General features: G+C 43.4%; 2 long non-coding RNA genes and 1 pseudogene across 2 annotated transcripts; 1 reads left to right on the plus strand and 2 right to left on the minus strand.

Moving 5' to 3' along the window:
• Positions 1-9,399: 9,399 nt before the first annotated feature.
• Positions 9,400-11,991, minus strand: LOC129042081 (nuclear autoantigenic sperm protein-like; annotated as a pseudogene).
• A 23,202-nt stretch (positions 11,992-35,193) lies between these two features.
• On the plus strand, positions 35,194-38,678 carry LOC134740012 (uncharacterized). Its single transcript, XR_010127212.1, has 3 exons — positions 35,194-35,649; positions 36,838-36,931; positions 38,280-38,678. It is a non-coding gene; the product is annotated as an uncharacterized LOC134740012 (long non-coding RNA).
• On the minus strand, positions 38,231-39,855 carry LOC129042994 (uncharacterized). Its single transcript, XR_008504265.2, has 2 exons — positions 39,680-39,855; positions 38,231-38,564 (listed from the first exon to the last, which is right to left on the minus strand). It is a non-coding gene; the product is annotated as an uncharacterized LOC129042994 (long non-coding RNA).
• Positions 39,856-72,089: the final 32,234 nt, after the last annotated feature.

Below are 72,089 nucleotides of genomic sequence, written 5' to 3' on the forward strand. Positions count from 1 at the left end.
TATCAGAGACTAGGTGGCTTAAACAACAGAAAGTTATTTTCTCACAGTGCTGGAGGCTGAAAGTCAGAGATCAAGGTGTCAGCATGGTTGGCTTCTCCAGGGCCTCTCTCCTTGGCTTGTACATGACTGTCTTCTCCCTGTGTCCTTACATGGTCTTCCTGTGTACACATCTGTCTGTGTCCTAATCTCTTTCCTTAGGGACATCAATCACATTGGATTACTGCCTACTATAATGGCCCCATTAATGCGATTAACTTAGTCACCTCTTTTAAAAACTTTGTCACCAAATGCAGTCACATTTTGAAGTACTGGGGTCAGGACATTAACATATAAATTTTGGGGGGACACAATTTGGCCCATACCGCACACATCAAGAGTCACTGTGGTGCAGAATAGGTTCTTGGAGTTTAGAAGGTATAGGGGTTTAACCATGAAAAAATAAAATGTATTAATAAGTTTTTTTTTTTTTTTCTGAAAAGAAGAAATGCTTCACCCTGGGAGGTTGAGGCTGCAGTGAGCCAGGATTGCGTCACTTCACTCTAGCCTGGGTGATATGGCGAGACCCTATCTCAGAAAAAAAAAAAAAAAAAGAAGAAGAAAGAAAAAACAGCAAAAACATTTTAGTACTTTTCGGAACCAGTTATGCTTTGTTTATGCTGCGGAATAAAGACAGGTAAATATAAAACTAAAGTATTTATGTTAGGGTGGTAGAATTTGGGTCATTAAATTTGTTTCTATTTTATTAATTTTATTGGTATGTGTTACATCACCCTTATTATTTTATATATATTTATTTTTTTATTTTTTTGAGACGGAGTCTCAGTCGTCTGTCACCTGGGCTGGAGTGCAGTGGCGCGATCTTGGCCCACTGCAAGCTCCACCTCCCGGGTTCACGCCATTCTCCTGCCTCAGCCTCCCAAGTAGCTGGGACTACAGGTGCCCGCCACCATGCCCGGCTAATTTTTTTTTGTATTTTTAGTAGAGATGGTGTTTCACCGTGTTAGCCAGGATGGTCTCGATCTCCTGACCTCATGATCCACCTGCCTCGGCCTCCCAAAGTGCTGGGATTACAGGTGTGAGCCACCGCGCCCGGCCCCATCACCCTTATTATTAAACGTTGTCAATGCAGAGTGAATAGAGACATTGCACATTAGAAACTACTAATTTCTACCTCTTCATTTTAGCATAAGAAGTTGAGACACAGAAAGACAGAGTGAGCTGCCAACCCCTGGCCCCCATCTGCCCACACTGGGCAGGTGAAACCCCCTGACTGCATGGATGTAGTTGGGTTGGTTCTTAGATTCACACAGGCTGACGGAAATAGACTGGAGTTATTACATGAGATGATCATCCTCTGATCCGGAGTTGGGACTTTTGCTGCTGTTTCGGAGAATACTTTCCTTTGTTTGTTTTTCTGATAAATCTTGAAACCAGTGCAGACTCTTCCGCAGCCTCCACAATACCCAGGTGAGACATGCATTGTCTCATCTCCCTTCTCATCTCTGCCCGCAACGCCCACACAAACAAGAGTTGAGACGGGGTGAGTACTAGAGTCCTTCCTGATTCTCTGAACATAGTAGTTTATTCCTTTCTTTGTAAAAACAATGTGAAAGCACCAGATCTTGGTGCTGCTTGTTTCAACAGGAGGCAGGTGTGGCATGAGCTGGTCCTTCATGGCTTCCCACTGTTCCACCACAGCCCTCCTGGGAAACACTTCCTGCAACACAGGAACTGCCCGTCAGCACGCATTTATCATGAGCAGCACCACACTCTCTTTTCGGAGTCTGATGGGAATTAACATCTCGGGTTGCATGAATGTCTCCTGAAGGCCAACTAGTGACTTCCTAAGTCAACTGCTTCTTTATTGCAATTACCATTAGGATGCACAGATGTTTATTTATAGGTCTGAGGAAGGATACGGTATTGTTTGATATGTGGAAAGGCTAGTGTGTGTGTGTTTTTAAAGTCATTCCCCTGAGTCCTGAGCTAGATGGTTTATTTCTTAATGACATGGAATCCCTCAGCCGTTCCTTGCTGTCAAGACCAAACTTGCCATCTGCTCAGAGACACTCTGGGTCTGTGCCCAGGATTGTCTAGCAGACCTCATGTCCTCCGCCTTTTCCATTTCTTCCCTCTTCTCGGAATATGCAACTTTCCCCCTCTTGCCCTTACCTGCATCTCCAGAACATACTCCCAGAACGTAATTCCTTATTTCTACATTTATGCAAGTCTCAAAGTTTTTCTTTTTCTTGATTTGGGATAGCACAATTCGTCCCAAATCACTTTTCGGGAGCAATATTTAAAATTTGTGGTAAAATGTACATAACATAAAATTTTATTTTAACCATTTTTTTCTTTTATTTTAGGTTCATAATGTACATGTGCAGGTTTGTTACATGGGTAAATTATGAGGCTTGATGTACGAATGATCCCACCACCAAGGTAGTGAGCACAGTACCGAGTACGTTGCCTTCCCACACACACACTGTCTCACCTGCCACCCTCAAGCAGTCCTCTGTGTCTATTGTTTCCATCTTGGTGTCCATAAAACCTAGTTTTCTTTTGTTAATTTTTAAAATTGAATTTTAATTAATTAATTAATTCATTATTTTTTAAACTTTTATTTTAGGTTCAGGGGTACATGTGCAGCTTTGTTACATAGGTACATTGCATGTCAGAGGAGTTTGTGTGCAGATTATTTCATCACCCAGCATAGTACATGATAGTTTTTTGATCCTCACCCTCCCCCCACCCTTTACCCTCAAGTAGGCCCTGGTGTCTGCTGTTTCCTTCTTTGTGCCCATGTGGACTTAATATTTAGCTCCCACTTACAAGTGAGAACATGCAGGAAGAAATTGAATCCCTGAACAGGCCAATAATGTGTTCTGAAATTGAATCAGTAATAAAAAGCCTATCAGGCGAGGCGCGGTGGCTCACACCTGTAATCCCAACACTATGGGAGGCCGAGGCAGGTGGATCACCCGAGGTCAGGAGTTCAAGGCCAGCCTGGCCAACATGGTGAAACCCTGTCTCTACTAAAAAAACAAAAAATTAGCCAGGCGCGGTGCTGTGTGTCTGTAATCCCAGCTACTCAGGAGGCTGAGGCAGGAGAATTGCGTGAACCTGGAAGGTGGAGGTTGCAGTGAGCCAAGATTGTGCCACTACACTCCAGCCTGGGTGACAGGGTGAGGCTCTGTCTTTAAAAAAAAAAAAAAAAAAAGAGCCTACCAATCTGAAAAAGCCCGGGACCAGATGGATTCACAACTGAATTCTACCAGACGTATAAAGAAGAGCTGGTACCATTCCTACTCAAATGATTCTAAAAAATTGAGAAGGAGGGACTCCTCCCCAACTCATTCTATGAGGCCAACATCATCCTGATACCAAAACCTGACAGAGACATGACAAAAAAAGAAAGCTTCAGGCCAATACCCTTGATAAACATAGATGCATAAATCCTCAACAAATCCAAATCCAGCAGCACATCAAAAAGCTAATCTACCACAATCAAGTAGGCTTCATCCCTGAGACACAGAGTCGGTTCAACATACACAGATCAATATATGTCATTCATCACATAAACAGAACTAAAAACAAAAGCCACATGATCATCTCAATAGATTCAGAAAAGGCTTTTGATAAAATTCAACATCGCTTCATGTTAAAAACTCTCAATAAACTAAGCATTGAAGGAATATACCTCAAAATGAGAGCCATCTATGACAAACCCACAGCCAACAGCATACTGGATGGGCAAAACCTGGAAGCATTTCCCTTCAGAATCAGAACAAGACAAGGATGCCCACTCTCAGCACTCTTTTTTTTCTTGAGACAGGGTCTTGCTGTGTCACCCAGGCTGGAGTGTGATGGCATGATCATGGCTCATTGCAGCCTCGATCCCTTGGGCTCAAGCCACCCTCCCACCTCAGCCTCCTGAGTAACTGGAACTACAGGTATTACACCATCATGCCTGGCTAATTTTAAAATTTTTGGTAGAGATGAGGTTGCACTATGTTGCCTAGGCTGGTCTTGAGCTCCTGTGCTCAAGTGGTCCTCACACCTCAGCCTCCCAAACTGCTGGGATTACTGGTGTGAGCCACCATGCCTGGCCCATTTTAGCCAGTTTTGAGTGTACATTTCAGTAGCATTAAGGACTTTCCCAATGTTGTGCAACCATCATCACCATCCATCTCCACACATTTTCTGTCATCCCAAGTAGAAACTCTGCCTGTTAGACATGAACTTCTCATTCTCCCGTCCCCAGTCCTTAGGAGCTTCTATTCTACTTTCTGTATGTATGACTTTGCTTAGACTAGTTGCCTCATATAAATGGAATCATAAACATTTGTCCTTTTGTGACTGGCTTATTTCACTTAGCATAATGCTTTTAAGGTTTATCCATATTATACCATGTGTCAGAATTTCATTCCTTTTTAAGGTTGAATACCATTCCATTGTATGTCTATACATTTGTGCATTCATCTGTTGATGGACATTTCTATCAATGATATTGTTTCTATCTTTTGGCTATGTACAATGCTGCTATTAACATTAGTATACGACTATCTGTTTGAGTCCTTGCGTTTAATTCTTTTGGGTATATACTTAGAGGTCGAAATGCTGGATCATATGGTAATTCCATGTTTAACTTTTTGAAGTCCTTACAAAACCAGATTAGATTTTGAACACCTCATCATAGTGCATGGTCACCAGTCATAGGGGCATTGTGTACTTATTTGTGAAAGCAGGACCATTTCCTCTCAGAGATAGGACATCAGAGGTCATCAGGTTCAGTTACCTCTCCTGATGGGGCTGAATAGGACAAGGGTTAGGTACTCCTTGGTGCCAGAAAGGCAGGGCTGAGTTCCAGCTCCCTTGCTTCCAATCTGTAATCTTGAGTGAGTTACCTAAACACTCAAAGCAACCATTTCCAATGAGAAAAACGATATCTACTTTTAAAAGCTATCATGAGAATTAAATGAGACAATGTGGGAAAATGCTTGGCACAGTTCCTGTTACAGGGAAATCCTCAATAAGTGGTAGCCATTGTTGTTTTTGTGACCATATTTGTAGATGAGGATGCCGAGGCCCAGAAAACATAACAGTTCTGTGGTTGCTTCATCCCATAGCTGGTTTTGAAGTTTTGATGTACATTACCATGATATACAGTTTAAGGTCTAATCCTCCTGTGAATCTTGTTCATCTCCTCTCTGCTTTTCATGCAGGTTGGTGGTTCAATAGTTGGTTGATGATGCTGGTCCAGCTAAAATATTTCAGGAGGCAGCATGACTTTACACTATCCCACTTGCTACTTACTAACCATGTGGCCTTCAGGGGGTCACTGCATCTGTCTAATCCTTGTGTTCTGCCATAATAGAGGATATCGTATCAAATGCATGGAGCTGTGAGTGGAGTTAGGCAAAACCAAAAGTCCCTGTACCAAAGCATTTGCTGAAGGACAATTTCCATAGTCCATCAAAACAAAGACATTAATTGTAAGATGGGCCAACTTAGTTATTACACAAAACAGAGGTGCCGTGGACTATAAAATGCATCTCCATATCAGAGATGTTAAAAGGTGAAGAATACATGCACTAGAACTGATGAAATACGGTAACTGCCATTTGGTGACTTCCTAAGGAAAAGGCCATACAGGGAAAAACAGAAGCTTGGAAACTGCCTCACCTTTTGGAAAAGGAGCAAAGGAACTGGAGCAGTTCTGCTTTTCCTGTGATTAAATTGGGACCACATCTGGGTCAGCACTTTTATGTACTCCTGTCCAAAGAATTCAAGGGGAAAAAACTCTTGGAAATGCAAGCTCAGCCTGGCACCCAGAATGGAAGATGCAATGTTTTCGGGGAAAAAAAGCTCTGTTATCTTTTTGCGTACCTTGCAGAATGCAAGCAGCGTCATTCACCCAGCAGACTTGGCTGGTGGCTGGTGAACTGAGCTGGGGGATGGGGGAGTCCTCTTCAGTCTCTCCAGGTTAGCTAAGGTCCCACTACCTCGACTCTTTTTATCCAGAGTATCTTACACGATCAATCCATCTGATGGTGCCAATTATAAGAAGGTGACTAATTTCTGAACCTCTGAAACACCAACTTGTTGGGTTTTGATGCAACTTTACAGGTGACCTTAATAATGGCCTTGCCTACAAATCACATTCCCATAACTGGTGGTAGTTCAGCGGGTAGTAGAATCTAGGACTTTCTAATCCCTCCCCAGCATGCACATCGTCTCCCATAATTTTACAAATGAGGTTAACTATCTTGTGAGAATTTGAAGAGGGTTGCTAGTAATATTCCCCAGATTGCTTGGACTCTCAGCTGACTAGATTAACGAAGTTTCTTTTTCCTTTGGTAGAGTTAGTCTCTGATAGCTGCGACCTATTCAAAGTTCTATGGTTAACAGTCTGTACTTTCGATATTCTCTTCACTCCTTAAACTCTTCACTGGCAGTGAGCAAACACTGAGCATTTGCTGTGTTTCAGGCATAGCTGGAAAAACTTTTATGTTTGGAAAGGTCCTATAACATTCCCATTTCATAGACATTGATCAAGCACTGGAGAAACTTGTCCACTGTTATGCAGCAAATTTGAGCTCTGACTCCGGAGACTAACTTTGCAATCCAGGGTTTCAGTGCCTCCGTTGATTGACCTAGGACATCCTCCTCAGAACAAACAGAAGCCTGCAGATGAGAACACACTCAATTTCCCTCCACTAAACTTACAAACCTACCTACATCTGCACCCCATGTTCTTTCTTTGCACTCCTTGCCTGCCTTCTCAGGGACCTCACTCCATGACCATATTTTTTTCTCCTATAATTTCAACCTCTTGTTATCTACTAGCTCCTTTCCTAAGTTAAGTATCTCTCATATTGAAAAGGAAATACAATGCTCCACCCAAACCCTTGTGCCTACCTCCCCATATGTGTCTTCTACGCTTACTGAATGGGTCGTGTCAATTCCTGCATTTGTCTTCCCACCTTGCATCACCACTTCTCAGCAACCTGGCTCCACCACTGCTACCCCTTTAAATCTGGTCTTTCCAAGGTCACAGTAGCCTCCTTGCTGCTAGATGTAGTGAACGCACCTGAGTCCTTATCTCCTTTGCCTAACTGAGCATCTGACAGCATTCCCACTCCTTTCTTACAGAAACACTTCTTTTGCCTTCTCTAGTGCTCCTCCAAAGTCAGCATTGTTTTGGGCTACTCTCAGAGGCATTTGAACCAGAGTGACTCCACCTTGAACAGGGGCTGGGTAAAATGAGACTGAGACTACTGGGCTGCATTCCCAGGAGGTTAGGCATTCTAAGTCAAAGGATGAGCCAGGAGCTCAGCACAAGATACAGGTCACAAAGACCTTGCTGATAAAACAGGTTGTGGTAACGAAGCCAGCCAAAAGCCACCAAAACCAAGACGGTGAAAAAAGTGACCTCTGGTCATCCTCACTGCTCATTGTATGCTAATTATAATACATTAGCATGCTAAAAAACACTTCCACCAGTGCCATGACAGTTTACAAATGCCATGGCAACATCAGGAAGTTACCCTATATGGTCTAAAAAGGGCAGGAACCCTCAGTTGTAGGAGTTGCCCATGCCTTTTCAAGAAAACTCATGAATAATGCACCCCTGGTTTAGCATACAGCCAAGAAGTAAATGTAAGTATGCTCAGTTGAGCAGCCCAGGCCACTGCTTTGCCTATGAAGTAGGCATTCTTTTTCATTCCTTTACTTTCTTAATAAACTTGCTTTCACTTTACTCTATGGACTTGCCTTGAATTCCTTCTTGCATGAGATCCAAGAACCCTCTCTTGCGGTCTGGATCAGGACTTTTTCCAGTACACTACGGTGATGGTTAATTTTATGTGTCAGCCTGACTGGGCCATGGGGTGCCCAAACATTTGGTTAAACATTATTTCTGGGTGAGTCTGTGAGGGTGTTTCTGGATGAGAGTAGCACTGGAATCAGTGGACTGAGTAAAGCAGGTTGTCCTCCCCCGTGTGGGTGAGGCTCCTCCAATCCATTGAGGGCCTTCACAGAATAAAAGGCTGAGTAAGGGAGAATTCACTCTCTGTGCCTGTCTTCAAGCTGGGACATCTGTCTTCTGCCTTCAGACTCAGACCTTGTCTGGAACTACAACATTGCCTCCGTCGGGTCTCCAGCTTGCCGACTGCAGATCTTGGACTTTTCAGCTTCCATAGTCACATGAGCCCATTCCTTATAGTAAACCTCTCTTTCTCTATATATCTATATCTACATCTGTATCTATCCTATTGTTTCTATTTCTCTGTGAACCCAGTCTGATACAGCTACTTATCTTCTGATCTTCCTCCTTTAGAGAACAAGCCCCTTTTCCTTTTGGAAACTTCCCCTGCCTTACTGGTGGGACTGTCCATGAAAGCGCTGATCTCCCTCACCAATCCACCACTTGCCCTGGACTGGCCCACATGCCTGGTTAGGGAGGAATGCTTGTTTCTTGCTCTTTGTTTCCTGCTAACTGTTTCCATGTGGAGGGATTTCACTAGAGCACTGGTTTCCAAAGCATGGACCCTGCACCAGTGGTGTCAGCATTCCTTGGGAATGTGCTAGAAATGAAAGTTCTCAGGCCTCACCCAAACTCACTGAATCACAATGATTCCCAATCAGGCTCAGCAATCTGTTTTATCAAGCTCTTCAGGTGACTCTGATGCACATTAATGTTTGAGAACCACTGTACTACCGTAACACTCCTATTTTGTTTTTGTTTTGTTTTGGGTTTATTGAAGTTTAACTTATAAATTGTAGTATTCACCCTTTTAAGATACACAGTTCTATAAATTTTAACAAATGCATATAGTCATGTAATTACTATTATTAATGAGATATCTAATACTTCTATCACCCAAGAAGGTCTCTTCATCCCCCCTTGTATTAATCTCCCCCTCTACTCTCAGCCCCTGGCAAAGAGTGATCTGAGTTTTGTTCCTATAATTTTGCCATTTCCAGAATGTCATACAGATGTAATCATCCAGCATATAGCCCTTTAAGACTGGCTTCTTTCTTTCTTTCTTTTTTTCTTTTTTTATTTTTAGCATCTTTATTTGAGAAGTTAATTCTGCAGATGGGTAACAGTTCCAAGTGTTGACATATCTCAACCATTCTGTACAGAAAATAACAAATCAAACTCAAGCAGCCAGTCTCCCCACATATGCTTCAACCACATCCGGAGTACCCACCATCAGTCCCTTGGCTACTTTCAAACCAGAACTTAAATGCAGACTGTTTTCCTTATGAATCATTCCCCCAACCCAGGTTTTCTTCAGAGTTCTTTTTCCAGGACAGGATTATAGCCCCACTTGAAGACTAGGTGGATATAGGACAAGTACCATCCTAGGCCTGGATCACAGCCAAAGTCCATCATCCATTTTCAGCCCCGAAGAGCAAGATCTTCACCAGGTTTCGTTTTTGTAGCCCCCATCCAGGGACAGCACCACTGAAGTTTTGCAAGATAACTGGGTTCAGTGAAGTATTTGAAAACAGAATATAGCACCATTGGAAAACAAAGGCCTACAGCCACACTTGATCACCTCCACATTAGACAGATAGGAATTAGGATCAGGAACACAGATCAATACAGAGGCCAAAACAAAACCTTTGGCTACTATATAAAACCAGGAGTGCTCCAAGGCAGATTCAGCCAATAATTAAGAAAAAAATCATCAAAGCCTCAACCTTTGCTTACAATCTTTATTGGAGTTATACAAAAAGAATCCTCCAAAAGTGAAAAAATACATTATATACAAAAACACTTTCCCTTGGGAGGAGGGCTGTGCCCCCTCTTTACATGCAGTGCTTTCAACTGTAGCTCCGCCTCCACTGTCCCCTCCACTGCCGCCCAGCTTTCAGCCCGATTCTGAGCCTCCTCCTCCATGTTTTCTGAAACTTCATTTCCACTGGGGGCAGCATCTCCACTGCCTCCATTCACCTCCCGCTCTTGTTTGGCTTTCTTTGCATCATCTTTCCGGGGACCCTGTTCCTCTGGTTTCCTCTTCTTTCTGACAAGGTGGGAAATATCAGTCACACAATTTGATGAGGAAGCACCATCTGTTGGCTTTCTACTGGCAATCATGGAGACTGAAGAGCCTCCTCCACTAGGAGTGAAACCTGAAGTAGAGCTCTCCACCAAAGTAGCTTTCAGAGCCAGTTCAGCTACATTCCCAGTACGCTGAGACTCCTTTGCATCTTCTGTCTTCTCTCTAATTTCGGGTAGCAGTTCCTTCAGTTCCTCGATTTCTTTCTTGTATTCAGCAGACGATTCTTCAGCCTCCTTCACCTGCTCAATTAGTACAGCCATTCTCTTCTCAATGACTTCAATAGATTTGCTGAACTGTGCCACTGCCTCATCATACTGAGAGTTGTACCCATAAGCCAAGCCCAGCTGGTAGTGGGTCTCTGCAAGGAGACGGTCGTGGGCTTCCAGGTACTGTTCCTACGGGTTTAGGCAGGACTGGAACTCCTTCACAGCTTGCACATAGTTTTCAGATTCAACACTAACTTCTCCGAGTTTAAGATGTGCCTGGGCAACATAAAGCTGGGCTTTTGTTTCTTGCCTTTTAAAAACGATCTTTGCTAAATCCAGCATATCCTAGGCAAGCTCTAGGTTCCCAATTTCCTCCTCTTCATTTTCTTGAAGAGACTTGTTTTCAAGGACTGAATCATTTGGCATTTCTTCAGTCTTATCATTTTCTTTATCATCCTCTTCCGAGCCTTCAGTTTCTTCACCCTCTTTTATCTGTTCTTCTCTCTCTTTTGTCTCTTCATTAGCAGCTATCTGAACTTTGTCTTCAGGTGATTTCTCAGTAGCTCCCTGGGCTACCTTGGTATCAACCCCATCTCCAGCTGCCTCAGACTCATCTACAGACAGCTTAGTCTCCTCCTGACTAGGAACCAGCTTTGCCCTGACCTTCTCCTCTAGTCCTGAGCCATCTTTTGTTTCTGTCAGTCTTTCTATAGAAGTCTGTGGTTCAGTAGGAGTCTGATCTCCTATAGCTGACAGTCCATTAACTGCACCATCCTTAGGGAGAACTGTAGCCTCCTGCCCAGGCTTTTCAGAGACTTCTGATCCAGCCTCTACAGCTGAGGCCTCTGCAGCCTCTGTTGTCACCTCTGGTGACTCTTCAGCAGGTGCACTTCTTGACCTACCAGTTGCTCAAGAACCACCTTTCCTGCCTCATTTTCAGAGGTAACTACCTTCTCCTCTGGCTCGTCCTCACCCACATCTACTGGCTTGATTGTTGGGTCTAAAGACTCTGCTTCTACCTCCATTGCAGTGCCCTGCTTTTCTAGAGTCATCATAGGCTGCTCTTCTGAAACTTCTTTTGGCTTCTCCTCTATGCTCACAATTACCTCTCCATGCTTCTCCCGATCTCCTTTTTCTGTGCACTCTTCTTGGACATCAGTTTCAGAAACTGATTTTTCTTCCTCAGCATCTGGTACTTCCTGTTCTGACTTCCCAGAAGTGACCTCAGCTTCATTCCGTCCTTCTGGTGCTGCTCCTCCTTTTGCCCCTTCAGAGGTTTCAGTTAACCAATCTAGAATCAAGTCAACTTTTTCCTGTGGCTCCTCTGCAGATTCACTTATATCCATATCTTCTCTTCCACCCTTCTCCATTTCACTGTCCTATTCTTTTTCAGTTTCAGGCTTTGCCAAAGACTTGTCTTCTGTTTTTTTGGCTTCTTCTTTTTCTCCCATGGCGTCATAAACCTGTTCTCTCAACTCTTCCCTTGCTTCCTCACCTATGTTATCATTATTTTCTACCAGAGATTCATCTTCTGTTTTTTCTCCTTCTTCCTCTTCCACATACACACCTTCCAAGGTGTTTCCCAACACACCGTTCTCCATTCTCTCCACTTTATCTGCAGATGTAGAAGGAGCAGGAACATCTTCATTTTTGTCGGCAGAAACCAGCTCCACGGTGATGGCGGCAGTGGCTGTGGACTCCGTGGCCATCATTCCCCTGAGGTGGCAAACCAGCGAATGGAATAGAGCCTGTGAGAAAAACAGGTGATATGGGATGCCAGAGACTCACTCAGGGACAGAAAATGGCAGATTGAGATTGGCTTCTTTCACTTATCACCATGCATTTGAGATTCATCTACATTGTTGCGTGTGTCTGTAATGTCTTTCTTTTTATTGCTGAGTAGTATTCCATTGTGTGGATACTAGAGTTTGTTTAATCATTCACCTGTGGATGGGATATTGGATGGTTTTCAGTTTTTGGTGACTATGAATACAACTTTTATAAACGTTCACTTACGGATCTTTGTGTGGACATAGATTTTCATTTCTTTTGGGTAAATACTTAGGAATGGGATTGCTGGGTTATATGGTAAAGTACATTTAACTTCATAAGAATAGTCTTTCAATGTGACTTTACTATTTTGTGTTCTTATCAGCAATTCCAGTTGCTCCATGTCCTCATCAGTGCTTGGTATTGTCAGGTTTTAAAATTTAAGCTATTCTAATGACGATGTATCTGGGATGTCCGCCCCCCGACCTCCATTATTCCCTAGGGGATGGTGGGGAGTGGGTGGGAAGGAGGGTAAAGAGGTAGGTAAATTTAGGAGGAGGCACGTGTGGCTCAGCTTCATTCTCCCACTCTTCTGCCTGAAGAGAAGGTGCATTATGATGAGAAAATATGTTAGGATGCCACATGGCCAGCTTAGCTGGGTGGCCTGTTTTCCCAGGATGTGCCCCTGCTAGGGCAGCTGGCAGTTGTCCAGTGTGGCCTATGACTTGGGTAACTTTTATTCTTAGGTGCAATATTAGAAACCTAATTTTTTGCCAAACACGTAAGTCATGTCTCCACTATAGCTTCCCTCCCCATCACCTTTAAATCTGACATGTAGACTCTGTGGACTCTGCTTGCCTTCTACACTTATCTCTCAATTGATTCTAAATTTGGAGTGAGGGAGAGTTGTCCCAGTTTTTTCAGGCTGCTATAACAGAGTACTATAGGTTGGGTGGCTTATAAACAATAGAAATTTATTTCACACTATTCTGGAGGCTGGGACATCCAAGACCAAGGTGCTGGCAGATTTGGCATCTGGTGATGGCCCACTTCCTGGTTTATAAATTGTATTTCAAAATATGTTCTCACATGGAAGAAGGGCCACAGTGGTTCTTTGGAGTTTCTTTTATAAGGGCACTAATCTCATTCCTAAGGGCTCCACCCTCATGATCTAACCACCTCCTAAAGGCCGCACCTCCCAATACCATCATATTAGAGATTAGGTTTCAACATATGAATTTTTTTTAAACATTAAAATTATTTATTATCAAGGGATTATTGATAACATTTTGGTATATAGTCTTCTAATCTTTTTTTTTATACTTTAAGTTTTAGGGTACATGCAGACAACATGTAGGTTAATTACATATGTATACATGTGCCATGTTGGTGTGCTGCACCCATTAACTCGTTATTTAACATTAGGTATATCTCCCAATGCTATCCCTCCCCCTCCCCCTCCCCCCACCCCACAACAGGCCCCGGTGTGTGATGTTCGAATTTGGAGGACACACAAACAAAAGGAACTCATCTCCCTGGCCCCTAGGATTGGTGTAAGGTAAGTAAGCAACAGGCAAGGCTTCTTCCTTGAAGATAATATCAGGCTGGATGTGCCAGGAGTTGTCTTTGTCAATAGAGCTTGTCTGAGAATAAAGGCAACGCTAGGAAAGCTGATCTGAGAAATGGAGAGCGGCAGGGGTGAAGATGGCAAGGGCAGGAGAAATGATGGCATTGCACCAATTTCCCCAAGTGTGCCTGAAAAATTATATGTTGTTTGTTCCACCCTTCATCTTTTTAGTTATGGTGAACCTGTAAATTCCCTCTTATGGTTAAGTCAATTTGCACTGGGCTTCTGCTCCTATAACAGAAGGAGTCAATTTTGCTTAAGTGGGTAAGAATGTGGGCTTGGAGACAGCACCTGAGTTGCCATTTACTAGCTGCCTGGCCTCCGGTAAGTTACTTATACTCCGTTTGCCTCAGTTGCCTTATCTATAATAGAAGGAGACTAACATAATAGTACTTACCTCAAAGGGGGGCTGTAATGATTAAATGAGTTAACACCTCCTATCCATTTAGAACAGTACTTAGCACATGCAACATTTTAAGTAAATGTTGCCTATTAGGAATACAACTGTATTTCTAGTTTTCCTCCTGTTTCTCTGGGCATTCTTACTTAGAATCCTTTGAGGCTTCTTATCTACTCATGTTGGTGAGTCCTCTAGTTTCTGTCCTAGACCTTCTCCTTGTCACTGCATGCTCTCCCATGGCTTTGGCTACTATCTCTGTGTGAATAATTGCCAATAAACTCCAACATTGACCTCTGTCTTGAGGTCCAGACCCAATATCCAATTGCTTGTTGACTATCTCCAATTAGATGCTGTATTATTTTAAACCAACACATATCTATTATCTTATGGTGTCCATGGGCCAGAAGTCCAGACATGGCTTGACTGGGTCCTCTGCCTCTTCTCATGAGGCTGCAGTTGAGGTTTCAGTTGGGCTGTGTGCTCATCTGGAGGCTTGACTGGAGATGTATCTGCCTCCAAGCTCACTCAGGTTGTTGGTAGAGTTAATTTCCTTGTGTCTATATGACCAAGGATCCCAGACTTTTGCTGGCTGTCAGCTGGGGCCATCTTCGGGTTCTGGAGGCTACTCACAGTCCCTTGCCACGTGGCTTTTTCCAATACAGCTTTTGCTTCATAAAGCTCTCAGTAGAGCCTCTAGTTTCAGCAGGCTAAGAAAAAGTCTTATAGGAGTTACATTCTATTGATTATAAAGAAATCACAAGTCCTGCCTACACTCAAGGAAAAGTGATTATCCAAGCGGGTGAACACCAGGAGGATGGACCATGGGGCCACCCTAGAGTCTGAGTGACACAGATGTCCATCATCAACACCCCCCAAGTGGCACTTATCACCTCCTGACCACCACTCTGCTCTTCTTCCATGAGTCCCTGCAGGAGGGAATGGCATCACCATTCAAACCAAAGGCCAAGAGGTCGTCCCTGATTCCTCATTTTTTTTCTTTTGAGACAGAGTCTTACTCTGTCATCCAGGCTGTGATCTCAGCTCACTGCAACCTCCGCCTTCTGGGTGCAAGTGATTCTCCTGCCTCAGCCTCCTGAGTAGCTGGGATTACAGGCATGTGCCACCTTGCCCCACTAATTTTTGTATTTTTAGTACAGATGGGGGTTTCACCATTTTGGCCAGGCTAGTCTCGAACTACTGACCTTAGGTGATCTACCTGCCTCGGCCTCCTAAAGTGCTGGGATTATAGGTGTGAGCCATTGTGCCCAGCTTCCGATTCCTTCTTCTAGCCAGTCTTTCATACAATCAACCATCAAGCCCTAATGATTTGCCTCCTAAATGCTTCTTGATTCCTTCATTCTCTCCACTGTGGTTACTACAGCAGCCACCTACTTGCCTTCATTCTTTTCTTCCTACAGCAGCCAGGGACATCTTGCTGAAATACAATTCTGATTACATTGTACCCTTACATTCTACTTAAAGTTCTGTGATAACTTTCCATTGATCTTGGGATGTGGTTCAAATTCCTTAACGTGGCCCATGAGATCCTTTGTCATGGGGCTTCCCTCTCCTTGCCAACCTCTCTCATGCTGGCCTTTACATGTTCTGTCCCTTCTGCCTGGAACACTCTTTCCCTCCCTTTGCTTGTTGTTTGCTTCCCTTTCCTTATGTTTCCCTGAGTTCTGTGAGCTTCCTTCACCCATAGTCAGGCCCCAGCTTCCATGCTGCTTCCTTCAGGAGGCCCTTCCTGACTGCACACCTATATTAGCCACCGCTGGCCCCCACACTCAGCACCCTGGATTTCCATGTTCCCCACACTCAGCACACAGAGTGATCACCTCTTGTTCACTTGTCCTTATTCTCCTCTAAACCGTAAGCTCTGTGAGGCTGGGGGACATCCCCTCTCTCATGCTTTCAACACTCTAAGTCTGCAAATAATTGTCAAGTGAAGAAAATGACAGATGAAGCCTTGGATCTCAGCCCACCCTTAAAAATATTTCCACCCTTGCCTTGCAGCAACGTTCAGGGTTCACTCTTGATGGGCTCTGTTCCAGTTGGCAGATCTTTTTAAGTAGAAAGTAATATATTAAAAGAGGCACCTTTGTTTTGGGTAATATTTCCTTCCTATTATGGTCAGTCCAGGCTCAAGACCTTTACTTGCTACTGATACACTCCAGCGACATGAGAGCTGGGACATCATCTATTTCCTCCTTATGCAGTGTTTGTCCTTCTGCTGTGTAATTGGAATTTTGTAAAAATAGCTGACCAACTGCAGTACATATAGTTCTATAAACTCGCTGGGAACAGTCCCCTCTGTCCACCCTATGGAGGGGCCCACAGCTGCTCCCCGGACATTCCAAGAGATGCTCTCATCCACTGAGAACAGAGGGAGCATTTGTTCCCTCAGCCCACTTTGGAGGGACAGCTGAGGCTTGGCCTCATCCAGCCAGGTTGGCCTGCCCTGGGCTTCGGGTCTAGTTTCACGCAACAAGCAATTGAGCTTAATTGACAGGTGTGAAGTGTGTCCTCTCTAATCCATCTCGACTTACTTCTGCCTTTAGGGGTGAGACAAACTCACTTGGGAGCCCAATTAGCATGTCATGTTGGGGGGTGAGTGTGTGTGTGTGTGTGTGTGTCTGTGTGTGTATGTGAAAGAGAGAGAGAGAAAGGGAGAGAGAGAAAAGAGAAAAAAGGGAGAGAAAAACCTCAGATGCAGAAAAACAGAGAAAGAGAGATGGAGGGAGAGACTCAGAAAGGGAGAGGTAGAGAAACAGAAGGAAACAAAGAGAGAAGCAGAGAGCTGGGAGTAGAGAGATGGACAGATAAGAGGGCTTTGGAGCTGGTGCAGACAGGCACCACTGGTGGCCTTTTAGTTGGGTTAAGTGCACACAAATGGAAAATGAGATAGTGTAGAATGTCAGTCCCATCTGGAGGACCATGTGTGAAATAATGACAAAATGAGCATCTATATGGTCCTTAGTGTATTCCTAATGGGCCAGGAGTGAATTCTGGGAGGGAGTTGGGCTGGGATGAGATTAGACTGGGACACATGTGTGTCCATGGCAGGAAGCATTACCCTCAATCCCAGTCAGCTCTTGTGCGCACGTGTGAGGCTGAGTAGGTGAGACCACCAAGTCATCATACTGGGGCCAGGATGGCCTCAGATGTGAAAGCCAGTTCTGCATGGAGTGAAATCATTCTCTGGAATGCTTAGGGGTGATGGTAGCATACAGAGAGTCTGGATACCCAAACAAAGGCAAGGACAAGGTTTTTTTTGAGTTTTCATTGACTTCAGAACTCCCTCTAAATGAGGCCTCCAAGTGTGCATAAAGCATGCACTATTCTGTGCACTTTTCGTTTTTGTTTTTCTTTTTTCTTTTTTTGAGACAGCGTCTTGCTCTGTCATCCAGGCTGGAGTGCAGTGGTGCGGTCTCAGCTCACTGCAACCTCTGCTTCCCACGTTCAAGCGATTCTCCTGCCTCAGCCTCCCAAGTAGCTGGGATTACCCATGCACCGCCATACCCAGCTACTTTTTGTATTTTCAGTAGAGAGAGGGTTTTGACATGTTGGCCAGGCTGGTCTCAAACTCCTGACCTCAAGTGATCCGCCGCCTCAGCCTCCCAAAATGCTGGGATTATAGGCGTGAGCCACTGTGCCTGGCCTCTGTGCGCTTTTCAAATATTGTCAGTTAGTGCTCACAAAACCCTTATGTGGTAGATACTATTATTGCCTCCGCAGCGGAAGTTATGGGGTAGAGAAATTAACCAGCTTGCACAATACCCCTCTGCTAGTAAGTGGTAGAGCTGGACTTTGAAGCCGGGAAATCTGGTTCCAGAATCAGTGCTCTTCCCACTTTGCTATACTATGCACTGAGATTCAGCTCTCAAACTAAATCCAGTTCTTTGTTCAGGAGTCTTTCCAGAGAGGAAGAAGAGTAGCATGTAGTAGAAAGAACTGACTTCTGCCTTGATTCTGCTGTCCCTAGCACTGAGATTTTTAGATAGGCTTTGTAAGCTTCAGTGGGGTGAAATGACTAGGTGCATAGACTCTGGAGCCAGACCCAGCTAGCCCACCTGCCACCACCCTGGCCCTTACCAACTGGGTGCCCTTGGTCTTTTACTTAGCCCATTGACACACAGATTCTTTCTCTGTAAAAGGAGGACAAAACAGCTATCCTCATGGAATTGTAAGGGTTAAACAAGGTTGTGTATTTAATGCAGGTAGTAAGCCCTCCATAAATGTTACCTATTGTTATTATCTATTAAATGGTGGCCCTTCCTATTTGATATACTTATGGTAGGAATGATACAAGATGATGAATGTGAAGTGCTTTGTAAACATTTCTGCATTACTCAAGTGATAGTATTATTGTTTTTATGCATGTAAGGTACATGTATAAGGTGGATGAATCAATAGCTTTAGCAGATAGCAAGTCGAGGAGGCTAGGATGGGCAGGGTGGGGGAGGGGCTGAGAGGAGGAGTAGACAAGTCACTGTAATACCAGATTGAACATGGAAGGTCCCACCAAAGAATTCCAGCACCATGCTCTGGAGTCCTGTAGAAGAAAGGATCAGAAAAGACTTAATTGAAAAACTAATATTGGAAAAGGCTGTGAAAATGCATTCATTCAATGCATATTGAGTGTCTACCCCTTGCCAGACACTGTGTTGGCTGCTGGGAATATAGCCATGAATAAGGCATAGTCATGGCACTCAGGAAATGGTCTTTGGGATCAGGCTTCAGCTGGGATGGGGATAGTTTGGAAGATCATTTCAACAGGAGGAAATCGGGTGAGCAAAAACATAAAGAGGAAAAAGATAAGCAAGCTTTTTTTTTTTTTTTTTTTTTTTGAGACAGAGTTTCACTCTTGTTTCCCAGGCTGGAGTGCAATGGCACGATCTCGGCTCACCGCAACTTCCGCCTCCCGGGTTCAAGCGATTCTCCTGCTTCAGCCCCCTGAGTAGCTGGGATTACAGGCACGAACCACCACGCCTGGCTAATTTTGTATTTTTAGTAGAGATGAGATTTCTCCATGTTAGTCAGGCTGGTCTTGAACTCCCAACCTCAGGTGGTCCACCCACCTCAGCCTCCCAAAGTGCTGGGATTACAGGCATGAGCCACTGCACCTGGCCAGATAAGCAAGCTTTATAAAGCATCCAGGAGTCCACTATCGCTGGTCTGAAGTTTGTTGAGTAATGGAAGGGGAATCCAGAAAAGGTGTTTGAGGTCATACTTGGGCAGTCTTGAAGGACAGTCTGCAATTAACGTGAATGGCAATGGGGAGCCTTTGCAGGGCGGTAGTGTGCCTGCAGCCACACAAAGGCCACTCTCAACTAGGAATTCATATTAGTGCAACGTATTTTTACTATTGTAGAGATCATGTCTTAAATATACACGATAGCTTGTCCCAGAAGAGATCTACTCAAAACTTTTTCAGAGCATGAGAATGTACACTCAGTCTTTGAGAGTGATATTAAGTCAATTGCAATAAACCAGCAACTAGCACTTGTCATAGATTTAGTACACACACACTCATGCATACACAGTAATAGATCGAATTTTAAAGTCAGTTCTGAGTTTGAGGGTATTTACATGTGTCATTTTCTCTTTCAGTTTCAAAATTTAATGTGTCAATATATAAAATTTAAGAATAAATGTATATGGCAGGGTAATTGTTCAAGAATTAAACTATATGCCAACAGAACATTGGCAGGCTTTATTTTGTGACATTTAGGGATCTTTGCAATTTTTTCTTGTGGAAAAAGAGGTAGATTGGAAATCATTGCAAATCAAAGTGATGCTTTCAACCTCTGAAACAAACGCTAGCTTGTCTTTTTCCACTTTTCACACATTAGCGTAGATCTGTCAACTGAATCTGAATTTTTTAAAGGGTAATGTGTAGTACAAAGTTATGAACACCTGCGTACCACAAAATTGCTCTGCCCCTCTCTTCTTCAGTTCACAGCCCCATGCCCTTCCCCTTACCCTCTCAAGAGCATGTTCCTCTCAGAAGATTTGGAAAGAGCTTAATGAGATGGAGTCAGAGCCTTAATAACAAACTAGTCACTGCCAAACAGAACAGAACTTTTAAGTAGGAGATGACCTCTCCCTGCCACTGTTCCTTGCCTGTGAGTTGTTTTGTTTTGTTTTTGAGATAGGGTCTTGCTTGCCCAGAGTGGAATGCAGTGGTGGGATTTTGGCTCACTGCAGCCTTGATCTCCTGGGCTCGAGCCATCGTCCCACCTTAGACTCCTGAGTAGCTGATACTACAGGCGCATGGCAGCACGCCTGGCTAATTTTTGTACTTTTTTGTAGACACAGGGTTTGGCCATATTGCCCAGGCTGGTATCAAACTCCTGGGCTCAAGCGATTTGCTGGCCTCAGCCTCCCAAAATGCTGGGATTACAGGGGTGAGCCACTATGTCTGGTCGAGTTTCTGTGTTTAATTGCAGTTCTACAGATAGTCAGAGAAATGTGTTTTCAGATGTTTCCCAGTGAAACAACCAGAAGTATCTCGTGGCCAGATCCGAGTACTCAGGTGTGCATTCCCCCTGGGGGAGAAAATCTGCTCCTGGCTTCAGCCGGGTCAAAAGGCCTCAGAAGTGGGTGGGTGAAAACCCAACTGGCACATGCCACTAGCCCATCTCCTTCAACTGTAATTTATGGATCTGCACAGGGATCCAGTGATTCATTTGACTCTGATTGGCTGCCAGCTCTGCTCTAATGTATTGTCAGACACCACTCCAGTGTGCAAGAAAGTCAGCTCTGCTTGCATTTGGGTTACTAACCACAACTGCCAAGGACTTGAAAAGAAACAAAACCCCGGGGCAGGCAGGGTCTTGATTCTGTGTATGTTTTGTTGTCTGTTATTTTTATTCCAAATTAATAGTGCAGATCAAGCCCACAGTTAAATAACACATCTGCCTGGGGTTTGGGTAGCAATTCACAGTATGTTTTTATTCATTATTGCTTTAATTATGGCTCAGGATTCTTTTGGATCTCTCCCAAGTAACAGGTGGTTTTCTGACCATGATAAATGCTAAATGCTGCTCAGGATAAGGCAGCTAAGGCATTGTTTTCTTAGCTGGGGTTACACCTAGGCCCCAGGCAGCTTCTGAATTAGCAGCCTGCAACAGATTGGAATTCCTGGGGGACTTCACTTAACCCTTAGTTCTGCCAAACTTGTTTTCAATGCACTGTTGCGTGGGGGCTCCTCGTTGCACCCAGCTGTGTGGCAGATGTGCTTTTTGTATTCTGGGAAGTAGCAGGAGGGTTTGGGGTAGGTCAAAAAGTTAATATGTCAATGTTCTGAAGGGTGATGGGAGTAGAAACTTGGAGATATTAAAGATGATTTGAATTTAGATTCTTAAAAAAAGAATAAAAGCATTCTTTTATATATCTGCAATGGATAACAATTAAATAAGTCACACATGAATCATCAAAATTAGAGTGAGGGCAACGACCTATTAGATCATCTAGCCAGTTCCCCAGTGAACACAGAATTATTCCCCGCAGTGTTTTCAGGGGTGCTTTGTACAGTGTCTTTTGAAAGACTCGAGCAATTGAGGCCTTCAATTATTTCCTTAGGGAGACACTTTCCCTTATAAAAGGCCATAGTGTTTTCCTCCTTTGCCTGATAGTCAAGCTAAAAAAAATAAATGTCTGTATGGTACATGCAAAATCATTTGCACAATGACACTGATCAGAGGTAGAAATTATACCTATAGGTCTCCCAGAAAACAGTGAGCGTGCAGTTGGCATTCTTCCCTGCACTATTTCAAGTTTTTACACTTGAATTTGCATACTTCATGGAGGTGGCAGTAGTGAAATATCCCCGGCAAGCCTCCCTGTTTCCGATACCACTATTGCAAACTGGTCAGAGGTAACATTGCATCTCTTAATTTGAAACTAGGTGGGAAAAGCTGTTTTGAATAAATTCTGTTCAGACTGTCCATGTTGTCAGGGTAGAGAATACTCAGTCATCCAGGAAGTAGCAACTGCTTACAATTCCTCTCTCTTTGGAACAGACTGGTATTGTCTTTCCTGGGTTGTTTGTATTGGAGAGGTCGCCGATTGTGCACACACATGACGGGGGCTGTAGGATAGACAGCCCCCAGATTTTCAGCCTTTGAAACCTGGAGCTGCAGAGCCAGTGCCCGCAGGTGGGGCACACACAAGGCTTCCTGCTGAGTTGCCATGGCTTGTGTCACAGTGCCCTTAACGGCAGTTTTCAGTTCAAAGAGGTCAGATTTTGCAGAGTTATAGACAATGGAAGGGACAAATTGTCTCGATTTCCAGAACTCAAGAATGCTGTGACTTGAACACCTCCTATCCTATTCCCCTCCGCCTTCATTAGAGTCCAATGTACCGGGCAGTGAGTTTGGAAATGGCAAACAAGGAATCAAATTTCCCACCTTGGAGGACCTCATAAGGCAGGCAGGGAGGTGTGGAAATAATTTTGAAGTATTGGAGTGAGGGCTATGAGCTAGGTAAGCAGGGTGGCCACACAGTACAGGGAAATGGCACTCAGGAAATCCTGGGTGTTGGAAACTTCCCAGGGAAGCGGAACCGAAAGGACAGAAGGCAGGAAAAGCAGAGGGAAATGCAAACAAGAAAGGAAGTGACCAAAGCAAGGCAGAGGCATAGGGAGCAGTTCCAGTGGGTGGGGGAGTGGGAGGGTGTGGGGAGGTGGGGCTGAGGTAAAGCACCAGGAAGCCTTGCCTGCCATGCCAACTTCAACAGTCTAGAGAGGGGGCTTGCCATCATCATTTTGGAGGTGAGGACACTGTGGTTCAGAGAAGTGAGGTGGCTTCTCTGAGGTCACACAGTCCAGTGAGAGAGCTAGGATTTAAACCAGGTCCATCTTAATCCACTGACTGTGCTATATCAGGAGAGAAAGGTATGCTGGAGTGCAAATTTGGGGTGGGCATATTTGTGGCTTCCTGAAGGGAGCAAGTGGCTAGAGGAGCTGCAGAGCTCTGTGGGGCTTGAAAGGTGGCCATAACCTTCCATTATCCACCTTGACTGGGACAGAAGCATTAGTTCATGGGAGAGCAGAATTTGGTTCCTGCAGAGTTTATCAGTTCTTATAATTATCCAGAATGACTCATGTTGCGGCCAAACCAAGTGCCTTCTGCAAACAGGCCATCTAGACCAGGGTTGAGTCAGCTGCGTCAGTGGGAGCCACACGGGGCTTGTGGCCATGGTCAAGACAAATATGTAGCTTTGTGGTCAAGGCCTTCTAGCAGGCATGAGAAATATGGGGAAGTCATGGGAGCACTTCATGCTTCAGAACTAAAGGGAGGGATTAGGAAGACAGAGCAGCAGAAGCAGGAGGTGAGCACTGGGGCATATGCAGCAAGTGTGGGTGTTTGGGGTGCTTGTTTCCATGTGGGCACTACTTCTATTGGAATAATAGTTCCACCTCTTTCCTTATGTCTTGCTCATCCCTTACTCTGTTATTTCTGCCACACCTACTGAAATCTGCTCTTATGGTGCAAAAACAGCCTAGACTATATGTATATGAATGAGTATGGCTGTGTTCCAATAACATTTTTATGGTATTGTTTTAGTCCTTTGCAGCTGCTATAACAAAACACCATGAACTGAGTGACTTATAAACAACCAAAATGTACTGTACAGTTCTGGAGGCTGGGAAGCCCAAGATCAAGGAACAAGCAGGTTCAGTGTCTGACGACGGCCTGCTTCCTGGTTCATAGATGGTCGTTTTTTTTTCTTGCTGTGTTCTCACATCATGGAATGGGAAAGGCAGCTCTCTGGGGCTTCTTTTATTTATTCATTTTGTTCGTTTTCTTTTTTAGAGATAGAGTCTTGTTCTTTCACCCAGGCTGGAGCACAGTGGTATGATCATCACTCACTGTGGCCTCGAACTCCCGGGCTCAAGCAATCCTCCTTCCTCAGCCTCCTGAGTAGCTGGGACTGACTGCACGTGTGCACCACCACACCTGGCTTGGGCCTTCTTTTATAAGGGCACTAATCTCATTTATGAGGGCTCCACTCTCATGACCTAATCATCTTCCAAAGGCCCTACCTCTTAGTACCAACACAGAGGTGATTAGGTCTTCAACATGTGAATTTTCAGGGATACAAATATTCAGACATAGGCCCCAGGCAGCTTCTGAATTAGCAGCCTGCAACAGATTGGAATTCCTGGGGGACTTCACTTAACCCTCAGTTCTCCCAAACCAGTTTTCAATGCGCTGTTGCATGGGGGCTCCTCGTTGCACCCAGCTGTGTGGCAGGTGTGCTTTTTGTATCCTGGGAAGTAGCAAGAGGGTTTGGGGTAGGTCAAAAAGTTAATATGTCAATGTTCTGAAGGGTGATGGGAGTAGAAACTTGGTGATATTAAAGATGATTTGAATTTAGATTCTTAAAAAAAGAATAAAAGCATTCTTTTATATATCTGCGATAGATAACAATTAAATAAGTCACACATGAATCATCAAAATTAGAGTGAGGGCAACAACCTCTGGGGCTTGAAAGGTGGCCATAACCTTCCATTATCCATTCATTACCATAGCAGGTGCTGAAATTTGAATTTTATATATTTTCACTTGTCACAAAATAGTCTTCTTGTGGATTTTTTCAACCATTATAAACATATAAAAACCAATCTTAACTCATAGCTGTACAAAGACAGGTGGTAGGCTGGGTTTGGCCACAGGCTGTAGTTTGCTGATCCTTGATTTAGGCAATAGTCAAGTTGCCTCTAGCTAGAAAACTTCTTAGATCATTGATCTCATCAAATACGTGTTGGTTTTAAATGTAATTATTAGGAACAAACTTATTTTCAATTGGTAGGGTGTATTACACTTTGCTGTCTCTCTTTTCCATGCCTCCTTCCCACTATGTAATGGCTATACCTACCTTGTAGTCCTATATACCTTATATGTGAGGGCTAAATGACATAACATAGAGCCTAGTGCCTAGTCATATGAGTTTTCACTTCCCTTTTCTTCTAAGGTTGTGCTTGGAATTTGCCATCAGCAATGCCGAGGCCTGGCCTTGGTGGAAATGCAGGTGCTGCTTATCTTTTCTTCCAAAACATAGTACAAACCCAGTCATCCTGATGAGTAACAAGATTGCTCCATAATACAACCTAGTGAGTAATCCCTTTTGCTAATGGTGAGTGGTATGGAGAGAAAAACATGAAAGTGCCCTGTGGAAATAATGCCAGTAGCTCCCACCAGAAATCCCTTAGGCTCTGCCTGTTAGAGCTAGGGTACACATCTAGAAAATGCCCCTTTCTTTACCATTACCCAGCATATAGGACCTGTTAACCCTGCTCATGCTTTATGTACACATTGAACGTTTATCTGGCTCTTGATGCCATCTCAAGAAAAAGACTCAGCACCACAAAATACTTAAGAGAAGTGCATATGATATGGTTTGGCTGTGTTACCATCCAAATCTTATCTTGAATTGTAGCTCCCGTAATTCCCACATGTTGTGGGAGGGACTTGGTGGGAGATAATTGAATCATGGGGGCAGTTCCCCCATACTGTTCTCGTGGTAGTAAATAAGTCTCATGAGACCTGATGATTTTATAAGTGGTTTCCTCTTTCGCTTGGTCCTCATTCTGTCTTGCCTGCTGCCATGTAAGACATGCCTTTCGCCTTCTGCCTTGATTGTGAGGCCTCTCCAGCTACATGGAACTTTGAGTCCATTAAACCTCTTTTTCTTTATAAATTACCCAGTCTCAGGTATGTCTTTATTAGCAGTGTGAGAACAGACTAATACAATATATTTTACTGAAGATATTGTAAACATCAATAGGAAGAATCCACAATGCATTTCACACTGCAAAAATACAATAAAACACCCCCATTAAACATATTTCTTGATTTTCAAAGAGCATTTTTCTTTACCAGCTTTCTTGTCTCCCTTTCTTTTCTTGCTTCAAAACACTCTATTCTCTGAGCAATTCAGCTCAGTGTTTCTTGTTCTAACAGAGCATTCTGCAAGGATCATGTTCCTTCTTCCACATATTCATCCTTTAGATGTTTCTTTCATGAGAGGCTATGAGTGGTAAACTGTTTCGGTTATTGTTTCACCAAAATGTTTTTATTTTGCTATCATTCTTGAAAGGTAACATTTCTGAGGACACAGTTCTAGATTGACAATTATTTTTTTCAGCCTTTGATGACATGATTCCACTGTTTTTGTGCTTTGTTATTTCTGACAGAGGTCTGCTGTCAGACTATAGTCATTTTGTAGTAGATGAGCTATCTTTCATTTCATGTGACTTAAACCATTTTCTCTTTTGCTTTGGTGTTTTACAGTTTCACCTGATGTGCCTAGTGTGTGTGACTATTATTATTATTATTATTATCATTTTTTGAGATAGGGTCTCACTCTGTCACTCAGGCTGGAGTGCAGTGGCATGATCTAGGCTCACTGCAGCCTTGACCTCCTGGGCTCTAGTGATCCTCCCACCTCGACATCCTGAGTATTTGGGACCACAGGCACATGCCATCACACCTGGCTAATTTTTTAATTTTTTTGTAGAGCTGAGATCTCATTATGTTGCCCAGGCTGATCGCAAACTCCTGAGCTCAAGCAATCCTCCTGCCTCAGCCTCCCAAAGTGCTGGGATTACAGGTGTGAGCTGAGATGCCTAGCTATATTTGGAAATTTGTCCTTTATTATACTTCCTGTCTCTGAGGATTCATGTCATTCATTAGTTCTAGAATTTCCTTAGCCATTATCTTTTGGAATGTCTCTCCCATTTTTTCTATTCTTTCTTGTGGGACTCTGGGTGTATGTTAGAACTTCTCATTCTTTCCTCCCTTTTTCTTACTCATTGTATTCTCTCATCTTTTTCTTGCTGCATTCTGAGTGCTTTCTTAAGATCTGTCTTCAGTTCACAAATTCTTTAGTCATTTATGTTTATTTTGCTGCTTCACTTATCTATTAGTTTATTTATCTTTGCATTCATTCATCTATGTATCTTTCATCTACACATGTACATACATATATGTAGTTTAATGCATATTATTTTAATTAGATATAGTTTTATTTCTATACATTCTATTTGATTCTTTGTTAAATCTGATCATTTTTGATAGTCCTCTTTTTCTTATTAATTTTTTCTATCATCTTTTATTTCTTTTAATATCTCTCTATATATAACCATAATAAAAACACAAACATATATATACAAATATATATATACAGATATACACATAAATATATACATACACAAATATATATACATATATTTGTGTTTTTATTATGGTAAAATATATATTTATATTTATGCTTATATTTATAAATGTTGAAAGAAATAAAAAGTGATAGAAAAAAATTGATACAAAAAAACACAAGTATATTTGTGTTTTTATTATGGTAAAATATATATGCTATGGTTTGAATGTCTCCACCAAAACTTGGGTTGAAGTTTAATTGCCATTGTAACAGCACTAAGAGGTAGGGCCTTTAAGAGGTGTTAGGTTATGATGGCTGTCTCTCATGAATAGGATTAATGCCATTATTGTGAGAGGAGGTTAGTTATGGAAGGAGTGGGTTTCTGTTAAAAAGAAATTTGGCCTGATTTGTCTCTGTCTTGTGTGCTTGCTTCTGCCTTTTTCCATGGGATGACCCTTGCCAAATGCCAGTGCTATGCTCTTAGACTTCCCAACCCCCAGACTGTGAGCCAAATAACTTTAAAAACCAAATGACCCAGTCCATGATATTCTGTTAGAGCAGCAGATAACAAACTAAGACAATACATAACATAAAATTTAATATGTTAGCCTTTAAGTATATAATTCAGTGGCATTAATTACCTTCACATCATACATAGTTATATTCTATATCTGATAATTCTAATATTTGAAGTTGTTGGAGTTTCAATCACACTTGCTGTTTCTGTTGGCTCCCACTTATAGTCATTGGCTGTCTTGAGGTTTGGTAAAATTTTTCTCTTTTTAAAACATATTTAATTGAACTTAAACTGTTGGGAATCCTCATGTAACTGTGTAATGAATACTTTGTTCTGGAGATGTGCACTTCCCTCTGCCGGACATTTATTTTCTCTGTTTGGAGTTTTCAAGATTCACTGGGCAGTAAAAATTTGAACCTGAGACCTATGTAAAAATTGTAACTAGCAGTCTCATAGTTAAAACTTTTCAGGGGAGACCATCATTATTGTTTTTATTATTATTATTGTTACTATTATTAATAATATTTTTTACTTGAAGCTGTGGTGAAGGTAGATTTCCCTCTGGATTGTTTTACCAACAGTTTTTGTTTTTTTTCTAGTCCACTTTTTCCCTGGAGGGTATGTCCCTTTGAAGATCTAAACTATATGTGAGTCTCGGGTTTCTCCTTTTCTTTGTACAGGCCCAAAAGACTTCATTTCCCTGAACAACTATTAAAAGTGTTCAGAACGGGTAAGGTGGTAAATATTTTAGGCCTGTGAGCCATATGGTCTCTGTTGCAACTACTTAACTCTGCTGTTGCAGCACAAAAGCAGTCACTGACCATACATAGATGAATGGGCATGGCTATGTGCCAATAAAACTTTATTTACAAAAACAGGTGGTTGGCCTGTATGCTGTAGCTTGCCCACGCTGCTCTAGAATCCTGATATTGCCTTTGTTTCCTAAGCAGCCTTGACTCCTGATTTTCTTGCTTTTTTGCTCATGGCTTATTTTGTTTTATCTTACTTTATGTTTCTGGGGATTTCTCTTATTATCTTGAGAGTTAACCAATTCACTTAATATTGCAATGTATCCAGCATTTTAATGCTTTGCAAGGGAGGGATTTTATAAACAAATAGTTCTAGTAGCAAAACCCAACAATTTCTCTCTTTCTTTCGGCTTACATACCCTCTTAGCTAAACAAAACCTAAAATTAGCTAAATGACAACCATCTGTTTTTCTTTAAGCATCTTCCCTAGTCCTTTAGCATCCTGTCACACCAATTTATAGCTACTCTTCTCTCTGAGAGCTTATGGTCTCAGGGTAGCAAGATTTCAGAATAGAGACACTAAGACTCTGACCTCCCTTCTGTCATGTCAGAGGATACATAGAAGAGACTTGGGTATTGTGTGTGAATGTGGCCATCTGAGAGCCTTTTCAGTTGTGTTCATTGAACCTCTTTTATATGTCTCTTACTGTCTTACGGCCTAGAATTCACAGGTGGAAACAACCAAAAAACAACAAAAACCTGTTCTCTTGGACTTGGTATTTTTTTTTTTTTTCTTTTTTTGAGACGGAGCCTTGCTCTGTCACCCAGGCTAGAGTGCAGTGGCACGATCTCGGCTCACTGCAAGCTCCGCCTCCCGGGTTCACAGCATTTTCCTGCCTCGGCCTCCCGAGTAGCTGGGACTACAGGCACCCACCACCACGCCTGGCTAATTTTTTGTATTTTTAGTAGAGATGGGGTTTCACTGTGTTAGCCAGGATGGTCTCAATCTGCTGACCTCGTGATCCGCCCGCCTCGGCCTCCCAAAGTACTGGGATTACAGGCATGAGCCACAGCGCCCAGCCTGGACTTCGTATTTTAATTGAAAGGGACATAAAATAAATAGGCCAGGTGCGGTGGCTCATGCCTGTAACCCCAGCACTTTGGGAGGCCAAGGCGGGTGCTTCACGTAGGTTGGGAGTTTGAAACCAGCCTGACCAACACGGAGAAACCCCATCTCTACTAAAAATACAAAATTAGCCGGGTGTGGTGACACATGCCTGTAATCCCAGCTACTCGGGAGGCTGAGGCAGGAGAATCACTTGAACCTGGGAGATGGACGTTGCAGTGAGCTGAGATAGCACCATTGCACTCCAGCCTGGGCAACAAAAATGAAACTCTGTCTTAAAAAAAAAACCAAAAAAAACACCACGAATACAATTAGAAAAATATTAGATAATGGGAGTGTTATGTTGAAGATGAAAGAAGTTGTTTTAATAGGGAATGACAAACAGGTTGTTTTTGTTTTTTATTGTTGTTGTTTTAGATGGATAGAGGACTGGATGAGGAGGCAACATTTAAACCTGACTTGAATGATATAAAGGAACAAGCTATGGAAAGATCTGAGGCAGGGGAGGGGAACATTTTTGGTATTTTCAGAAGTCAGAGAGAATGTGAGTGTAGCTGAGATATGGCATAGCAAAATTGAAATGAAAAGGTCTCAACGAAAAAAGAAAATGAGAATCTGAGAAACAGTGGGACTAGCCTAGGAGTGCAATGAAAAGGAGCCCGGGGATGACAGCTGTGCAGCAGTCTTAGGAAACAATTGGTCCAAATTAGAACAGAAGAGCTGAGGGCCCAAGAATGGATTGAATGAGAAAGGGGATTACATGGCACACCTGATATAATGAAGAACCTGGGAGATTTGCATGATAAGATGGGGACATATGTCTTCTGTTAATCAGAAAATAGTACGGTAATGGCAATTGTGGGAAAAATAAATATTCAGAAGAAATTTATAGTTTAAATATGAAGTAAGCTGAAATGTGGCATGACAGCAGTTGATTTAATTTAATTAAACAGAAAGTATTTGATCTTGATGTCTGGTACTTCTTTCTGTAGACAGTACAGGCTTAGTGATGTATGGTATGGTTACTATATTGAGTTTTTTAAAAACAGCTTTATTAAGATATTGACATATAAAATTGTATATGCTTAAGATGTATGACTTGATGTTTTGATACATGTATACATCATGAAATGATCACCACAATGAAGCCAATTAATGTATCCATTACTTCTAATTGTTACCATTTGTGTATGTATTATGTACTGACTTTTCTATGAGAAAAAGCACACTCCTAAGCACTACAGTAGATGATGATTATGCAATAAAGGTAGTATTATAGATGTGGTTTCCAAGTTCAAAGTTTTAGAGTCAATCTATGCTAACAAAACAATAAAGACCCAAATATAGTTATAAACAATACAGCATATGGACAAATATAGTTATAAATCTTGATGCTGTAGAAGTGAGCACACAGGTGACCAAGGATGGGAGAATGATGAGCCCTAGGTACGATTATCTCCTCATCTTATGTGGTGGGTCTGAGGGGCAAAGGTTTGAGGGAGAATTTAAATCTTCAATTTTTGGATATGCTTTAAAACTTTTAAAACTCTTCTTGTATCATTTTTACATGTTTATTTTAGAAAGCATTTTCCTTTAGTTCTTTTATTCTACAATATTTATGGATCATTTTCTATGTCCCATATGTCATGTACTGGGAAATAAGAGGAGAACAAGAGAAAAAAATCCTTGTCCTCATGTAGCTTGTATTCCAGTGGGGGAGAGTGTGCCTTTCTATAGCATCACAAAAAATGCAAGTTAAAGGAATGGGGTATTAGTGATGTTTTTGTCGCATTAAGGAACAAGGTTCTCATTGAGCAATAAGGTCATTTTGATGACTCCTAAATCTCTATCTTCAGACCAGATCTTGTTCTTGAGCTTCAGATCTGCATATCTGAGTGCCTAATGGGCATCTCCAAACCTGATCTTCTTCCAGCATCCTGCAACTCCATCAGAAAACATCTTTGTCCCTCTTCTACCTTCCTTCTTCTCTCACCCTCACACCACTTCAGGTCCAATCCATGACCAAGGCCTTCAGATTCTACCTCCTGCATAGAGATTGACTTCCTGTGTTGGTACTGTACTCACCGCTCCTTTTCAATCCTGGCCATCAATCCCTCAGTTGAATTATTGCAAACACACCCTTCACTGCTCTCCAACCCATTTTCCACATGGCAGCCAGAGCCATGTTTCAAACAAGTCTGAACATCTTGTTAATGTGCCTAAAGTACTTCAGTGATGTCTTATTCTGTTTTGTGCTCCTATAACAGAATATCTGAGAGTAATTTATAGTGAGCAGAAATTTATTGGCTCACAATTCTAGAGGCTGAGAAGTCCAAGATCAAGGTGCTGGCATCTGGTGAGGCCCTTCTTGCTGTGTCATTTCATGGTGGAAGGGCAAGAGCACAAGAGAGTGCACCTACCCCCATTTGTATAATGGCATTAATCTATTCATGACCTAAACACCTCCCTTTAGGCCCCACCTCCCAACACTGTCACATTGGGGATTAAGTTTCCAACACGTGAACTTTGGGGACACATTCAACCCATAGCAAACAATTTGCCACGACCCTTAGGAAAAATTTCAAATTCTTTGGTATGCTTGCAAAATCTGTCTTTCAACCTTATGCACACATGTGTATGCACACTCATGCATACACACACATAAAATACCCTCCCCATCATCTAGCTCTCCTATGCCAGGGACTCCCCTCCCTGCCTGCCTGCCTGCCCAGCTGCCTCTGTTGCTGGTAGGGCACCAGCCCCATGCGTGGCTATGAGAGTCTGCTTGTTTTTGTATCCCTTTGATAGTGTTTGGGGTGGAGTGATTCTGGAGTGCAGGCTCTGGGGTCTCACCCTCTTGGTTCAAATCCTGATTCTACTACTTCCTCAGGCAAGTTACTTAACTTCTTGTAAGCTCCATGAGCATCTGTAAAATGGGGATCACAGTGACCTCACTTCACAGAATCATTATGAGGCGTGTGATGTGCCCTGTAACACCCAGCACTGAGAAACCCCTAACCCCTTGTGAATGTTAGCTAGCCTCTCCACTGCTGCTGTGACTCTTACTGTGACTCTCTTGATCTGGTCTCAACTTAATGAGGTTCTCTGGGTGGCCTCCCCATGCCCTCTACCTCTGTGGCTCCCACATTTCCCCTCCATGACACATGTGCCCCTCTATTGTAAGCATTCCTAGACGGTTAGCATGTGAACTCCTGTTTTCTACAACATTCCCAGGGTTTTCTACAGTGTTGGGTACCTGGTAGGGCTCAGTATAAAAGAAATAGATAAGGAATACATGAGATAGATGCTGAATTCAGTTAATCCAATTTGACCCTGGAAAGAACATTCTGACCTTGAGAAGTACTGGATGGACCCTGGAACCACTGAGCAGGACTGTTCCACTTCTGGAAATGCATCTGTCATTCTATAGTTGTTTAGAAGATCTTGAATAAGTGAATTTCTTTATTGATTTTTAAAAAAATGCTTGTTTCCCAAGCATGTTTCTAACTTAGAGACTATTAGGAGGTGTGTCTAGATGTTGGAAGGGTGGAACCACTTCCACCGGGTAAGTGAAGAGAGGTGGAGCGCTACACTGGCAGAGTGCTGTACAGGCCTCAGTGCAGTGTCTTTCTGCCTGGGAAAGCTTTTCTTTCATGAGGCTGTGTCATTTATTCATGCATGCCCTCATGCACACCTTCCGCAGGGCCAGCCAGCCCTCCTCTTGCAGGAACCTTGCTCTCAACTGAGGCTGGTAGACTGATGTCTGGGTAGGTGTGACATGAGTTTAGGCAGTAATTTGGCTCTTTTAAGAGTGCAGACAGTCTCCTGGAGTCCCACGGCTCCCATCACTCTGCAGCCAGGAGCAGAGTCCAGCTGTCCTCAGGCCCCATGGGGACCTCGCTGTGTTTACATGACTCGTCATATGGTAACCTCTTACAGCTCTTGGGCAGGCTGCACTGTTACCTCATCTGCAGTCCAGTGACCTCATCCATGTAGAATGTAGCGAGTGCAAGCTGGGAGTGGAGCGGGCTCAGCCTCTCACTTTGAGCCCAGGAGAAACGTCCTCCATGTGGGCTCAGGGAATCCACCAGGTGGAGAACTGTCCACTTAGTAATTATTCCCAGCAGGGATCCGATTGGGAGCCAAGAAGATGTGTTTTCCAGGGGCTGGGGCTGGGAGGTGCCAGTGCAGACATGTGTGTGCCCATACCTGGAAGTTAGTTATCTCATGTGATTTGTGTTGCCTCCAAGAAGGGCTACTGACCCCCGGCACAGCAGAGTTGCTGTCCCTCTCAGCCTGTCAGGTAGGAGCCTCCAAGATGGTGGTGTGCAAACAGGCTGTGAAACGCACCACAAAAGGGACAAGGAAGGCACAGTCTCAGAATGGGGGTGGAAGCATCACTAGGTACTGTTTTTATTGTTTATCACTTTCTTTTAATTATATTTGCTCTCCCCCTCCAAAAAATATTGCATGTGATGACTAGGAATATAAAATAAATTACCTTTGCCATAGGCTGCTGGGTTTATTAGCCTCTTTCAAACTCTTCACAATGTAAAGGACAGGCTGACCTACAGTGGCCTCCTCCTTCCAATAGGCTCTCCCTCTCTCCCCCTCACTCCCTCCCTCCCTCTCTCTCCCCGCTCCTCTCTCTGTGTAACAGGAGCTCTATTTGTGCATTTAACAGCTTAACCTTTTGAGTTACTTCAGAGCTCTGTATTTCTTCTAAGATTTCTTTGGGATACAATTAAAATTTTTCCACCTTTATTAAGGTATAATTGACAATTAAAAATTGTATATATTTACAATGTACAACATTGTGTTTTGATATATGTATACCTTGTGAAGTGATGACCAGAGTCAAGTTAATTAGCCATTGCCTCATGTGGTTATCATTTTGTGAGTGTGGGGTGAGAACGTTGAAGATCTACCCTTTTAGCAATTTTTAAGGATACAATACAATATGATTAACTATAGTCATCATGCTGTCCAATAGACCTCCAGAACTTAGTCATCCTCTCTTACTGAAACTTGGTACCATTTGGTTAGTCATTTTAAATTTTAGGTGCTGATTTAGCTAATATATATATATATTTATTTAAATTTAGCTACCTTACATATTTATATTTAGAAAAAAGGCAAAGATTAAAAAACAAGCTTAGGAAACAAAAATGGCAGAAACAACACAAAAGTTAAATACCTCCAGAGGTCAAGAATTTATTTGGGGGCTGGGCGCAGTGGCTCGCGCCTGTAATCCCAGCACTTTGGGAGGCTAAGGCGGGTGGATCATCTGAGGTCAGGAGTTTAAGACTAGCCTGGCCAACATGGTGAAACCCTGTCTCTACTAAAAATACAAAAATTAGCCCATTGTCGTGATGGGTGCCTGTAGTCCCATCTACTCGGGAGGCTGAGGCAGGAGAATTGTTTGAACCCAGGAGGCGGAGGTTGCAGTGAGTTGAGCTCACATCACTACACTCCAGCCTGGACAACAGAGTGAGACTTCACCTCAAAAAAAAAAAAAAAGAAAGAAAAAAAAGAAAAGAATTTATTTGGAAAAGCTCTGGCAATGAAAATAATACTCCCGAGGGGGAGGATGCTAATTTTAAGGAGCAAATGTTAGTAAACTGACAGAGTCAGTCATTCCCCTGACTACGTGGAGATCAGTGAGGAATATAGGACTCGTTGCTCCTGGTCTGTAAATGTGGAACAAAAGCCATTCTTAAGAGTGGGATCTTAGTCTTCTTGGGGTGAGAGGCAAATGCTTGGCTATAATGAGCAAAAGAGCTGGGGTCATTATTTTGATAGTGTGTTTGCTGCCTACTTTTAGTCATGCACCTGAGACATTCTTTCTTATTAGCAAGCTTGGAGCAGCAGTGGAGTGTTGAAATAATTTCTCTCAAACCTGGGCTCTACGACGGTCCTCCTGCACACAGATGAATGCCCCTGTGAACAAATTGCCTCCCCAGCCTGTTTAGAGTCACCTATGCTGCTGGCAAATGGTTTTTCAGAGCAAGGTAAGCACCGCAGAGACCCAGAGGCTGTATATTTAAACAATTACGGCCTGTGTGTGTCTAAGCCTCCTGCTGCATGCTCCTGAGCAAGATGGTGTAATATGTGCACTTTACATATCAATAGCAGAGGAGGCTGTTTCCAGATGGCTGTACCTATTTCAAAGCCACCTTTTTATGCAGAAGGAAGACTGTGTGACCTCCCTCCAAGTAAATGTGTTTTGTAAGTCCTGGGAATGAATGCTTAAAAAATGGTCATGGGCTATATTTCATGTCCAGTCCAACATGTTGTGTGTGCACAGCTGTTCGGGGCTGGCATGTGGTAGCATATTAAAAGGAAGATTAGCATTTCCAATTTTTTCCCCTTCTGAAAGCTTGATATGCATATATGAAACTTGTGGAAAAAAATATGCATAATGGGACAGGGATGTTGGGTCTCAAGGCACTAGTCGGTGCACATCTGGAGTTTCTAGCATTCTAGAGATAGTTACTTATTCCCAGGAGCCGCCGCCGGAGTGGGAATGGTAGCCCGGTATCCATGGTGAGCTTCCCTATCTCACCGTGCCAGGTGTGCGTGTGTGTGTTATTTCTTGGAAAGGCTGTCCTCTGAGGGGGTGGGGAGGGAAGAAGGCAAGAGAGGAGAGAAGGGAAAAAACAGAAGGGAGGTAATTAGGCGCCACCTTGCCCAATGGAGCCTGCTCAGGCGTCTGAAATCAAGGATGGGGATTGGAAGGGCGCTGATGGAGTCTGATGATTCCCCCTGCCTGCCAACTCCACGCTTGTTTCTATGGGTACAAGACCAGGGGAAAGAAACCCTGGGGTCAGAAAAGAGGCATGGATCACAATACCAAGCAGGATGGGCCTTGCTACTTGCCTCTTCTGCAGTGTGATATTAGTCTTGAACTGACAACCTGAATTCATGCTGATTTTTTCCCCCAGTTTAGACATTGGAAGTGTTTCAAACTTCGTAGGCTGTTATTTAGAAAAAGCCTTCATGGGATAGCATTTTTTTTTTTTTTTTTTGAGACGGAGTCTCGCTCTTTCGCCCAGGCTGGAGTGCAGTGGCGCGATATCAGCTCACTGCAAGCTCCGCCTCCTGGGTTCATGCCATTCTCCTGCCTCAGCCTCCCGAGTAGCTGGGACTACAGGCACCTGCCACCACATCGCGCTAATTTTTTTTTTCTGTATTTTTAGTAGAGACAGGGTTTCACCGTGTTAGCCAGGATGGTCTCGATCTCCTGACCTCATGATCTGCCCGCCTCAGTCTCCCAAAGTGCTGGGATTACAGGTATGAGCCACCGCGCCCGGCCGGGATAGCATTTTAACTGGATAGCTGACTGGCTGATTTTATATTCCCACTTAATGGATAGAGAAATTGAGGCATTAGGAACCATATGGACCTGCCTTACTCTAAGAGGGAAATAGGAGCAGGCCTGGGAAGTTTTCCCAGGAAAGAGAGTTTGTTATAGCTTCATAGATTCATGGGATGCATGAATTTTTTTTTCTTTTTTTTTGAGTTGCAAGACTGTGAGGTTGCAGATGCTCTGTGTAAAACAATGCCCCACAGGGAGGGAAGTGTGAGGTCCAGCCTGAGGCCACCCTTAAAAAGGGCTATAAACAGCAGCTGCTTCTATTGTGCGTGCCAAGTGCTGCCTATTAGTTTAGGTTTCCAAACTCCTTGTTTCTTTCTCTTGAACCAGATGTGACCAAGCAAGAGTTTGTCAATTCAGAGGTAGAGCCCAGATGGTGGGAATCAAGGGAGGGAAGTGAGGGGCACACGGGCCCCTGGGGGCTGAGGCAGGAGACAGCTCTGTGCCTTTCTCAGGTACTCTGTTTATCTGTCTTGGTGTCTGATCTGTCCTTCCTTCTCCTCGGGGTTTGGCAGCTGAAGCAGAGTGGGAAAGAGTGTCTGTGGTGTCTGATCTTCAAGCTCACACATGAGCACATGGAGGGCTCAGGACACAATGGAGGGGGATAGATGATAGTGGAAGAGCACTCGGGAGCCCCATTAGGCACCCCTGATGGAGGGCAGGGAGGGGGCAAACAAAAGAGCCCCAGGCTGCTGGGCCACACAGAACCTGGATGATGAAACAGGAGGATGCAGGCAGGAAGACAGAGCCACCTCCCTCCGCTGCCCCTGGCGAAGGGGTGCATTCGTTCCCTGGTTGGTGGGGGAGAGACGCCAACCCAGAGCCATGTTATTTCTGATTCGTGGTGTGTGGCATTTTTATTTACCATTTATGAAACTGTGGGTTCAGATGTGTGTGTTTTTGTTTTTTTGTTTTTTGTTTTTATTTTTGAGACAGAGTCTCTTGTCACTCAGGCTGGAGTGCAATGGCATGATCTCGGCTCACTGCAACCTCTGCCTCCCAGGTTCAAGCCATCCTCCTGCCTCAGCCTCCAAAGTAACTGGGATTACAGGTATCCACCACCATGCCTGGCTAAGTTTTGTATTTTTAGTAGAGATGGGGTTTTGTCATGTTGGCCAGGCTGGTCTCCAACTCCTGACCTCAGGTGATCTGCCTGCCTCAGCCTCCCAAAGTGCTGGGATTATAGGTGTGAGCCACCGCGCCTGGCCCCAGTGTTCTTAATCTCTTTTATTTCTCTTTCCCTCTTTCTTTCTTCTTCCAAGGTAGAGGACCTTTGGAGATGTGAATGAAAACAGCTGTCTGAACAAGTTGTACCCTAACTAGCGCGGCTGCGAGTCTGAAACTTGAAACGGGGAAGTTGGTCAGCATGGGTGAAGCTATGCAGCCCAGGTGAAGGGATCCTCAAGCAGCAGCCTCTGCCTTTTTGTCCTCTCCTTTTCATGGAGATGACAAGAATCACCCCGGGACTTATCTTCTGAGGTGCTCAGCTGTGCTCCCAGAGCTGCTTTGGTCACTGCTATGGCGGGTGGAAGCAGGATGGGTGAAGTCATTCTGGAGAACAATGTAAATTATAGCCAAATTATATATTTGCACATGCTATGACCCAGGATCCCAATATATGCCAGAGAAACTCTTGCACAGATTCATGTGGAAATAAACATAGTAAAGATGTCCTACATATCTTTCTGGGTCCCAGGGAGCTGGAGGGAACTTAGGTACCCATCACTTGGAGAACAGAGAAAATGTGGTGGGAGCTTATGCTGGAATACCATGCAGCAGCTGAAGTAATGAATGAACACAATTCTTTAGCAAGACTGTTGAATGAACATGTAAGAAATAGGACAGTATCTATAGCACGGTGTCATTTTAATAATGTTAACAGAAGCATACACATACAAACAATATTGTATTTTTACGTTTCTAGGCACAAATTTCTTATACATGACATTGGGTGGAGAGAGAGGAAGGAGACATGTCATGGGGATCAAGGTTAGAGTGAAAAAATTCAAATAAAATTAAAGAATAGAGAGGGTTTAAAATGCCCAGTTATGATAATTAACATGCCATGAACTGAAGAAACAACTCAGTTTTGCACTTAAATTCCTATGTATGGAAATGGAAATTCTCTTTGTCTCTCTTCTATCTACATATCTATAACATACCATAGTTTCTGTGATAAAAAGTATCACAGAAATGCATAAATGCATATGAAATCTCACCGTCAATAATCAACCATCAAATATTCTCTAAGCCTATACTATGGATGTAGTCCTGTGCTAGGTCTGATGGAACATGCAAGAGCATAGGGTATTGTCCTTGTTGTTACCATGCAGATTGGAACTTACATATGAAACAAGAGCATGCAATTTAAAATAGCATATAATGAATGCCCAAACTGTGTAAGACATACACAAAGAGGTGCATGAGAATTAAAAACAAAGATGGCTGGTGAGGACAGGAGTGGTCAGAGAAAACTCACTGGAGAAACAAGCTCTGCACTGGGCGGTGAAGGATGGTGGTATTGGCTTGGCAGAGGGAAGAGGAACAGAAGCCGCATAGAGACAAAAATCGTGAAGCTACCAAGGGGACCACGAGTGCAGTAGCCAGACCCCAGCAGAAGGGGCCGGCTTGAGGTGTGGGTGAAGCAGGGTGCAGTGCATACTTACCCTGTCGTCTGCGCAGCATTCAGCTTCTGGGAACCATGTGTGGCTGCCTCTAGCTCCTTTATCACCAGGGCTTCTCAGAAGCCATTTATACAGACGCTTTCAGGCCTCTCCTGCCCACTGCTCAGGGTGTGGGTGCTGAGGGTGGGATTTGGGATTTGGCCAGGAGGAAGCATCTGCCACCACCGGCATCCCTTTTGCTTTCTTTTCCCTCTTACGAGTACTCAGGGCTGCTTCCTAGCTTTGCCTAATTGCTCTGTCCACGGACCAATGAGAGCGGGTGACGTTTTAAAGTGACAATCCTACATTGATAATATTTTCTAGAAAATTCTCCACACACCTGTGGACTAATCTTCCAGAGATCATTTAATTTAATTAATTTATTTAGAGACAGGGTCTTGTTCTGTTGCCCAGGCTGGAGTGCAGTGGTGTGATCTCTGCTTACTGCAGCATCAAACTCTCAGGCCCAGGCTATTCTCCCACCTCAGTCCCCCAAGTCGCTGGGACCACAGGCCTGCCCATGGCGAATTGTTATGTATTTTTTGTGGGATGGTGTCTCACTATGTTGCTCAGGCTGGTCTCAAACTCCTGGGGTCAAGTGACCTCCCACCTTGACCTCCCAAATTGCTGGGCTTATAGGTGTGACCTACTGTGCAAGGCCAGGCGCAGTGGCTCAAACCTGTAATCACAGCACTTTGGGAGGCCGAGGCTGGCGGATCACCTGAGGTCGGGAGTTCGAGACCAGCCTGACCAACATGGTGAAACCCTGTCTCTACTAAAATACAAAAAATTAGCTTGGCATGGTGGTGCACGCCTGTAGTCCCAGCTACTAGGGAGGCTGAGGCAGGAGAATCGCTTGAACCCGGGAGGCAGAGGTTGCAGTGAGCTGACATTGCCCCACTGCACTCCAGCCTGGCCACAGAACAAGACTCTGTCTCAAAAAAAAAAATCAGATTTATAACCTGTATGAGTTTAATCAATATTACTAACAATAACTAATATTGTTACGTTTGTTAAGAAAACTAGGGCAGGCATGGTGGTGCACACCTATAATCCCAGCACTTTGGGAGGCTGAGGTGGGCAGATCACTTGAGGCCAGGGGTTCGAGACCAGCCTGGGCAACATGGCAAAACCCCGTCTCTACAAAAAATACAAAAATTAGCTGAGTGTGGGGGCATGTGCCTGTAGTCCCAGCTACTTGGGAGGCTGAGGTGGGAGAATCACTTGAGCCTGGCAGGTTAAGGCTGCAGTGAGCTGCAGTCATGCCACTGCACTCCAGCCTGGGTAATAGGACAAGACTCTGTTTCAAAATAAAATAAAATAAAATAAAAAAATAAAAGAAAGAAAAGAAAAAGAAAACTAGGAGGCCAGGCATGGTGCTATGGATGTTCACAAAGGGGGTCCTAATGCATGTGTTCTGAACAAACATGTATATTACATACGAGCCATGTTCACCTTGTGGTGGAGACAACAATGAAGTGTATCACAGTCAAGCTCTATACGTCAAAAGGTGAAGCAGGGACACCAAGGCACTCAGTGTACAGCCTCTGTAAACCAGCCAGAACCAGTCCATGGTCAGTGGTCTCTTATCAGGAGAAAGTTACTGAAATAAAGCTCTTATCCCATCAAAGCTGAGCTGTAGTTATGGCTGTGGAACAGTGGATGGGGGTTAGTCAGGTGGTGTCTGGTGGCTGGCGAGCTGCAGTTGTTTCAATATTGCTTATCTCAGGGCCACTGCTTGTTTGGCTGCCAGAGAAAAAGAAAAACCCTGTAGCCCTTAGGACATAGTATACTCTTTAAGTGTAGGGGTGCATGACTTAACCCTTGCCTAGCATGGCCTTAGGTTCTGTTTAGAATTCGGTATCTTACTGCCACAAAGATTCTGTTCTGTCAGCCTTACGATCTCTGTTTTAACATTAATGCTTGTCAGTGGTTGTGTCTAAACCATAAAAGAAAGGGGATATACGTGTTTGACGTCCTATCCCATCATGGCCAGGAACTCAGTTTTTTTTTTTTTTTTTTTTTTTTTCAAAAAATTCGACTTTTATTTTAGATACAGAGGGTACATGTATGGGTTTGTTATGTGGGTATACTGCATGATGCTGAGTTTGGGGGTATGTGGTATTATGATTATACACTGGTTTTCGTCCATGGTTCCCAGCTCATAACTCTCATAGCCCTTTTTACAATCTTTTATTATAAGTTTGGGTATGTTAAGTCTCAGGGGCAGGCCTCTGATCTGCCCTCCCTTCACCTGCCCCAAAGCAGGACTCTAATGTTCCTCTGCCTTTCTGATTGTGGATCTTTTTTTTTTCTTTATTATTATTATTATTATTATTATTATACTTTAGGTTTTATGGTACATGCGCGCAATGTGCAGGTAAGTTACATATGTATACATGTGCCATGCTGGTGCGCTGCACCCACCAACTCGTCATCTAGCATTAGGTATATCTCCCAATGCTATCCCTCCCCCCTCCCCCCACCCCACAACAGTCCCCAAAGTGTGATGTTCCCCTTCCTGTGTCCATGTGTTCTCATTGTTCAATTCCCACCTATGAGTGAGAATATGCGGTGTTTGGTTTTTTGTTCTTGCGATACTTTACTGAGAATGATGATTTCCAATTTCATCCATGTCCCTACAAAGGACATGAACTCATCATTTTTTATGGCTGCATAGTATTCCATGGTGTATATGTGCCACATTTTCTTAATCCAGTCTATCATTGTTGGACATTTGGGTTGGTTCCAAGTCTTTGCTATTGTGAATAATGCGGCAATAAACATACGTGTGCATGTGTCTTTATAGCAGCATGATTTATAGTCCTTTGGGTATATACCCAGTAATGGGATGGCTGGGTCGAATGGAATTTCTAGTTCTAGATCCCTGAGGAATCGCCACACTGACTTCCACAAGGATTGAACTAGTTTACAGTCCCACCAACAGTGTAAAAGTGTTCCTATTTCTCCACATCCTCTCCAGCACCTGTTGTTTCCTGACTTTTTAATGATTGCCATTCTAACTGGTGTGAGATGGTATCTCATTGTGGTTTTGATTTGCATTTCTCTGATGGCCAGTGATGGTGAGCATTTTTTCATGTGTTTTTTGGCTGCATAAATGTCTTCTTTTGAGAAGTGTCTGTTCATGTCCTTTGCCCACTTTTTGATGGGGTTGTTTGTTTTTTTCTTGTAAATTTGTTGGAGTTCATTGTAGATTCTGGATATTAGCCCTTTGTCAGATGAGTAGGTTGCGAAAATTTTCTCCCATTTTGTAGGTTGCCTGTTCACTCTGATGGTAGTTTCCTTTGCTGTGCAGAAGCTCTTTAGTTTAATTAGATCCCATTTGTCAATTTTGGCTTTTGTTGCCATTGCTTTTGGTGTTTTAGACATGAAGTCCTTGCCCATGCCTATGTCCTGAATGGTAATGCCTAGGTTTTCTTCTAGGGTTTTTATGGTTTTAGGTCTAACATTTAAGTCTTTAATCCATCTTGAATTGATTTTTGTATAAGGTGTAAGGAAGGGATCCAGTTTCAGCTTTCTCCATATGGCTAGCCAGTTTTCCCAGCACCATTTATTAAATAGGGAATCCTTTCCCCATTTCTTGTTTTTCTCAGGTTTGTCAAAGATCAGATAGTTGTAGCTATGTGGCATTATTTCTGAGGGCTCTGTTCTGTTCCATTGATCTATATCTCTGTTTTGGTACCAGTACCATGCTGTTTTGGTTACTGTAGCCTTGTAGTATAGTTTGAAGTCAGGTAGTGTGATGCCTCCAGCTTTGTTCTTTTGGCTTAGGATTGACTTGGCGATGCGGGCTCTTTTTTGGTTCCATATGAACTTTAAAGTAGTTTTTTCCAATTCTGTGAAGAAAGTCATTGGTAGCTTGATGGGGATGGCATTGAATCTGTAAATTACTTTGGGAAGGATGGCCATTTTCATGATATTGATTCTTCCTACCCATGAGCATGGAATGTTCTTCCATTTGTTTGTATCCTCTTTTATTTCCTTGAGCAGTGCTTTGTAGTTCTCCTTGAAGAGGTCTTTCACATTCCTTGTAAGTTGGATTCCTAGGTATTTGATTCTCTTTGAAGCAATTGTGAATGGGAGTTTACTCATGATTTGGCTCTCTGTTTGTCTGTTATTAATGTATAAGAATGCTTGTGATTTTTGCACATTGATTTTGTATCCTGAGACTTTGCTGAAGTTGCTTATCAGCTTAAGGAGATTTTGGGCTGAGACAATGGGGTTTTCTAGATATACTATCATGTCATCTGCAAACAGGGACAATTTGACTTCCTCTTTTCCTAATTGAATACCCTTGATTTTCTTCTCCTGCCTAATTGCCCTGGCCAGAACTTCCAACACTATGTTGAATAGAAGTGGTGAGAGAGGGCATCCCTGTCTTGTGCCGGTTTTCAAAGGGAATGCTTCCAGTTTTTGCCCATTCAGTATGATATTGGCTGTGGGTTTGTCATAAATAGCTCTTATTATTTTGAGATACGTCCCATCAATTCCTAATTTATGGAGAGTTTTTAGCATGAAGCGTTGTTGAATTTTGTCAAAGGCCTTTTCTGCATCTATTGAGATAATCATGTGGTTTTTGTCTTTGGTTCTGTTTATATGCTGGATTACATTTATTGATTTGCGTATATTGAACCAGCCTTGCATCCCAGGGATGAAGCCCACTTGATCATGGTGGATAAGCTTTTTGATGTGCTGCTGGATTCTGTTTGCCAGTATTTTATTGAGGATTTTTGCATCAATGTTCATCAAGGATATTGGTCTAAAATTCTCTTTTTTTGTTGTGTCTCTGCCAGGCTTTGGTATCAGGATGATGCTGGCCTCATAAAATGAGTTAGGGAGGATTCCCTCTTTTTCTATTGATCGGAATAGTTTCAGAAGGAATGGTACCAGCTCCTCCTTGTACCTCTGGTAGAATTCGGCTGTGAACCCATCTGGTCCTGGACTTTTTTTGGTTGGTAAGCTATTGATTATTGCCACAATTTCAGCTCCTGTAGGAACTCAGTTTTTAAGGTTTCTCTGGGATCCCCTTGGCCAAGAGGGTGAGGTCAGTTCAGTCAGTTGGCAGGGGCGGGGATTGTTAGGATTTTATTTTTAGTTCTTATTGATTTTATGTTGACATATTTTGGATATATTGAATTAAATATAACACACAGTCAGCCCTCCCTATCCATGGATTCAGCATCCATGAATTTAACCAACCTAGGATCAAAAATATTGAAGAAAAAAATTAAAAATAAAACAAATAAAAAAGCAATACAGTATAACAACTATCTATAGAGCCTTTACATTGCATTAGATATTATAAGTAATCTAGAGATGATTTAAAATATACAACAGGATGTGCATGGGTTCTATGCAATTACTACACCATTTTATATAAGGGGCTTGCGCATCCATGGATATTGGTATTTGAGGGGGTCCTGGAACAAGTCCCCTCCCCCGATATACCAAGGAGCAACTGCATTATTAAAATAAATTTGAGTTCTTTTAAAAAATGTGATTACAAAACATTTAAAATTACACACGGAGCTCACATTCTGGTTCTGCTGGGGAGGGCTGCTCTGGATTAAAGTTGTTCTTGGTTTATTTATTTGGTTTTCCATGCACTTTTCAACTCTGATTCTATGCCTGTGATCTGGATCTCCTCTTGAGATGTGGATTCACATCCGCCATTCTGTCTCCTCATCTTCTGAGAGGTCTGCCCTGGAGCCCTCTGCTGAGCTCTCCTCAGGACTGGCTGCTGGTCATCCTGAGATCCCTCTTCACTAATGTCCTGGGAATTTCCTTTATTGTTCTACTGTGTTGAAGCCTGTTTCCTGGATCTCGTTTCTTCCTCCTTGGTTAATTCCTTTGTTTTATGAAACATGCTCTCCAGTTTCCTAAGAAAAGTGTGTGGGAGGTTAAGTTTTTGCAACCTTATATGTCTGAAAATTTGTCTGAAAATCACGTGCCCTTGATGCGCAGTTTGGGTAGGTGAGTCCAGGATGGAAATAATTTCTCTGAATTTGGAAGGCATTGCACCCATGTCTTCTATCTCCCTGTATTGCTGTTGAGAAGTTCTAAGTCATTTGACTTCTTAACCTCTGTACATGACCTTTCCTTTGAAATCTCCACTCCCTCTTGCAGAATCTTCTTTTTCTCACCAATGCTGTGAACTTTCATGATGATGTGACTTGGTATATGTCATGCCATTCAATTCTGGGAAGTTTCCTTGAATTATTTTATTGGTGATTTCATCCCCTCTATTTCTTTAGTTCTCTCTCTTTGGAACTCTATTATTTGGATGAAACAGATAATTGTTAGTCTGCACTGGTCTTCTGATTTTTTTATCTTTTTTATTTTCCATCTCAGTCCTTTGCTCTCCTTTCTAAAAAGTTTCCTCAACTTATCTTCCAACTCTTCAGCTGAGTTATTTATTTATATTATTATATTTTAAATGTCTAACAATCTACCAACTTTTTTTTTGTTGTTCTTTGACGACTTTTCCTTTTTTTTTTTTTTTTTTTTTGAGACAGATTCTGACTCTGTCACCCAGGCTGGAGTGCAGTGGCACAATCACAGCTCACTGCAGTCTTGACCTCCTTAGCTCAGGTGATCCTCCCACCTCAGCCTTGCGAGTAGCTGGGAATACATGCACCCACCACCACATCCAGCTAATTTTTCTGTATTTTTTGTAGCGATACGGTTTCGCCATGTTGCCCAGGCTGGCCTTGAGCTCCTGGGCTCAAGCCATCCTCCTGCCTCGGCCTTCTGAAGTGCTGGGATTACAGATGAGAGCCCCTGTGCCCGGCCTACTTTTCCTTTTTAATAGCATCCTGCTCTTCTTTGTTTTGTGGGTGCAGTATCTTCTACATCTTTGTCCCCAAGGACAGTAATGCTCACTTTGATTTTAATTTTTCTATTGTCTGCATAGTGTCTGTTTCTTCCAAATCCCCCTTTTTTCTGTGTATTTGGTCTCTTTCATGATAAAGTCTTCCTCAGGTGCAGAGTAAACCTGGGTTGTTTACACATGTTTATTGGCATGGGGGTTGCCTGCCTATAGCTGGGGTCCTGTGAAAATGAGCCTGTCAGCAGGGCGGCTGTGAGGAATCCCTGAGTGAGTTGCTTTAGGTCTTCTAGAGCTGTTCATATTTCCCAGAGGAGAATTTGCCAGTCTCCTGCCCAGAGGGTAATATCTTGGCTGCCAGCATTCTGAGAGCTGAATCGAGAAGACGGTTTGGGATTTCAACATTCAGGAAGTATACATCACCCCCTCCCCCACCTTCCCCCATTTCTCTTTGAGATACCCCAGGCTGCTGTTGGCTGCCTCTGTCAGTTTTCTATTTTTGTGTAACAAACTACCCCAAAACATTATGGCTTGCAAGCAATTGTATTTGCTCATGATTCTTAGGGTCAGGAATTTGGTAAGCTCAGCTGGGTGGTAGGTCTGATCACATGGCCTCAACTGGTGCAGCTGCGATGGAAGGTTCACTTCTGTGCTGGCTTTGTCATTCTCATGGCTGGTGTGCCTTGGCCTGTCTGTCTCTGTCTTTGTAACTGTCTTTCTTTCTCTCTCTCTATGCTGTCTCACCCATTAGGGCCTCTCTGTGTGACTTGGGCTTCTGACAGCATGGTGGTCTCAGTGTGGTCATGAAACAGCCTTTGCAAAAATCATAACAGTGGGAAAATTATGACAGTGAAGGAGATCAGACCTAACCAACTCCATCTTGCCTTTAACCTCCAAAGTACCCATGGTCATTCCTGGGCATGGGTCAAACTAACTCTGGGAAAAATTTAGTGTGTAGTTTAAATAATAATAGCCCTCTTCAAACTAAACTTAAAAACTTAAAATTAATCAGTTTATTAATTTTAAAACTCATGAAAAGACACCAGGTTAGGAGGATGAGAGGGGCCTGAATTCCCTTAAGATGTAGGTATAGTTAAGTGATTACCAGCCATTATTCTGGAGGTCACGAGATTAGCAACTTCTGCAATTATTCCTGTAAATAACATTATTATTGTAGAACCTAAGGTTGGCCTTTTGAGATGTCTTTTCAGGCTTTTGCATTTTTGATGACCAGATGGCCCTACCTGGACCAGCAACTCCTTTGTGGCCCCCACCCATAAGTGGACTCAGTGCAGGAGGACCGTTTTCCACAACGCTATGATTGCATCCCCAACCAATCAGCATTTCCTCTTCACTAGCCCCATGCCCATCAAGCTATCCTTGAAAAACTCTAGCCTCCAAAAATTCAGGGAGGCGGATTTGAATAATAATAAAACTCTTGTTTCCCTTTTAGCTGGCTCTATGTGTATTAAATTCTCTCTATTGCAATTCCCCATCTTGATAAATCGACTGTGTTTGGGCAGTGGGCAAGATGAACCCACTGGGTTCTAACTTCCAGCTGCTGACTTCCAGTGGGCAGGAGGCAAATGCTGCCAGTGCCGGGGTGGTTGAGGGCTATGCCCAGAGCTGGCACAGTGTTGCTTCTGTTGGTCAGAGAAGTCATGGGGGTCTGTCCAGATTCAGGGGTATGAAGAAAGAGACTCCTCCTTGGGTTGGAAGAGAAAGGGCCCGTTGCAAATGAGCATGTGGGTTGAAAGATTGGCCATCTTTAGAAAATTTAACCTGCCACACTGTGCAAGTTAAAGTTGATTTAAAAAAATGTTTAGTGAGCATGATTTTCATTGGGTAGGAATATTTATCAATTGTTTTCTCCTTATACAAAATTAAAGATTGTGTTAAACTTACCTTCTGCTTTTGGAAATAAGTATATTTCAGAGATAAACATTTGCTATGAGTTTCCAAAATTTTTTCTGTTTGTTTACTTGATCTTTTCGTATTGTCATTGATGATGGGTATCTGAGTTACTGGTGGCGAATCTGTATGGGTCTGTAGCAACCTCAATGCTTGCCTCCTCAGAAGAAAGAATTCAACTGAGGGGCATAAGGCAGAAGAAGAGACCGAAGCAAGTTTTAGAGCAGGAGTGAACATTTATTAAAAAGCTTTAAAGCAGGAATGAAAAGAAAGTACACTTGGAAGAGGGCCAAGGGATCATCTTGGAGGTCAAGTGTGGGGTTGCCTTTTGACTTGGGGTTTTATATGTTGGCATGCTTCTGGTGTCTTGCATCCCTTTTCCCATGGAATGCCCCCGGAACGTCATATACCAGTTAAACTCTTTTGCCTCATAATGCTCATGCTCGAGCTCACTTGCCCAGCTCCTGAGATCTTACTGGGAAGCTGCTGATCGCCAGTTTCAGGTGTTTCCTATCACCTGATGGTCACCTGACTCTCCTGGGTGGGGGGGTGGGGGGTGGAGGCCCTCTCCTGTCCTGTTCATGTCTGACTAGCTGCCCACTGTAACAAGATGATCTGTGATTTTATTTTTATTCTTTTGATTTGCTTTTTCCTTTGGAAGGAGATCTATATTTATTCAGTTTGGAGTCTTGAGATGGTTTTGTCAGTGATTGTGTTGGTTCCTGTTCTCTAACTCCCGAAGGGGAAATTTTATGTTTTTATTTATTTGGCAGTTTTATTTTCCTTGTGTAGGGATATATTCAGCTGGGAGAAGTTGTTGGAAGGCAGTTTTCCCTGAGGAATTCACTGCTTTTTTCAAATACTTTTTTTTAAGCCTCTGTGGGGAGGTGAGATGGGGGCACTCCCCAAGTCCCCCGCCTCCACGAGTCCCTCCCGGAGGCCAGCAGCTCTGTTTGTGAAGCCCTGGTGGAGCTGCCAAACTGCTCTCATTTGCCACCCTCCAGAGTCCCATCCTCTTCCATTTCAAGTTTGAGAACTTCCCAGATCTTTGGGGAATCACCTACTTGATTCCCACAGGGTCCTTCCTTTGTGAGTATTGAACAGGGCTGTCAGTACTTTGATCCATCCCTTCACAGGCACCAAATTACACAAACATTGACTTCCTCAAAGTTTCTAGCTCATTGATACCATGCTTATTTTACCTTGATGTGATAGAGTTTTCTCCCCACTTAGTATGACTCTCTGATTCTTTCAGTGGAATTTGGGAAGGGAAGGACACTAAATATGTCAGCTTAAGTGTCATTGGCCACTTTGGTTTTGGTTTTAGTCAACTGGTTTATTAAGAATTGCTCCAAATAGAATGGCGTGAACCCGGGAGGTGGAGCTTGCAGTGAGCCGAGATCGCGCCACTGCACTCCAGCCTGGGCGACAGAGCAAGACTCCGTCTCAAAAAAAAAAAAAAAAAAGAATTGCTCCAAAAATTTGATGATATTTGAAAGAGTGAATATTTTATTTGTTATGGCTTAGAAGAGAGAGAAACATCTAGAGCAGTAGCTCTCAATCCTGGCTGCACATGTGGATCAGCTGGAGGGGCTTGGATAAACTGTTGATGTCCAGGGCACACCCTCAGAGGTTATGATTTGATTGGCCTGGCCTGGAACCCAGTCATCAGCTTTGAGAAAAGCTCCCTGGATGGTTTTGGTACTCAGAGTGCTGAGAACCATGGATCATAGGGTAATGGGTGCATATCCTAAGCCTGTGAGTACCCTTGGAATGGGGAAAAAGGAAGAAAAGGAAATAGCAGGAGTAAAAAGGAAGACATCATAGATGAGAGAAAAAAGCACAGGATTTAGAACCTGTGTCTGATTCCCAGTGCCACAGTTGAATGCCTGCATAATCCTGCATTACTTTTTTGAGCCCCATTTCACTCTTTGTAAAAGAGCACTAATGTTGCCTACTTCATGGCACTGATGCAAGACAAAATTGCATGTCTGGGAAAGCAAATGTTTGTTATTATTTTTAAAAACTAGGGTTTTGTAGTGGCACTTAAGTATAGGATCTTGAGATGAGATTATCTTGGTTTTAGGGTGGGTCTAAATCCAACGACTGATATCCCTATCAATCAGAGACTGGAACTGGCAAACAGACACACAGACACACAGAGGAACAGGTCAGGTGAAGATGGAGGCAGAGGTTGGAGTTATGCTGCCACAAGACAAAAATTTCCTGGAGCTCCCAGATGCGGGAAGAGGCAAGGCAGTATCTGGAGCTTCAAAGGGACCATGGCCCTGCTGACACCTTAATTTTGGACTTCTGGTCTCCAAAACTGTGAGAAAATAATTTCTTGTTTTGAGCTGCCAAGTTCGTGTTAATTTGTTATGACAGCTCTAGAAAACTAAGACATCCTTCCCCACCCCCTCTTCCTGCATTGTCTTCTTCCTCTTTCACATTAATTATAATATTTAAGAAATAATTCTTGTTCTTAAGAGGGAGCTAGTTGTGCTGGAGTAAAGAACCCATGTCCCAGCAGAACTTAAATGATGTGAAAGTTAAATGGTCAAGGAGGACCATAAGATGGAGATGCCACAAGCCACCAGGAGCCAAGCGCTAAGTGAAGAGTACATACAATAAGTACAAGCAGGCCGGGGGCTTCTCTGCCCTGAGACCCAATGTTTCTCTTGATCAAACTTTCCTTAATTTTGAAAACTCGTTTTCTCTTTTGATTCCCTAGAAGATGTACCTCATTGAGTGACATCACTTTGATCTCTCAATTCTGACCTTCTAGCTTTAAATTTTTTTCCAATTCAAGTTACCAGCATGTTTCATACTTTTCCTGCCTCCTAAAGGAATTTTTAAAGAATATCTGTGACTTAAAGATGGCAGACAAAAGTCACTGGGTTGTTTAATCCCTGATGAGAGACTATGAAAAAGCGAAGACCCACATTGAAGAAATGCTTTTTCATGTTTGGGAAAACATGTACTTTGAAATTTGAATTAATAATTACTTTCTCTATCTTGTTTCTTTTCTTTCTTTCTTTTCTTTTTTTTTTAGAGACAAGTTCTCACTCTGTTGCTCAGGCTGGAGTGCAGTGGCATAATCATGGCTCACTGCAGCCTCCACCTCTTGGGCTCAAGCAATGTTCCTGCCTCAGCCTCCTGAGTAGCTGGGACTACAGGTGTTTGCCACCAGCCCTGCTGTCTATCTTGTTTCTAAATCAAAATTAAGCACTACTGGGTAATGTCATGGGAAGATGGTGGAGTAGGAAGCTCTAGGAATTTAGGACTTGAGCGTCAGCTAGGAACTGTCTGAATCAACTATTTTGGAACTCTGAAGTCTAATAGAACAATTGAACATTCAGGTGAGAGCTTGATAAAGAGACCTGCAATTTTCAATGAATTTCAGCTCTTTGTCTAGCAGTGGCTACCACCCTTATCCCCTGGCCCTGCATGTGCTTGCCATGGGGGTGGTGGTATGCATTCCTGATGAGGCTTTCTGCCGCCCAGTGGGGCAATAGAAACTTTATCCTCCAAAAATTGGGGTTGTGTGTTTTGATTGCTGATCACTGCTTTTGATTGTGGAGGGGCTGGCACAGAGGTTGGCCATTGTTTCAACTCACATGGGCTAAAGCAGCTCCCGAGGGGATTTAAAGAGACAGGATCTATTCCCTACCTGCTAGTTTCACTCCTCCATCCCCTCAGACACTTTTGGGAGGTAGACAGTCTGGAAATATCTGTCAGTCATTGGCTCACTGCAGAGGCAACGGAGCAGAAACTTCACTGACCACAAAAAACAAGTAATATACAATTGCAAAATTTGTTTAGAAAAGTTCAAAATAGTTGGCCCTAGTCCTCCAAAAGCAAGATTTGGCAATTCCTGAGATGTGGGAGAATTAAATCTCTGGAGTTACCATAACATAACACTCAAAATATTCAGTTGCTAACAACAAAAATACAAAATATACAAAGAAATGGGAAAATGTGGTTCATTCACAGGAAAAATATAATTTGACAGAAATAATCCCTGAGGAATCTGAGACACAGGAATGATTAGTCAAAGACAGTAAATCGACAGTCTTAAATATGTGAAATCAGTTAAAGAAAACCATGCCAAAGGAACAAAGTAAATCAGAAAAATAATATATGAACAAAATGAGAATATCAACAAAGAGATAGAAATTATGAAAAGGAACCAAATAGAAAAGTTGAAAAGTGCAAAAACTAAAATGAAAAACTCACTAGAGGTGCTCAACGGCAGATCTGAGCAGGCAAAATGAACTTGAGACAATTGAGACTATCCAGTCTAAGCAGCAGAAAGAAAAAAGAATGAAGAAAAATGAACTGAGTATGAGTGATGTGTTGGATATCATTAAACACACCAACATACAAATTTAGGATTTCCAGATGTAGAAGAAAGAAATATTTGAATAAATAATGGCTGAAAACTTTCCTAATCTGAGGAAATACATGAATACACAAATCCAAGAAGTTCAGTGAACTCCAAGAGGCATAAACTCAAAGAAATCTACACAGAGACACATTATAGTCAAATTCTTGAAACCCAAAGACAAAGAGAGAACTTTGAAAGCAACAAGAGAAGAGCGACTTGTTCTGTACAAGGAATTTTCAATAAGATTAACAGCCAATTGCTCCTCAGGAATCATGGAGACCAGAATTCCTTATGTAAAGTCCTGGAAGAAAAAACTGGAAACCAAGAATTGTATATCTAGCAAAACTATCTTTTAAGAATAAAGGGAAAACTAAATATTTCCAGATAAACAAAAGCTGAGGGAGCTCATTACCAGTAGGCCTGGTACAGAGATGTTAAAGGGAATCTTTCAGGCTGAAAAGAAAGGGCAGTAGACATTAATAGTAAATTGAAGCTGTAAGAAAAAGAAAGAGCACTGGCTAAGGTAGCTACATAGGTAAATATAAAGTCCAGCATCATGCTTTTGATATGGTATGTATCTTCTTTTCTTTTCCTAGATAATTGAATAAGCAAATGCATAAAACAATAATTATATGTTAATGGGCATGCAATGTATAAAGGTGTAATCTGTGAGAAAAACAATATAAACAAGGAAGAATGGAAATATATATGAGCAGAATATTTGTATATTATTGAAATTAAGTTGGTTTGTTGAAACTAGGTTGTAATAAGTTTTAAGATGTTAATTGTAATCCCAAGGTAACCTCTAAGAAATAACTAAAAAAGGCCAGGTGCAGTGGCTCATGCCTGTAATCCCAGCACTTCGGAAGGCCGAAGCAGGCGGATCACCTGAGATCGGGATTTTGAGACCATCCTGGCCAACATGGTGAAACCCCGTCTCTACTAAAAATACAAAAATTAGCCAGGGGTGATGGCACCTGCCTGTAATGCCAGCTACTCAGGAGGCTGAGGCAGGAGAATTGCTTGAACCCGGGAGGTGGAGGTTGCGGTGAGCGCAGATCGCGCCACCACACTCTAGCCTGGGTGACAGAGTGAGACTCCATCTCAAAAAAAAAAAAAAAAAAAAAAAAAGAAATAACTAAAAAAATACAGGGAAAGAAAGGAATAAAAATGGTACACTATAACACTATAAAATCAAGCAAACTAAAACCATTCCAAACTGTTTCAGAGTACCTTCTAATGGTTTTATTAGTGGATTCTCACAATCTGGCCTGTGTGAGAGGAGCCACCTACATATTCTATATTTTGACAACTTGAAAAACTTAGCTGTGAGGTAGCACACTGAGCTAGTTTTACAAGGCCAAGCGTAGACCTTATGTTAAAGAAAGAACATAACAGAGTGGAGAGAGCATTGGACTAGAAGCTAGTAGGACTGGGTTCTAGTTGCCTGAGTTATTTGTGCTAGCAAGCCAGGTGACATTGAACAACTCTCTTTTCTTATCTATAAAGGGGGGTTGTTGAACTAGATAGTCTCAAAGGTCCCTTCCAGCCAGAAGATAAGCATCAAGGTTTGCACACAGCTCCCCTCGATGGGGCCTGCCCTCTGAATTGAAGAGTCTGTGTAACCAAGACCTCTTTCTACTCATTTCCAGCACAGATGTGCACTCTCTGAGGCTAATTTTAAAAGAGACAAAAATATCGTATGGCTGGAAGGAACCTTGAGAAATGACTTAGTACAAGAGCAACAACATCTGCAGCAATACTGATTCCTCCTGTCTTATGGAGAGTTTCAGAATTATCTCTAGAGGCATCCCTCCTGGTATCTGCTTTGAGTCTTGAGTCAGGTAAGGCAGACATTCAACTGAAGTAAACAACTATGTATTGAGGGTTTTGTGTGTGTGCCAGGCAATGTGCTCAAATCTGCACACAGAAAAATAAGAGCAAGTCCTGCATTTAAGGAGCCCACATGGTCCACCAGCCCCAGGTGAGGAAGTGATGCTTAGAAAGGCAGTTTTGTGAATGAAATTACACAAGAAGATTTGTAGCTGGGGTGGGAAGGCAGGTCTGATTTCTAGGGAGAGGTTGTCACACTGTCAGCCTGCCTGGGTTCAACCCATGCACCATTTTCATGAGGTCCAGAAGAAGTGATTGTAGAACTCTTTTGGAAAATAAACTCTGGTCCAGTGCACCTTACTATAGGGATTTTGTTCTAATCACTATCAGGCTGAAGTTAACACTTACTTCCTCTTGTTCTATTTAATTGAAAAAGACATGATCTCTGCCCTTTTTCACTTCTGGTCAGCAGCGTAAGTTCCTCATTCAACACTTTGTAGAAGACATAAATACAACACCCTTGGGGCAGGATGAGAGGCTGAGGAGGGAGAAATAGAACTGCTGACCCAAGCCCTGTGAGATCATCAGGGCTCAAGAACTGCACAAGTTCTAACGGCCAGGTTTGCAAAGCGTGTATTTTATTCATCTACAGGCAAACAAACAGTCCTGTGTCCTCTTCTAGGTCTTGGTGAAAACTTATAAGGCTTTGCCTTTTCTTTAACCATTACCTCAATCCTTAACTAATTATTTTAATGAGCTTTGGCATGGATGTGTATTTAATTTAATTTGGTATCAATCTTGTCACATCTTTGAAAGCATTTTATGTCTCTGTGTCATAAGACTCAGGGCTAGAATTGTGTGGTCAATAAAGAATTAAGCATAGAAACAGTAGTGGGTTCAATGCTGGCCCCAAAGACATCAGGTTCTAATTCCTGGAACCCATAAATGTTACTTTATTTGGAAAAAGGGGCCGGGTGGGGTAGCTCACGCCTGTGATCCCAGTACTTTGGGTGGCCAAGGCTGGCGGATCACCTGAGGTCAGGATTTTGAGACCAGCTTGGCCAACATGGTGAAACCCAGCCTCCACTAAAAATACAAAAATTAGCTGGTATGGTGGCACATGCCTGTAATCCCTGCTACTGGGGAGGCTGAGGCATGAGAAATTGCTTGAACTCGGGAGGCGGAGGTTGCAGTGAGCCAAGATCGCGCCACTGCACTCCAGCCTGGGTGACAGAGTGAGACTCCATCTCAAAAAAAGAAAAAGAAAAAGAGTCTTTGCAGATGTGATTAAATTAAGGACCTTGAGATGAGATCATCCTTTTGATGGACCTTAAATGCCGATCAAAAAGACTCAAGAAAGCACTCTCATAAGAGAGAGGCAGAGGGAGAGGACACACAGAAGAGGAGGAGGCCATGTGCGCACGGAGGCGGAGACTAGAGTGACATGGCCACAAGGGGGAGGGATGCAGAAACCACCAGTAGCTGGAAGAGGCTGGGGATGGCTTCTCTAGAGCCTCCAAATGGAGGAGGGCCCTTAATTTCAGCCCAGTGATGCTGATGTTGAATTTAGGAGAACACATTTCAGTTGTTTGAAGCCACCAAAGTTGTAGTAATAGTTGCAGCAGCCACAGGAAATTAACACAGGAACAAAAAAGTTTAGGTCTCTACTGTTACAGCTGTCTGGCAAAGCCTATGGATTCCTTCTCAGAACAATGGTTTTAAATCACACAACAAAATACATAGGAGTATGCCACAAGCCAAATATATTGACATACAGATGCTAGAACATAAGAAAATGAATTTGTGTAGCTTTGAGCACATGAATCAAGACAGTGCATTTCACATACAGGCAAGTTAAAGATGATTTTATTTGTGAAAGATATCAGCATGTTTCAAAACAGGCTGCTGCTCAGTTTGACTCAGCACACTGAACTGTGTGGAGTGGCCTGCAGGAAGAAACGTGGGGATCACGTGTTGTCCACGGAGGGGACTCATACTCGCTGTTGCTCTGCAGGCATGAAGATAGTAGACAGTGTCCCAGGATAGTTATAGTAACTGCAATGTCATTGTGCAAGTATCTGGTGTTCCCTGGTGGCTAAGATCTGGGGATTGCTGATGCTCTGTGGTTTGTTCTATATTCATAATTGGAGGAGATGCTACATTTTAGTTCATGAACCTCTGAGTGGCAGAAAGTACAGAGGAACAGCAGCTTGAGCGGCCAGGGTGAGTGTGGAGTCCGGTTTGCAGAGAGGCCGAGGATGGCAAGGCTTGGTGTTTGTAAGGATGGAGGCCTGTGCAGGAGCGGGACCCCTCATGAGGGCACCCTGCGAAGCAGGAGGCGCAACGAATTAGACGGGTGTCAGGCTGACTGTGAAATATGACAGATTAACAGCCAAAGCTGGTGGTGTGACCTGCTTTCAGACACTTCATTTAGAAGTTATCATTTTGCTGGATGCTTCCTATAATTTGTGATGATGCTGATTGTGATAAATCATGAGTTTCTGGCAAACTCCGCCAGCCTGATCCAATGGCTGAACAGAGAAAATGTGTAATTCTGTGGGAACATTCATGCCACGAATGAGAGCAAGGGTCTGGCCGTAACAACAGAATGCTCAGTCAGTGAACAAAGTAATTAAATCAAGCTAATTAAATCACAATAAAAATAATTTTAATTTAATTAATTTCTTTGCACTGATTGAACATTATGTTGAAGCCAAGAGGCTTTCTGAACACTAATAGAATTTAGGAGCTGGGACACCAAAGTTGTGGTCACTGGTGTGGTACGCGGGTTATTGTTGAGAGAATGAAATTAAATACATTTAACCAGATGCTGGAATGTTGACTGAAGCACAAATAGAAAATGATTTTGGAATCAAGATAATATGGTCTCTTCCTTTCTCAGTTAGATTTCTGTACTAACTGGGCCAATAAATGTCAAATTTGGTAATCCTTTAAAAGGCCTATGTAAAGTAGACCGCATACAATTGCCTCACTGTGCTGGAATTGGTGAGAACCTTTAGGTCAGGATCTCGGTGGTGAGTGGAAGTTCTAGGACACTTGCCTATTGTCACCACTGCCCCCAGCCCCTGATACCTAATAAAGACCCTAGAAGCATTAGAACTGGAATCCTTGACTAAACAAGTAGCAGTGAGGTTTTTAACTGCAGCCTGAAAGATCTAGGTGAGGCATCTAGAAGAACTTCCTGTCTGGGCCAGATATTACCCAATAACCAGTTACTACTCCTTGAAAATGTGATGCTGGGCATGGTGGCTCATGCCTGTAATCCCCAGTGACTCAGGAGGCTGAGAAGGGAGAATGGCTTGAGACCAGGAGTTTAAGGCTGCAGTGAACCACAATCACATCCACTGTACTTAGCCTGGGTGAGAGAGTAAGAACTTGACTCAAAAAACAAACAACCCCCACCCCAAACTGAGTCATGCTCTGCCCACCCCATCCCCAGGGCTAAGCAGAAAGACTTATGCTAGCTGGTACTCATATAATTATTATTAAATTGAATTATTGAGGTCTCTTAAGGAATTTCTTCCCTGAGGGCTTGAAAATTAGGATGGATACTCTGTTTCCGGGGATATTTAAACATCGTACAGTCTATGAGCAGGAGGATGCTCACACAAGACACCTCTCAAGGTCACCTCTCTGAGACTAATTTTGTCACATAAGCAACACTGGAATTCTGAGTGTGTGCTAGCAGGCGCTCACATAATTACCAACTGCGATTTTAGAGGAGTTCTGTGCTTTGGATCCCAATATTATTTATCATGCACGTTATTTTAATTAATATGTTGTGTGTGTGCCAACATTTGAACCAGACCTCATTATGAGTATTCGGGGCACTGCATTGTTTGTTGAGTGGAATTGTTTTCCGGGATGCAGCTGGTTTCCCTCCCCAGCAGCCAGGGAGGGCAAGGGAACCAAGGAGCCAGCATTTGCAAGAAGCCTTTGCTGCCACAAAGGTTTTCAATGATCGTCTGTACTAGACACTAACCAGCAAGGAATTATTTCTCCATCAAAAGGATAGGGTGTGAGGTGCCCCCAGGGAAGACTCTGGAAGCTCAGTGAGGTTTTGCAGGGAGAAGGGAGGGAGCATCAGGGTTTGTGATATCTGAGTGCTGCACCCAGTCCCAGGAAAGAAGCATATCCAGGTGGCTTGGAAGAGGGAATTGGCACCTTTGCTGTTGTCTGTTGTTGTGTAATTGTGCACACAGTGTGAAATCCATGGAAGCGCAATGCCCATGAGCTGCAGCTGGCAGTTCATCTCTGCCTGAACAATAACCAGAGACCCCCACTTCCTCCTACAGCCTGGTAGGACTTTTGGGCAGGTCTTCCTTTTCCTGGTAGAGCTACCCTCCCACAGCCCCCGCCAACACATGCCGTGCCCTGAGGTTCAGAACATGAACATTTTCCAGAAGAAGAATTTTCCTTTTTGGAAGGGAGAACTTCTGGCTTGACCTGCATTCCAGCCAGTTGGGATGGCTGCAGCCCCAGCCTAGCCTGTACTCTGACCCCGACCCCAGCACCTCCTGGGTCCCTCCCTCCCCTGCTCCTTCCTCACCAGTGGGAAAGGGTGGTGAGGATGACCCTGGAGGAATCCCTTTCTCCCTAGGATATCTTTCTCATTCCAGCACCTGCTTTCCACCTGTGTGTAGCTTCTTGTCCCAGTATTTGCCAATGAGAATTAAGACCCTATTGTCTTTAACTGCTTGTCTTCACAAAGAGTCATAAGGTCTAGTTTTTTTCTTTTTTTCTTCTTCTTCTTTTTTTTTTTTTTTTTTTGAGACAGAGTTCCGCTTTTGTCGCCCAGGCCGGAGTGCAATGGTGGGATCTCAGCTCACTGCAATCTTTGCCTCCCAGGTTCAAGCGATTCTCCGGCCTCAGCCTCCTGTGTAGCTGAGATCTGAGATTACAGGCACCCGCCACCATGCTCCGCTAAGTTTTGTATTTTTACCAGACATGGGGTTTCGCCATGTTGGCCAGGCTGGTCTCGAACTCCTGACCTCAGGTGATCCATCCACCTCAGCCTCCCAAAGTGCTAGGATTTCAGGCATGAGCCACCGTGCCTGGCCCATAAGGTCTAGTTCTATTCATACCATTAAAAATGCTTCAACTAATACTATCTTTCATCCGAGGTCAAATATGTGCCCCGCAATGTGCTAAGCATGGTACCCAGATCATCACATTTAATTTTCCTATGGACTCTATGAGGTAGGTGCTAGTTTTATTTTCTTCTTGTAGATGAGGAAATGGTGGCTTCAGAAGTTAACTTCCCCTAGGTCACAGCTAGGAAGTGACAGAGCTGCTCCTGGAATCGAGGTTCCTGTCTTTCCCAAATCCCTCCTCTTAACCCCCTTGCTGCCTCTGGAATGAATCAGTGGTGGAGAAATATTCTGTAAATGTTCTGCAAGCCTCTCAACACAGCGCTGCCCACCCATATACATGAGTTCATTTGCACCCTTTGCCCAAGTGAAGTCCTCTCCAAATCCTCTTTTCCAACCCTGAAAGCTATTTTACAGAAGGAAGATTTCGGACCAACTAAGAATGCTAGGGCTATTTTTTCTTCTCTCAGAAAGTCAATTAACTACATACTGTGCATCTATATTGGTCCAAGGATTCTGTCACGGGAGGAAATCTCTTTAAAAGATTTAACTCAGAGACCTCAGGACACCTCCAACATGGGGCTTTCAATCCGTTGTGAGTCCCCAGCTCCTGCGCATGCCCAATGTCCATGGCACACAGCTGTGCCAGGCCCTGCTGTCGGGATAACTGGCACCAGCCACGGGCAATAGATGACCTCAATCTACCAGCCTGAGAGCTCCACCTTGATCGCCACTGGTCCCCCTCTTTGATCTCTTTCTCTCTTTCTGCTCATTGTTTCTCTTTTTCCCTCCAAATGGACTTTGTCCACTCTGGTTCCCATCCTTGTGCCAGCCCCCCCATTTCCTGTCATCTTGACTCTGTGCAGTTGGCTCCACACTACGCTTGTTCAGGTGGCCTTTGCCTGCCTCATAATTCTCTGCTGAAACAGAGTAATAATAAAAAACCCGAGAAAAGAAAATATTTACCAGTTCTGAAATGGCTTGAATTAATGAAATAATGTTTTGGGGCATTTAGATTGAACCCGTGTAATTGTAGGTTGCAAAGTATAATAGTAGCTCATGCAGAGATATCATTTTGTGCTATTTTACTTTCAGGTTTTTGTTAATCCAGTGGGTTTGGTGGAATTAGAGGGCTGCTGTGAAAAAAAAAAAAAAAGCCTGAGCAACCTGCTGGCGAGAGAACAGCTTTGTCAAACTAGCAGGTAGCTGCACGTTTAGCCTTTATCCGGCATACAATAAGGGCAATCACCAGGGCCTGTAGAAAGAGTATTGAACTGTCGACACAGGACATTTTTGTTGAAAGTAGTCCTTTTGATTTCATCTTCCGAGACTAATGTAATAAAAACAGACATTATGGAACACATTCATCTCAGTTTGATAGGGACCATCCTGAATACCCAGCAATGTGTGCAGTCATAAAGGTTATCCAACTGCTGTAAGTAACTTGGAAGATGATTGTAGATGCAAAGGTTATGAACACCTCTTCCTAGATAAGGATGGACAGCTGTCACAGGGGCAGGCCACTGTGCAGATAGACTTGCCACTTTATTTCTACTAGAATGTTAAACTTTGAAAAGATTCTAAATTTCAGCCACAAGCCCATTTTCTCTAATTAACAAAACCTTGAGTAGTTATCTCCAAGGAAGAAGAAAGGAAAACAAAGTGAAGAATCTTGCACTTATTTTTGCTGATCGGATGGCTGTTTCTATGGAAACAGAAACAGAGGCAGGAACCAGCCATGAACAGCCAGGGTCAGAGGCCTGGCTTGTGTCAGCTTCTCCCACTCTCTATATTCCAGAATTCCATCCTCTTTGACTTTTGGAGTTTATGACCTCAGTGGGGACCATTTGCAAAGCAAAGAGCTTCACATAACTTAAGAACTTAGGAGTTTTCTCTCAAAAAGCTCGCAGGAATTGAGCCAACTCTGGAACTGCGGAAGATTAGAACTTACGAAACCTTCTGAATTCTACCTGAAGCATTCCAAATCTGTTGCTAACATGGTAAACATTACTCCCAACATTTATGTGTATACTTACTAAGGTGCTATTTTTCGTGCACTCACTAAAGGGCACTGAAAGGAACTGCTTATCCTCCATCAATTATATCCTGCCATAAGCTTATGGGTAACATTGTACTGGGCATTAGAATGAGAACAGGTGGGTAATTGCAGATTGAATTTGAAACAGTATAGTAGTATCGTTCCTCAAACTGAATAAGAGGCATGACTTGATATTTCTTTGAGACTAGAAAGGCTTATGTGTCATTGTACTCATCATTGCTGTTGAGTTCACTGTAGTTTAACCTATTCATTTGCTCATGCATTCATTCAGTAAGCTGCCATTGAGTAGCCACTGTGTGCTAGATATCGGATTCTGGGAGTTCAGACAGAAGACACAGTCCCTGCTCTCAGGCAAGTGACAGTCCAGAGGCGTTTCTAAGACAAAGCAGATGATTACAATGGAACGTGGTGAGCGCTGTGATAGGGAGATGCCCAGGGTACTGGAGGAGGAGCTGGGAGGGGAGCCACATGCCCAGCTTTGTGTGTGTGCATGCTCACATGTCTGGAAGTGCATAGTTTAAGAGTGGCTTCCTGATGGAAATGATGTCTAAAATAAATCTTGAAGGATAAATAGAAGCTAGACAATGAAATGGAAATGGGTTACGTTGCAGACAAGAGCAAACGACATCCCAAGAACTACCAGTTACTCTGTGAGAGCTACGGTTACTTGAGTTGTGATGGTTGAGTCTGGAAAGATTGGCAGTGCTCTTGAGTTTCATGCTAAGTTGCCTGTTTGTTGGAGGGAGGAAGGAAGGAAAGAAGGAATGATAGCAGGGAGTCACTGAAGAATAGGAAAGGATCTAAGATTTACTTTCTGCTTGGGCCTGGTGATTTAAAAAAATAAATGATATCTTTCAATAGTTAACCTCTGAACCTCCATTTCCTCATTTATGAAAAAAAATATATCCTTACTTTACAGGGATGTTATGAGGGTTAAATGAGATACTGATATCAGGCACTAAGCACAGTTCCTGACACTTCATTCATGCTCGGTAACAATGGTCATCATTATCATGATAAGCATGGAGGAAAGAGTGTGTAATAAAAGTGCCAATGAGAGCCAGTGTGGTGGCTCGAGCCTGTAGTCCCAGCTACTCAGAGGCTGAGGCGGGAGGATTGCTTGAGCCAGGAGTTCGAGACTACAGTGAACCGTGATCGTGCCCTCCAGCCTGGTGATAGAGCAAGACCAAATCTCTTAAAAAAACTTAACAAATAATAAAAGTGCTAGTGAGAGACGATGGTAGTCTGAAATGGGGTGGGGAGTGAGCCAGGAATCTGAGAGACATCTGGGAAGGTAGGATTTGCAGGGCTGGTGAGTGGCAGATGTGAGGGAGAGGAGAACCAAGAATGACTTCTGATTCCTGGTTGAGCATGTGGCTGTCCCCTCACTGAGATGGATGCAGAGTGAGCAGAGAATGTTCACAAAGAGAAAGACCATCCAACACCAAAACCCAACTCCATTCTTGAACTGGAGAGCTTTTCAAAAAAGGACCCTGTAGACCCAGTCTCTACTGGGGGGTGCAGAGACATCTCCATGCAAGTGGTGGGGGGAGAAGTTAGTAGCAACCCAGATGACCTCTCCTCAATGCTGAGAAGAGGAGGTGCAGGTAGTTTTCCCAGCCTGCCCACCTGCCAGATACTGGTGCCTGGGCCAGCTTCTCTCCAGCTCCCAGAGAACCTGTAAGAATCAAGCTGCTCCCATGGGCCCAGGTTCCTCATTAGGACATATGACCTGTGATGCCGGTGACCTTTGATATTCGCTGCACACCAGAACCAGAGTCATTCTATGTAAAACAGCTGCTGAAAAAAAAGAATTATGAATTCTACTTCTTAATGTGCTAGCCAGAGCAATAAAATTTATTCTCAATACTAATTCTGCAATTTAAATTTATTATCTTTGTGCTTTACAGTATCCATAGCAGTAAAATCTATTCCCAAGAGTATGATTACAATTTCCAACTACTTAAGAAGGAATTTATTTTTGTTTATGTTTTAAAGCCACAGCAATAAAATTTAACACCAACAATAGTACTCCAACTTTGTATGCCTTAAAACTTGCCATAAATGATAATTGTGAAAAGAATGTAGGGAAACATGTAAATGTTTTTTCCAGGAGAAAGTAGCTTTTTTGGTTTGTCTTATAGAGGTTCAGGTTCTTTTTTGCAACAGAGTCTTGCTCTGTCATCCAGGCTGGAGTGCAGTGGCATGATCAAAGTTCACTGCAGCCTTGATCTCCCAGCCTCAAATGATCCTCCTGCTTCAGCCTCCCAAGTAGGTGAGACTACAGGTGTGGGCCACCATGCCAGCTAATTAAAAACAATTTTTTTTAGTAGAGATGGGGGTCTCCCTATGTTGCCCAGGCTGGCCTTGCTTGAGCTCAAACAATCCTCCTGCTTTGGCCTCCCAAAGTGTTGGGATTACAGGCGTGAGCCACTGCCCTAGCCCCAGATTCTTTTTTTGGTTTTGTTTTGTTTTGAGATGGAGTTTTGCTCTTGTTGCCCAGGCTGGAGTGCAATGGCGTGATCTCGGCTCACTGCAATCTCCACCTCCTGGGTTCAAGCGATTCTCCTGCCTCAGCCTCCCAAGTAGCTGGGATTGCAGGCATGTACCACCATGCCCAGCTAATTTTTTATATTTAGTAGAGATGGAGTTTCACCATGTTAGTCAGGCTGGTCTTGAATTCCTGACAGGCAATCCACCCACCTTGGCCTCCCAAAGTGCAGATTCTTAACAGAGCATTGGAAACACACTCCTTTCCACTTAGTCCACAAGTTTTGTTGATTCCACCTCCTAAACATTTCTTGAATTGGCCCATTTCTTTGTCTACATGACCCCTGAAGCTACATGCTACTGCTCTAGTCTGGGGGCTACTATCTTGTGCCAGGGCAAGTAACGTGGGCGTTTCAATGTCCACTCTCCCACTCTGTATAATCAAATCTCCACAAAGCGGCTAAGAAAAAATTTTCAAAATAAATCTTGCCAGTTTTCAGGAAAACCTGGGTAATAGAAAACAAGTTATATGATACTGCAAGAAAGCAATCAACTAAGTGCAGAATGTGGACAGTGTTCAGGACAGATGACTTGGTTGCTCTACTAAATCCATGGCATAAAAGTGGCAGAGGAGGCTAGGTGCGGTGGCTCATGCCTGTAATACCAGCACTTTGGGAGGCCGAGGCAGGCGGATCATGAGGTCAGGAGATCGAGACCACCCTGGCTAACACGGTGAAACCCCATCTCTACTAAAAATACAAAAAATTAGCCTGGTGTGTTGGCGGGCGCCTATAGTCCCAGCTACTCTGGAGGCTGAGGCAGGAGAATCGCTTGAACCCAGGAGGTGGAGGTTGCAGTGAGCCGAGATCGCGTCACTGCTCTCCAGCCTGGGTGACAGAGCAAGACTCCGTCTCAAAAAAAAAAAAAAAAACAGGAGGAGGAAACAATGATGGAATGAGAGAGAACTAAGAACTATGAACACAATGTTCAGGTATCATCAGTGGATTTGTGTGGCTCCTGCTAATTCCAACAAGCTAACTGTGTAAAGACAGTTTTTGCCAAAATCAGGGAGGTCTGATTATGGTCTGGACGATAGATGCTGCTAAAGAACTGCGGTTAATTTTGTCGGCACAGGTTTATGTTATTAAAACAAAGCCTTTATCCATTAGAGGTGCTCCTTTGGGTATTTACAGATAAAATGATATGATGTCTTGCATTTGTACTAAAATACCTCAGCCCTCTTCTTCCCCAGGCTGGATGGGTGGTGGGGATGGGCAAGGATCAAGATCACCAAAATGTGGAAATTTGTTAAAGCTGGGATGAGTACACAGGAGTCTATTATGTCTACTCTGGTGAATGTTGGAAAAGTGGCAAAATTAAAAGTAAAAAATTTGAGAGAATAGGATAGATGAACCATTTGTTCTTTTTAATAGTAGCTGATGTTTTCAACAAAGATGGTTACTCATCACCTATATCAATTAACCGGTTTTTTTTTTGTTTTTTTTTTGAGACAGAGTCTCATTCTGTCACCCAGACTGGAGTGCAGTGGCATAATCTTGGCTCACTACAAGCTCCGCCTCCTGGGTTCAAGCGATTCTTCTGTCTCAGCCTCCTGAATAGCTGGGATTACAGGCACCCACCACCACATTTGGCTAATTTATTTTTGCATTTTAGTAGAGATGGGTTTTCACCATGTTGACCAGGCTGGTCTTGAACTCCTGACCTCATGTGATCCACCCGCCTTGGCCTCCAAAGTGCTGAGATTACAGGCATGAGCCACCGTGCCCAACTAATTAACAGATTTTTTACTGAATACCTATCTTTTGCAAAATTGAGTAAGATGCAGCTTGTGTTTCCCAGAAGCTTACCATCTGGTAGGAAAGGAAAGACCTACATTGGTGAAAAGCTAAGTAATATTAATAATAACAACAATAATACTACTACAAGACGTAAGTCAACAACATACAAAATAGTCGAGAGCTAGCACAAAAAAAAATTGAAGGTACAGAACACTGCATGGTATGCTACTTTTTGTATATGTAAAGAGGAAAAAAGAATTTCTAGTCTTGTTTGCTCTAGTCATATGTGTATAGGCATAAAGGAAGTCAGAAAGGGCACATATAAAACTGAAAAATTGTTATCTATGTAGGAGAGAGGAGAACCAAGCCAGAAAACACTTTGTACTGAATAGCTTTTATACTTTCTGGTTTTGGAAAACATGTGAATGTGTTGCATATTCACAAATTTAAAGTGAAAAATACTCTCATCTCCTTCCTCACAGCAGATCCTTATCAGATTCAGATCCTATTACCCTTGGTGTATAATCGGAAGTCCTTTTCCTGGCTTTTCAGGACCGCCACAATCTGCTTCTGTGTCCTCTTGTCTCATGCCTGTCTCTGAGCTCCCCAATGCTGGACTCTGAGACTCTCAGCTCTGCCATGCTCCCTCTAACGTGGAATTCAACAAACCAGGACCTCTGCTTGGCTTGTTCTCTTTCACCCTTTGGCCTGATCAAGCCCCACTCCTTTTTTTTGTTTTGTTTTTTGTTTTTTTGTTTTTTGATATGGAGTCTTGTTCCGTTGCCCAGGCTGGAGTGCAGTGGCATGATGTGGGCTCACCGTAACCTCCATCTCCCGGGTTCAAGAGATTCTTTTGCCTCAGCCACCTGAGGAGTTGGGATTATAGGAGTGCGTCACCGCATCCAGCTAATTTTTGTATTTTTAAGTAGAGATGGGGTTTCACCATGTCGGCCGCACTGGTCTTGAACTCCTGATCTCAAGTGATCCACCCGCCTTGGCCTCCCAAGGTGCTGGGATTACAGGCGTGAGCCACCACACCCGGCCTCCTGTTGCTTCTTTAGGTTCCTATTGAGATGCCACTTTCTCAGAGCAGCCTTCCCATGCCATCCCCTGAGCCCAGTCAGCTCCTTGCTTAAGTCCCTTTACTATATGCTCCCAAAGAATGGCCCATGTCTCTTCTGGTAAGGTAACATGTCCAATTTGTAAGAATTGTCTGACTTTATATTTTTTACTCATCTGTAAACTCCATGAGAGCACAGCTATGTTTCATTTTTTTCTCCTGTGTTCCGTCACCTATTTCCAAGCTTCGTATTGAGTGGAGTTTAATATAGAATGCTTAGGAGAGGGAGCCACAGTTATAGGAAATAAAGAGAAGATCATTTTGCCTGTGCATGATACATAGACTTCAGGAGGAGATGGAGTTTCCCTGAGAAGCAAAGAAAGAGAAAGACTGCTGGAATGATCAGAAAGATGTGGGTGAGACGTAAACAAGAGGAGCCATCTGAAGCAGAGGTCTCTCTCGAATCAATGTAATGGAGACAAACATTTGTACTGGAGAGAAAAAACCTTTGGGAGTTTATTCAAAAGGAAAAGGAAGCAACTAGGATAGGGGTTCTTAGAGAGTGTCCCTGTTTGGTAGGTCAGCGAAGCTCTAGCAACTGCACAAAGGCTCCGTAGAGGTATCTACAAGCATATTTTTTTTTTCCTGAGTAAACTTGATTGCTTTTTGAGGATTCTAAGAACTGGAGATTTAAGAACTAAAGATCTTGTCAGGCTTAGGCAAATGAAGAAGAGCAAGACAGGACTTGTGAGACAGGGAGAAGTGGGAGGTGAATTTGAGAAGTGTTTCAGAGGAAAGAGCAGCAGTGAAGGAAGGCGAGGTGGTCTGGAGGGCATTAGGGAAGGTCACGGAAGGACAGTGAAACTCAGTGGAGGAGCCCTGTCAGGGCCTGGATTGCCAGCAGGTCATTCGTTTCCTTGAACCTTGCTTTTACTGTGAGGAAGAAGAAAGGGGGCTGGAGCACTAAAAACCACCTCCTCATCAGCCTCCTGATGTGGCCATGAAGGGATGAGAAAGAGCCCTAACACCTGGAAAACAGTGGGGCTCGTTCTTGCTTTAATTTGTTCTGTCTGTCATTTCCACCACATGTGGTGTACAGATGATGACGGTCACCACCGATTGGTGGGAGGGGCTGCCCCCAGCCCAGCTTGCTCTCTAGATCTCAATACATTTCTGGAACTGTGAAGAAAGACTTCCAGCCTCTCCCCACCCTACACAATCTAGTCTCAGTTAATGTCTATACTGCCAGTGTGGAATGGCTCTATGCTTCATTTCTGTCACATCTCCAGTGTGGAATTTGGCTCTAGCACCCGGCACTCTAGAAGTGGTTTCAGACAGTGGGAAGGAAACCTGTGGGCCCCCGTGTGCTCTCGTCTGTGCTCCGCTTGCTGGCTGGTGTCTCTGAGCCGATCGCTTCACCTCTGTGCCTCAGGCTTCTCATCTATTATATGGGCATAACAGTCATCCTGAGCCCAGTGGGCTGTGGTGAGGATGATCTGGTTTAATACGCAGGAAACCCTTAGGGGAGCCCTAACCACACAGGCTGCTCGATAGTTGGCCCCTCTGACTGCCTCCCAGCCTGGTGGAAGGGCAGCTCCTCCTGAATAGCCAGGATGGGTCAGCCCTAACGTGGCCCATTGCACAGCGGCTAGCACCGCCTCTTACTAACCTCCCCCATCAACCATTTCTCTAGAGCTACCATTGGGTGGCAGGTTTAAGGTGATGCCTGACTGTCCCTGGGGCAGGCAAGTTTTTGTCCAGTGCTTCTCCTGTCTTTAGGGAGCTGGGAGATGCCATTTTCTTTTCAAGGCCGTGGAGTGAAAGTCAGAAGATGTGTTTTTATTCTTCCTCTGGCCTCTTGTGATTCTGAGATTCTGAACTAGTTCCTTTCTGTCATGGAGCCTTTCTGTCCTTGCTCCTAAACTGAATATATAGGCTGTTGGGAAGGTGCATTAGTCTGTTAGGGCTACCATTATGACGTGCCGTAGACCGGGTGCTTAAACAGCAGAAGTGTGTTTCTTCACAGTTTCGAAGGCTGGAAGTCCACAGTCAAGGTGTCAGCAGCATTGGTGTCTCCTGAGGCCTCTCTCCTTGGCTTGCAGATGGCCATCTCCTCCCTGTATCGTCACGTGGTCCTTCCTCTGTGTGTGTCTGTGTCCTAATTTCTTCTTATAAGGACACCGCTTGTATTGGTTGAGGGCCCACCCTAATGACCTTGTTTTAACACAGTTATCTCTTTAAAAGCCCTGTCTCCAAATACAGTCACACTCTGAGGGGTTAGGACTTCAATATATAAATTTGAGGGGGACATAACATAACAAAGGGTTGAACGAGAAACTGTATGGTAAAACTCAGCATAAAGCAAGCATTTGGTAAACAGCAGTTAAAAATATTGATGCATGTCCCTGCACTATGTTTTGCTAAGCAAACCTGTGGTCTGTGAAGGAGGATGAAGCTGCTACTCTGACTTGGCTGAATTAGCAGTCAGGCCCTATTTTCTTCTGTTTCACAGGGCAGATCTCTTACAACAATGCCTCTCTACCTGATGGGCTACCACTGGCAAGGGGTAAGTGAATGGTGAGCTGATAACATTAAAAAATATTTCTTTTTTGGCTGCAATGCTATTGAATGGAAAAATCTATTTGGTAAATCTCCTTAGCCTACATATTATTAGGGTTATTATGACATCATCTCTTTTGTCTGGATTTTGCTTTTACTGGTCACATGCCCTGTGTCACTGGAGCACGAGCTCACAGTTGGCATCTTACGAATAAAGGAAAGTCTGCCTGAGCCATTTGGGTTGCGTGCCATATCTTTACAAAATGGCTTTTCAGTATCTCTTCAATTAAAACAAAAGCAAGCAAACAGCAGCTATCACAACAACAAGAGAATGACGACAGCGGGAGAAAGAGCTACTTGGTTCCAGATATAAGAAAAGTGGAAATTTCTCTTTTAGCTGGATCATTCTCTTGGACCCTCCACCACCAGGCCCACCTCAGACAGTTTCAGAATGGTAGCTGTGACTGCTGTTAGGCCTCTATTCTCTTTCTTCTTGTTCCCGGGTTCCCAGGTGACTAATGCCACCACCAGTTATGTATTCCTTTGTGTGGTGCTCTGGTGGCTGTCTGTCACTCAAAATGTCCCTCTAGCTGAGGTTAATGATGGTGAGCAAGGACTTGCTCATTGGCACCTACCCTTCTTCAGGAGAGAAGCACACAGAGGCTTTCAAGCCCTGCGCGATTGCCTGCAACCTCTGACTCTCCAAGGCCTCTACATCCTGACCTTCTCTGCTCTTTTAGTTAATGACAATTATAATGTTCAAGAGGCACACCACTGAGGCAAGAGGCCTCGGCTAATTGGGCTACATGATTAAATGGAGGTAGATTCCCACTCTCACCCCCGTCCCCACCTTGGTACACAGCAATGTGTATTTCAAGAGTATAAATAATGAAATAAAAAAAAAAGATCTGGAACCTAATAGAGGTTTAAAAGAAAAAAATTTAAATTTGGATTTTGGGAAAAAATATTCCTGGTTGCAATTTTTGATTTTCTTGATGGATGGATTTGCTTCAGGTGGGGGATGTCAAAGGCTCAGGTGTGTGTGGCGGGGGATGGTGGACTGCAGCTGCAGTGCGGAGAGGCCAGATGGCTTGTAAGGAAGGAGCGAAAACTCGGGGAATTCTAATGATGAGAAGCCCTCAAAGAGCTTTCAGAGAGTGGGCAGACATGCTGGGAATCCTGGGAGCTGTCACAATTAGCATCTAGAAATGATTGTAGGACATCCTTGCCTAAAATACAGGTTTACAGCACAACACAGCCTCAGCATCTGGAGTGTGTGCTGAGAACAAATACACAGACCAGCCAACTATATAAATATTTAGCATCTATATGCATGCATATATATTTATAGATCATATACAAATAATATATATACATATATAAAGGTTGTACACATTGTTAAATCTATGCTGATTAGAATGGAGTCATATGGGGGAGGGTGGCTGACCACAAGGGTTCACAGTCTCCATCTGTCATGAACTCTCCTATGTCACTATCAGGAATGAGTCCCTGGCTGCCTTTCTGGGAAGGGAATGGCTTCCTGTGGTGATGAACGATGCCAGCCAAGTGCAGGTTGAGGCATGCTCTCCATCCTCCCTAGAAGCTGTGCCACCAACGATAGGTGAGGCTGCCACCATCACTCAGGCTGCAGTGCTGCTCTCTCGAGCTGAGAAGAGCCTAAGACTTTTTTCTTTTAAACAGTGCAGGATCACCTTGAATAACCAATGTTCTAAGATTCAAGTGGAGTTCACTCAGAAAGAGATCATAGCCTTCTTGGGACTCTTTCTAGTTCTTAAGGTGCTTCTGTGTGTGTGTGTGTGTGTGTGTGTGTGTGTGTGTGTGTGTGTTTGTGGAGGATGGTGGGAAGGTTGGGAACAGGTTGGAAGGAAGGCATCATCTTCCTCTTTTTAAGGAAAACAGATGCACTGAGTTTGTGATTTGCCCGTTGTCTCTCAGAAGAAAGGAACCCACGTGGGGACTCGTAGTTGAGTGCTCCCTCAAGGAGGATGTAAGACAAAAGGAGAAAAGTGCCTGGTCCCACTCTTTTACCGACAGTGCTGGGGCTGGTAGTTGGCAGCGATTTGAGAGCAGGACATGCAGAGGGAGAGGAGGGGTGCTGAGTCAATGCTGGAGGGCTGGCTGGCAAGTCCTTACCCACACCCTACCTACTTCCTGCCTATCCCACTATCATCTGCCACTTCAGCCCCTTCAGCCTTATTCAGTGAACTTATTTGACCTTGATTCCACTGCTGCAATGTCACACCGGAATACCCGACTTAAGTTTCATATGAAGTGTTTGCCCTGGTGGTGAGGGGTTAGGGGTGAGGGTGGGGCGTCCTGTCTTCTCTGTGGCCATG

The sequence above is a fragment of the Pongo pygmaeus genome, chromosome 7 (genome assembly GCF_028885625.2).
Source record: "Pongo pygmaeus isolate AG05252 chromosome 7, NHGRI_mPonPyg2-v2.0_pri, whole genome shotgun sequence".
Classification (NCBI taxonomy): domain Eukaryota; kingdom Metazoa; phylum Chordata; class Mammalia; order Primates; family Hominidae; genus Pongo; species Pongo pygmaeus.